The sequence below is a fragment of the Salmo salar genome, unplaced genomic scaffold, assembly GCF_905237065.1.
Source record: "Salmo salar unplaced genomic scaffold, Ssal_v3.1, whole genome shotgun sequence".
NCBI classification, from domain to species: Eukaryota; Metazoa; Chordata; class Actinopteri; order Salmoniformes; family Salmonidae; genus Salmo; species Salmo salar.
This window is the reverse complement of record NW_025549026.1, coordinates 1-62,916: the sequence shown is the minus strand read 5'-3', so window position 1 is coordinate 62,916 and position 62,916 is coordinate 1. Positions and strand designations below refer to the sequence as shown.

At 43.1% G+C, this 62,916-nt stretch overlaps 1 long non-coding RNA gene and 1 other non-coding gene across 2 annotated transcripts; one reads left to right on the top strand and one right to left on the bottom strand.

Moving 5' to 3' along the window:
- Positions 1–19,109: 19,109 nt before the first annotated feature.
- Positions 19,110–46,589, top strand: LOC106577187 (uncharacterized; the record flags this gene model as incomplete). Its single annotated transcript, XR_006765239.1, has 6 exons — positions 19,110–19,187; positions 19,828–20,817; positions 32,225–32,405; positions 35,641–35,776; positions 36,831–36,845; positions 45,620–46,589. It is a non-coding gene; the product is annotated as an uncharacterized protein (transcript).
- Positions 46,590–56,188: 9,599 nt separating this feature from the next.
- Positions 56,189–62,466, bottom strand: LOC123735062 (uncharacterized). Its single transcript, XR_006765238.1, has 4 exons — positions 62,211–62,466; positions 61,361–61,461; positions 56,851–57,020; positions 56,189–56,605 (listed from the first exon to the last, which is right to left on the bottom strand). It is a non-coding gene; the product is annotated as an uncharacterized lncRNA (long non-coding RNA).
- Positions 62,467–62,916: the final 450 nt, after the last annotated feature.

Sequence of the window (62,916 nt, the reverse complement as noted above, 5' to 3'; positions counted from 1 at the left end):
GAGACATTTTATCATGTAAATCACTGTCAAATTGACAACAGATAGAAATTCTCCTTGGTATCTCTTATGCCTCTAACACAGCTCGGCAGAAGGTATTTTGTCATTTGTATGTCATTTGTTTACCAAGTCTTTCTGGTCCTCTCTTTCAGAATGAGAAGCCCCTCGGTCATTCTGCCAGCAGGTCAAGCAATATCACAGTAAGGACAGAGATGCAACATACAGTATGAGAGAGCTTAGGATTGATGATTGTGAATAGACATCCTGTAGAGAAAGAGAGTCAGGCCTGGCCTCAGGGGGTCCTAACCTGCCAGTCACTCCCATAGTCAGAGTGTGCTATGCCTTCGGATCAGTTCTTATTGAGAGAGACTGTCTCACCTCCCTCCTTCCCAACTGACAATTGTAGGGGTGAAACTCAGTAGTCTACTTTGACTTTCTCTGTCTCTTCTTTGTTCCATGTAATATACTATATAAAAAAACAGTTTCATCTCATATGGCAGTGCTGCAGCACCGCGCTGTTCCCTCAATCCTCATATTGGAACAGTACTAGTCTCTCTATCTCCTCTCTCTGTCTCTCTCCACCATCCTTCTCTCCCTCCCTCTCCTTCCCGGGCCAGATTGGTTGTGTTCTCCTATGAGCCTCTTAGAGGGATAAAGCTTTACATGTGCTAATGGGTCACTATCGCCATACAGCAGCCCAGCATGCCATGTTTGAGCCGGCAAGCCCGGTAGGATGTACCTTCACCCCGCTAACAAAGAAAGCAGAAGGCAGCTTTTTTTTGTCATGAGTTTTTCTAAGGGTTAAAGCACTCACCACCACCATGTTTCAATGCTCAGCATGAGTCCGCAGGATTTAGCATTTCATTCTGGTAATAATCCTTTTTGTTATTAGGATTCATGGCCTATACATCAATATTAAAGGGAAAACTTTGTATTTGAAAAAGTTATATATCTTCAAAACATGACTGCTGATAATATGCAAAACATGTTGGGACTATATCAACTAATGGATTAAATGGAACAAACACAAAAATATATATCTAAGTATATACAAAAGTATGTGGACATCCCTTCAAATTAGTGGGTGTAATAAAATTGAGCACACAGCCACGCGCATCTCCATAACAAACATTGGCAGTATAATGGCCTTAATGAAGAGCCAGTGACATTAAACATGTTTACACCGCTCATAAGGACGAAGCACATTTCCAAGTTCAGTTCGTCAAACCTTTGCCCTGCTAGAGCTGCTAGAGCGGTCAACTGCTAAGTGGCGGAAACGTCTAGGAGCAACAACGGCTCAGCCCAAGTGGTAGGCCACACAAGCTCACAGAATGGGACGCCGAGTGCTGAAGCTAACATAGAGCGTAAAAATTGTCCTCGTTGTAAAACTCACTCGTTCCAAACTGCCTCTGGAAGCAACATCAGCACAATAACTGTTCGTCGGGAGCTTCATGAAATGGGTTTCCATGGCCGAGCAGCCGCACGCCTAAGATCACAGTGCCAAGCGTCGACTGGAGTGGTGTAAAGCTCGCGCCATTGGACTCTGGAGCAGTGGAAATGCGTTCTCTGGAGTGATGAATCACGCTTCACCATCTGGCAGTTCGACGGACAAATCTGAGTTTGGCAGATGCCAGGACAACGCTACCTGCCCGAATGCATAGTGCCCTGTGTAAAGTTTGGTGGAGAAGGAATAATGGTCTTGGCTGTTTTTTATTGTTTGGGCTAGGCCCTTAGTTTCAGTGAAGGGAAATCTTAACGCTACAGCATAAAGGACATTCTAGATGATTCTGTAGCTTCCAACTTCGTGGCAACAGTTTGAGGAAGGCCCTTCCCTGTTTCAGCGTGACAATGCCCACGTGCACAAAGCGAGGTTAATACAGAAATAGTTTGTCGATATCGGTGTGAAATAACTTGACTGGCCTGCTCGAGAGCCCTGACCTCAACCCCATCAAACACCTTTGGGATGAATTGGAACACCCGACTGCGAGCCAGGCCTAATCACCTAACATCACTGCCCGACCTCACTAATGCTCTTGTGGCTGAATGGAAGCAAGTCCCGACAGCAATGTTCCAACATCTAGTGGAAAGCCTTTCCAGAAGAGTGGAGGCTGTTATAGCAGCAAAGGGGGGAGCAACTCCATATTAATGCCCGTGATTTTGGAAAGAAATGTTTGACAAGCAGGTGTCCACATACTTTTGGTCATGTATTGTAGGTTTTGGGTGGAATTTTCCTTTAATAATATCTTTATAAAGTGAGACCTCCATACAAGTCACTTTGAGACCCAGTGAAAATTAGTAATGATAAAAGATCCAATCCACAATTAATCTACATGAATAGAGAGAAGAAACTGTTGGATAATATCTTCCCTTTTGTTGTTGCTTAAAGTAATATCCAGACAGACAAGTTTAGTCACACAATGACTTGCCTCACAGAGCACTCAGGTGTGTATGAGCAGGCAGCTCTTAGTATTCACTGTCTCTGCATCTGTGTGCCAGTGTGCCAGTGTGTGTTAGGGTTGAATGGCGGGAACTCAGTTACTGAGATTTACTGGCCAAAACCACTCCCTTTTCCCTGGATAAATAACTGCCAGAAACCGGTAAATTATTATAAATTATTTACATGAACAGCATGGCGTGAAATGGAACTGTTAAATTATATGCCATGTCTATATCTGGCTTCTCTACGGCCTCTGCATGATGAATCAACGCTCAGGGTGGGGACAGATAGCCCATCTCAGTATGGAGTTCCCAGTGCATGTAGACCTATCATCTCATCATGGTAACTTTTTTTCTTGTGACAGGTTTGCTGCAGCATAGCCTATACTATGGTAATATAAAGACTGAATGCACGTCTAATTTACCCATATCCATCTAGCTTTCGTGGGTCACCTTGTTTTTTTAATTGTAAAGATGATTATTTTTCAACAACAGTAGAGAAAGAGGAGGTAGGCTAAGCTTTTTTGGCATTGGGCTCATTAAATGTCATTAATGTATTTAATATATGGCTCATCAGGCTCAGATTGCATCAGGTTAGAATTTTCATTCTGATCAAAGCTGTAATCAAATCCAGACGTATTTATATGCTTTATAATGCTTTTGGATGACACTTCTGGTTTTGGTGAGAAATACCGGTTACTCGGGAGAAAAGTGATTTGTTTTCTTGGGATGAACCATTTTTTTAAATACTGGGAAAATATTCAACCTTTGTGTGGCTGTGTGCGTGTTTTTGTGTATGCAGTAGTGATGTGACAATTTTTTAAAAATAATGTTTAAACTGCCATTTAAAAAAAAGTGATTTTCCATTAAAACAATAAGAAAAATTCACTAAATTCCACATGAATTCACAATGTATTCTATTTCACCACATTCTCATTTAACATCTCAAAGTATTGCTATACAGGACTTCTCTGCTGTCACTTGCCTTTCTCTGCCATTTTCCCAACTGATAACGACGAAGACGTAATAGTGGAGAGTTGACTCCTTGCACGTCGGCTCCCGATGTCCAATTTGTAGTGTCAAGATTCGATTCCACAAGGAATCGACTCCTAAGATTCAGTATTTTTGGAACGGAGGAGACTAATTAGTTGCTGTACTTACGAGAACACAAACACTTGTATCCTTCATAACGAGCTAGCAAGGGACGGAGAGAGAGGGGATGTGCACAGTATAGGCTGGTCGGACACCAGGGACAATCAGAACCATGTACTAGGCCTATCTATCAGTATAGGCAGTTCGACCACCAGACAGACAGAACCGTGTACTAGGCCTATCAAACGGCAATCAAAAGCTGTTTCTCGCGATGCTGTATCATGCAATTTTTGGCTTACAATGTCTCGCAACTTCAGTAAAGTAGGGCCTATCATCAATGATGAGGCCAGGATATTCTACACGACACACACTCGCATCATTACGGAGAGAAAGAGAAGGCGAGCCAGCGTGAGGGAGGGAGAGAGAGAGAGGGGCAGGCAGAAAAAAAACGTCTGTGCGCATATGTCTTGGTAATCTGTAACGTTATCTTGCAATGTCTTGTCTTGTATTCCTCGCAAATTCACCAAGGTAGCCTCTCTGGTATTTATTTAAATTACACAACTTTCTCCAGGCCTTTATGGCGTGTCGTCTAGTGAGGCTATACACAGAAAATACTATGTTTGTGATAACTGTGATTTTAATCTTGTAAAAAAAAATCTTTTTTTTTGGTAAGGAATTTTTCTTAAGAGAACTGCACTTCCCGATTTGGCCTCGTTTTTCATCAATGCTCGTTAAGAAATGCTACTGGCCATGACTGAAGGCAAACGAGTTGTCTTCGGGTGTGGTTTCATTTGGGTGTTTTTTGGGGGCTGTCTGCCATTTTTAATCACAACAAACAAGGGCTAATTCAGTTTTATGTGGGAGCTAAAGTAGAGAAGAAGAAGCAAATAGAACGTAAAACCGGCGCTGACCTTGTGTTAAGCCAAGCTGACAGAAGCTAGTTAGCATAGCTTGGGGGATAGCTATCTGCAGTTGGCTAGCCTGTCTAATGTTAGCTAGCTGATATTTATCTGTCAAATTATAGTTTTGCCAAGATAGCAAGAAACAGTGTCTGGAATCAAATAATATAGATGACTTGGTTAGAGAAGAGTTCCTAGTACACGTTATTCATTTAGTTCCAACATCACTAGAGCGGCTACTATATTGCTACTGAAATAAACCTATTACTGTGGTGAGAGCTGAGAGGATGTGCTGCACCAACTCAATGCCATACAAATTCCTGAATCAAATTAAATGTATTTCATGAAGCCCTTTTTACATTAGAAGTTGTCACAAAGTGCTTTACCCAGCCTAAAACCCCAAAGAGCAAGCAATGCACAGCCAGAAGCACATAAGATCAGTCTACATATTAATTCATTTGCACCTCTTTCATCCTACAAACTAGCTATGAGCTTCTATTTAGAGAACCTAGATGTATCAAGCATGGTACTAGTTGAGCTGCTCCAGTTGTGTATTATCGCGCCCCTGGGAGGCCTCCCATACTGATTTGGGAGCACAGTATTAAAGTATTACATCCCTGACAAAAACACACACAGCTCTGACCTGCAGCTCTCTGAGCTACCCTTCATCAGTCACGCTAACTAACATCTGCTGTGTTACATGGGGCTCTGTTTAGGACACACTCATGCAGTTTAGGAGATACACCTGTAGTTTGGGAGACACTGCTGTAGTTTGGGAGACACTGCTGTAGTTTGGGAGACACTGCTGTAGTTTGGGAGACACTGCTGTAGTTTGGGAGACACGGCTGTAGTTTGGGAGACACGGCTGTAGTTTGGGGGAGACACTGCTGTAGTTTGGGAGACACGGCTGTAGTTTGGGAGACACGGCTGTAGTTTGGGAGACACGGCTGCAGTTTGGGAGACACGGCTGCAGTTTGGGAGACACGGCTGCAGTTTGGGAGACACGGCTGCAGTTTGGGGAGACACGGCTGCAGTTTGGGAGACACGGCTGCAGTTTGGGAAACACGGCTGCAGTTTGGGAAACACTGCTGTAATTTGAGAGACACTGCTGTAGTTTTGGGTCATTTCTTATGGTTTGTTACAGTTTGCCCAAGTTGCTGTAGTTTGCGGGAGTTTGATACTGTTTAGGCCTACATCACTGTCTCTCGTTCTCTCTCCAATGCTGACAGCTCGTTCGCACTCTCACTATTTGGTTTGGAGCGCACTGCACTTTGTAAAAACAAGTGATTTTAATTTTGGAAATCTGTTCCAAAGTATTCCCACTCATAATAGATATATGTGATCGTATACAAATGTAAGCAAGGTTTGAAATCGTTTAGGTCAAAAATTATATCTGTTTGGGCTTATGCGGTCAATTTGCAGTATACAAATGATTTGTAGTTATGTTCCGCCCCCTGACCAGTCAAGAAAAAAATCGTCCTGCGGTTGAATCTAGTTGATGCTCCCTGATATAAGGTGTCCACCCACTCTGCCTAGAGTGGGTGAAAACATGCGTTGGTGATGGAATTTCACTTCCTTATGTTATAAAATACATTTTACCAAGACAAGTAATATTCATGTTCTGAATCATTCAGTGGGGTCTTTCTCTAACATATCATAAAAGTTATATTCAAAAAGTGGGATTTCACAACCTAATGCATCCGATAATAAGCACCGAGCTCTGTTAGTATCAAGGTGCATATTCCTCGTGAACGACCTTTGAGAGTTTAGCATTTTGTGGTGGTCGTCGTCATAGTTGTTTCTGGGGGTCACAGCTGAATGAAATGTAAAAGGCTTTGAAAGTAAAAACCTTGGTATATGCTCAGTGCTCCGTTGACATTTCATAGAGATACGCTTGTTTTTGTGAGAAATCTACTAAAATATGAAAATACTACATGTCATGTCTCAAAATCTATTTACTGTATATACCTCTGTTATTGTTTTATGTCCTGCGGATTCAAGAAGAAAGATGAGTTCAATGGGAGAGTGAGCCTGTCAAGTAGCCAGTGGCCTCAGTTCTTGCACAGCATCCAGACTAGCTGACGAGATGGAATTTTCAAGATTTATGATAACTTTTTTCCTCTGGCCATCATTGATTTAGTCACCCTAATTCTGGCCACCCTACAAGGGTAAAAACTCCAATAACTTTTGAACGGATTATGATAGAGACATGAGGTTTTCTTTATTATTTTACCCATTGGTCAAAAGATACATCTTTGATTGGACACCCTACAGTATACTATTTATTTTGTGCTGCCATACAACTGCATACACCAATTGTTTTAATTATAATTAATTATTTTCTATTGACCTTTCATGTTCCTATGTGGCTGAATAGGCCTCCTGTCTTGTACATTTTTTTTTCTCCAACTCCTTCACCTTGCTTAGACCGTTAGGAAGTGACCGTAGACTATTTGCTTTGTACTTCTATACAATTGCCACAGTCCTACCAATATAACTCACATGTAGGCCATCTGCGTCTTGGCTAGTAGATTTTCCTCGCTCTTATTGGCAGTAGGATTAATTATTTTGATTGAAATCTGCTCTCGGTAGCAATCGCTGCCATCTTCAAGTTGTTATTGTGGTAAGTGTCATGGTAACTAGTTTGGATTGAGTCTGCCCCTTCTTGGTCTGAGCCTGAGTTATTTGCTTTGGTCTTAGGCCTCAGTAAGACTCATACCATTGAGATTACTTTAGCTCATTGAGGAGAAATAACTGAAATTTAAAAAACAAGGATATGTTCGCTGTGCAAACAGAGAGCAGAAAGTTGGATAGAGATGTGTTTGAGGTATTACCAGGAATGGTAAATGGTGTGTTTGTTCTGACACACATTAACAGACTGTTAGAACTTGCTACGACTGTGGGCTCGTTTCCTGCAGTGATCACATACACATTCTGAAAAATGTATTCATTCATTGTATACTGCTCAAAAAAATAAAGGGAACACTTAAACAACACATCCTAGATCTGAATGAAAGAAATAATCTTATTAAATACTTTTTTCTTTACATTGAATGTGCTGACAACAAAATCACACAAAAATAATCAATGGAAATCCAATTTATCAACCCATGGAGGTCTGGATTTGGAGTCACACTCAAAATTAAAGTGGAAAACCACACTACAGGCTGATCCAACTTTGATGTAATGTCCTTAAAACAAGTCAAAATGAGGCTCAGTAGTGTGTGTGGCCTCCACGTGCCTGTATGACCTCCCTACAACGCCTGGGCATGCTCCTGATGAGGTGGCGGATGGTCTCCTGAGGGATCTCCTCCCAGACCTGGACTAAAGCATCCGCCAACTCCTGGACAGTCTGTGGTGCAACGTGGCGTTGGTGGATGGAGCGAGACATGATGTCCCAGATGTGCTCAATTGGATTCAGGTCTGGGGAACGGGCGGGCCAGTCCATAGCATCAGTGCCTTCCTCTTGCAGGAACTGCTGACACACTCCAGCCACATGAGGTCTAGCATTGTCTTGCATTAGGAGGAACCCAGGGCCAAATGCACCAGCATATGGTCTCACAAGGGGTCTGAGGATCTCATCTCGGTACCTAATGGCAGTCAGGCTACCTCTGGCGAGCACATGGAGGGTTGTGCGGCCCCCAAAGAAATGCCACCCCACACCATGACTGACCCACCGCCAAACCGGTCATGCTGGAGGATGTTGCAGGCAGCAGAACGTTCTCCACGGCGTCTCCAGACTCTGTCACATCTGTCACGTGCTCAGTGTGAACCTGCTTTCATCTGTGAAGAGCACAGGGTGCCAGTGGCGAATTTGCCAATCTTGGTGTTCTCTGGCAAATGCCAAACGTCCTGCACGGTGTTGGGCTGTAAGCACAACCCCCCACCTGTGGACGTCGGGCCCTCATACCACCCTCATGGAGTCTGTTTCTGACCGTTTGAGCAGACACATGCACATTTGTGGCCTGCTGGAGGTCATTTTGCAGGGCTCTGGCAGTGCTCCTCCTGCTCCTCCTTACACAAAGGCGGAGGTAGCGGTCCTGCTGCTGGATTGTTGCCCTCCCTACGTCCTCCTCCACGTCTCCTGATCTACTGGCCTGTCTCCTGGTAGCGCCTCCATGCTCTGGACACTACGCTGACAGACACAGCAAACCTTGCCACAGCTCGTATTGATGTGCCATCCTGGATGAGCTGCACTACCTGAGCCACTTGTGTGGGTTGTAGACTCTGTCTCATGCTATCGCTAGAGTGAAAGCACCAACAGCATTCAAAAGTGACCAAAACATCAGCCAGGAAGCATAGGAACTGAGAAGTGGTCTGTGGTCCCCACCTGCAGAACCACTCCTTTATTGGGGTCTTGCTAATTGCCTATAATTTCCACCTGTTGTCTATTCCATTTCCACAACAGCATGTGAAATGTATTGTCAATCAGTGTTGCTTCCTAAGTGGACAGTTTGATTTCACAGAAGTGTGATTGACTTGGAGTTACATTGTGTTGTTTAAGTGTTCCCTTTATTTTTTGAGCAGTGTACTTTAAGTCACTTTGGATAGAAGATTCTAACTTTGTCTATGTGGCAAAGATATAGTTTTTACTGTTTATTTCATCATCCGCTTCATACAGAAGGTCTAATAATACTGGATAGAAACAATAAAAAGTACATTGTATAATGTTAGTACAGTTTATTGCCCCTGACCATCAATGCGTGTTCCATTCTGATCTGAGCTCGTAGTCATACAGATTGGCAGACAATGATTGGATTTACCTTAATAGAAACAAATCTTCTTGTCTCTGGATTGTCGTTCTATTTCTGTCTGTGGACATCATGTTCATTCACATTAAATACTTCTGTCTTTTTTCTTCTTAGTCTCTACTATTCTCCATCCAGACAGAGAGAGGGGTATAGAGAAGCGATGGAAAGAAGGGTGAGATGATGGGAAAGGGGAATCAATGAGAGAGAGAGGAGAGGAGCGATATATACATACGTTTAGTACTGTAAATCATTCAGGGATTGTCAAGCATTTATAGAAGACCCATTTTTACTGTATATCTGATAGTTTTACAGCTAACAAATGAACGTCCTCATTATTCCCGTCTATCTCTTGCTGGTGTTTAATAAAAGACTATGGAAATGTTCTCCTTCCACGGTTAAATATAGTCTTGTCTGTTTGATCGTAAAGACAGCTCAGCTCCTCTGTTTCGATCCTCTCACACTCCTATGTGCTTCTCTTTTCCTTCCTGTATGTGTTTACATAGTGTGTGAAAAAAACGAGAGATAGAAAGAAAATCAGACGACAGAGAGAGATACGGAGAGCGAGGCAGACAGACACAGAAGGAGAGACAGCTACAGCGAGAGCGAGGTATACAGATACGGAGAGGGAGGCAGACAGACAGACACAGAAGGAGAGACAGCTACAGCGAGAGCGAGGTATACAGATATGGAGAGGGAGAGGGAGGCAGACAGACACAGAAGGAGAGACAGCTACAGCGAGAGAGAGGGATACAGATACGGAGAGGGAGAGCGAGGCAGACAGGGAGGCAGACAGACACAGAAGGAGAGACAGCAACAGCGAGAGAGAGGGATACAGATACGGAGAGGGAGAGCGAGGCAGACAGGGAGGCAGACAGACAGAAGGAGAGACAGCTACAGCGAGAAAAAGGGATACGGAGAGGGAGAGGGAGGCAGACAGGGAGGCAGACAGACAGAAGGAGAGACAGCTACAGCGAGAGAGAGGGATACGGAGAGGGAGAGCGAGGCAGACAGACAGAAGGAGAGACAGCTACAGCGAGAGAGAGGGTGAAAGGCAGGGATGGACATTGAATTCTTTATTGATCTCGTCAGCCCCTGAGCTATGAATTGCCCCTTAGTTCCAGATTGAATCAATAGGTAATTAGTGGGTGGTACATAGTAGAGACTAAAACACAGTGCCTGTGGCTCGGTAGGCTTCTGATAACAGAGCTTCTGTTCTCTACAGCAGATGTACTGGGACACTGGATATTACCTCACTCCTCTACTACCACTGAGTATGAGAAAGGAGTTCTGATCCCGTTTGTTACTACCACACCAGTGCTGCTAATGTGTGTCTTAATGAGGTATAGAGCGCTTATTCACGACATGAACATGATCTTTAAAATCCAGGCTAGCGGGCAGGGTTGAAGTACTCTACTAGTCTATGGAAAAAGTTAACACTTGGCTCATGTTCGACCTTTAAATTAACAGCCAATTAATAAACCGAACCAACTGAAAATATATCTGTAGAAGTAGTTTAGTATTCAAATTGGTTCTCCGAGTGTTTTTTACAAATGTTTTGCCTTTTCAAATCAGATGCCAGCTAGTCCCAATGTAACGTGAGCTAGCAGCCAGCTGTACTGTGTATGTTTGATTGGCATTCTGACAGCTTTCCTCTGAATTCAGGGGTGTCAAACTCAATCAGCACATGGGCCATATTGGAAAAAAACACAACGAATTCGTGGGCCAGACATAGCCTATTATGTTTTTTTACGCACAAACAATTGGCCCAAACTGGCCATTTGTTTTATTTGAAAAAATATGGCCCTTTTGTAGTATCCACTGATGTACATAGCGTTTTAAAATATTAAAACAAAATCAAATCAAATTTCATTAGTCACATCCGCTGAATACAACAGGTGTAGTAGACCTTAGAGAGAAATGCTTACTTACGAGCCCCTAACCAACAATGCAGTTAAAAAAAATATGGATAAGAAGAAGAAATAAAAGTAACTAGTAATTAAAGAGCAGCAGTAAAATAACAATAGCTAGACTATATACAAGGGAGTACCGGTACAGAGTCAATGTGTGGGGGCACCGATTAGTTGAGGAAATATTGTATCTACATGTTGGTAGAGTTATTAAAGTGACTATGCATAGATGATAACAACAGAGAGTAGCAGCGGTGTAACGGGGGGGCAGCAATGCAAATAGTCTGGGTGGCCATTTGATTAGATGTTCAGGAGTCTTATGGCTTGGTGGCAGAAGCTGTTTAGAAGCCTCTTGGACCTAGACTTGGTGCTCCGGTACCGCTTGCCGTGCGGTAGCGGAGAGAACAGTCTATAACTAGGGTGGCTGGAGTCTTTGACAATTTTTAGGGCCTTCCTCTGACACCGTCTGGTATAGAGGTCCTGGATGGCAGGAAGCTTGGCCCCGGTGATGCACTGGGCCGTTCGCACTACCCTCTGTAGTGCCTTGCCAGGCAGTGATGCAACCAGTCAGGATGCTCTCGACGGTGCAGCTGTAGAACCTTTTAAGGATCAGAGGACCCATGCCAAATCTTTTCAGTCTCCTGAGGGGAAATACATTTTGTCATGCCCTCTTCACAACTGTCTTGGTGTGCTTGGACCATGTTAGTTTGTTGGTGATGTGGATACCAAGGAACTTGTAGCTCTCAACCTGCTCCACTACAGCCCCATCGATGAGAATAGGGGTGTGCTCGGTCCTCTTTTTCCTGTAGTCCACAATCATCTCCTTTGTCTTGATCACGTTGAGGGAGAGGTTGTCCTGGCACCACACGGCCAGGTCTCTGTCCTCCTCCCTATAGGCTTTCTCATCGTTGTCGGTGATCAGGCCTACCACTGTTGTGTCATCGGCAAACTTAATGATGGTGTTGGGGTCATGCCTGGCTGAGAGGGAGGTGTTTAGTCCCAGCTTATTGATGAGCTTTGAGGGCACTATGGTGTTGAACGCTGAGCTGTAGTCAATGAATTGAAATCTCACACAGGTGTTCCTTTTGTCCAGTTGAGAAAGGGCAGTGTGGAGTGCAATAAAGATTGCATCATCTGTGGATCTGTTGGGGCGATATGCAAATTCGGGTGGGTCTAGGGTTCTGGGAAAATGGTGTTGATGTGAGCCATGACCAGCCTTTCAAAGCACTTCATGGCTACAGACGTGAGTGCTACGGGTCGGTAGTCATTTAGGCAGGTTACCTTAGTGTTCTTGGGCACAGGCACTATGGTGGTCTGCTTAAAACATGTTGGTATTACAGACTCGGACAAATCAAATCAAATTGTATTTGTCACATACACATGGTTAGCAGATGTTAGTGCGAGTGTAGTGAAATGCTTGTGCTTCTAGTTCCGACCATGCAGTAATGTCTAACAAGTAATCTAACAATTTCACAACAACTACCTTATACACACAAGTGTAAAGGAATGAATAAGAATATGTACATAACAATATGTGGATGAGCGATGGCCGAATGGCATAGGCAAGATGCAGTAGATGGCATAGAGTACAGTATATACATATGAGATGAGTAATGTAGGGTATGTAAACATTATATAAAGTGGCATTGTTTAAAGTGGCTAGTGATACATTTATTACATCCAATTTTTAATTATTAAAATGGAGTCAGTACGTTGGCAGCAGCCACTCAATGTTAGTGATGGCTGTTTAACATTCTGATGGCCTTGAGATAGAAGCTGTTTTTCAGTCTCTCGGTCCCAGCTTTGATGCACCTGTACTGACCTCGCCTTCTGGATGATAGCGGGGTGAACAGGCAGTGGCTCGGGTGGTTGTTGTCCTTGATGATCTTTTTGGCCTTCCTGTGACATCGGGTGGTGTAGGTGTCCTGGAGGGCAGGTAGTTTGCCCCCGGTGATGCGTTGTGCAGACCTCACTACCCTCTGGAGAGCCTTACAGTTGTGGGCGGAGCAGTTGCCGTACCAGGCGGTGATACAGCCCGAACAGGATGCTCTCGATTGTGCATCTGTAAAAATTTGTGAGTGTTTTTGGTGACAAGCCGAATTTCTTCAGCCTCCTGAGGTTGAAGAGGCGCTGCTGCGCCTTCTTCACTACGCTGTCTGTGTGGGTGGACCATTTCAGTTTGTCCTTGATGTGTACGCCGAGGAACTTAAAACTTTCCACCTTCTCCACTACTGTCCCGTCGATGTGGATAGGGGGCTGCTCCCTCTGCTCTTTCCTGAAGTCCACAATCATCTCCTTTGTTTTGTTGACATTGAGTGTGAGGTTATTTTCCTCACACCACTCCGAGGGCCCTCACCTCCTCCCTGTAGGCTGTCTCGTTGTTGTTGGTAATCAAGCCTACCACTGTAGTGTCGTCTGCAAACTTCATGACTGAGTTGGAGGCGTGCATGGCCACGCAGTCATGGGTGAACAGGGAGTACAGGAGAGGGCTGAGAACGCACCCTTGTGGGGCACCAGTGTTGAGGATCAGTGGGGTGGAGATGTTGTTTCCTACCCTCACCACCTGGGGGCGGCCCATTAGGAAGTCCAGGACCCAGTTGCACAGGGCGGGGTCGAGACCCAGGGTCTCGAGCTTAATGACGAGTTTGGAGGGTACTATGGCGTTAAATGCTGAGCTGTAGTCGATGAACAGCATTCTTACATAGGTATTCCTCTTGTCTAGATGGGTTAGGGCAGTGTGATTGCAATTGTGTCGTCTTTGGACCTATTGGGGCGGTATGTAAATTGGAGTGGGTCTAGTGTGTCAGGAAGGGTGGAGGTGATATGATCCTTGACTAGTCTCTCAAAGCACTTCATGATGACGGAAGTGAGTGCTACGGGGGAGATAGTAATTTAGCTCAGTTACCTTAGCTTTCTTGGGAACAGGAACAATGGTGGCCCTCTTGAAGCATGTGGGAACAGCAGACTGGGATAAGGATTGATTGAATATGTCCATAAACACACCAGCCAGCTGGTCTGCGCATGCTCTGAGGACGCGGCTAGGGATGCCATCTAGGCCGGCAGCCTTGCGAGGGTTAACACATTTAAATGTTTTACTCACGTTGGCTGCAGTGAAGGAGAGCCTGCAGGTTTTGGTTGCGGGCCGTGTCGGTGGCACTGTATTGTCCTCAAAGCGAGCCCAAGAAGTTGTTTGCCTCGAAGCGAGCATAGAAGTAGTTTAGCTCGTCTGGTAGGCTCGTGTCACTGGGCAGGTCTCGGCTATGCTTCTTTGTTGTCTGTAATTGTTTGCAAGCCCTGCCACACCCGATGAGCGTCAGAGCCGGTGTAGTACGATTCAATCCTAGTCCTTTATTGACGCTTTGCCTGTTTGATTGTTTGTCGGAGGGAATATCGGGATTTCTTATAAGCTTCCAGGTTAGAGGGCTCCCAAGTGGCGCAGTGGTCTAAGACACCGCATCCCAGTGCAAGAGGCTTCACAATGCTTTTAGTTTTAGAAGTATTTAGGGATAACTTATTCCTTGCCACCCACTCGGAAACTAACTGCAGCTCTTTGTTGAGTGTTGCAGTAATTTCAGTCGCTGTAGTAGCTGACATGTATAGCGTTGAGTCATCCGCATGCATAGAAACTCTGGCTTTACTCAAAGTCAGTGGCATGTCGTTAGTAAAAATTGGAAAAAGCAAGAGGCCTAAACAGCTACCCTGGGGATTTCCTGATTCTAACTGGATTATATTTGATAGGCTTCCATTAAAGAACACCCTCTAAGTTTTGTTAGACAAGTAACTCTTTTTCCACATTATAGTAGGGGGTGTAAAGCCATAACACAAGTTTTTCCAGCAGCAGACTATGATCAATAATGTCAAAAGCTGCATTGAAGTCAAACAAGACAGCCCCCACAATTATTTTATCATCAATTTCTCTCAGCCAATCATCAGTCATTTGTGTAAGTGCTCTGCTTGTTGAGTATCCTTCCCTATAGGCATGCTGAAATTCTGTTGTCGATTTGTTTACTGTAAAATAGCATTGTATCTGGTCAAACAATTTTTTCCAGAAGTTTACTAAGGGTTGGTAACAGGCTGATTGGTCGGCTATTTGAGCCAATGAAGGGGGCTTTACTATTCTTGGGTAGTGGAATGACTTTAGCTTCCCCTCCAGGCCTGAGGGCACACGGTCTCCAGTAGACTTAAATTGAAGATGTGGCAAATAGGAGTGGCAATATCGCCTGCTATTATCCTCCCTCAGTAATTTTCCATCTAGATTGTCAGACCCTGGTGGCTTGTCATTGTTGATAGACAACAATATTTTTTTCACCTCTTCCACACTGACTTTACAGAATTCAAAAAAACAATTCTTGTCTTTCATAATCTGGTCTGATATACTTGGATGTGTAGTGTCTGCGTTTGTTGCTGTCATGTCATCACTAAGTTTGCTTATCTTGCCAATGAAAAAGTCATTAAAGTAGTTTGCATTATCAATGGGCTTTGTGATGAATGATCCATCTGATTCAATGAATGTAGGAGCCGAGTTGGCTTTTTTCCCAAAATGTAATTTAAGGTGCCCCAAAGCTTTGTACTATCATTCTTTATATAATTTATCTTTGTTTCATAGTGTAGTTTCTTTTAATTTAGTTTAGTCACATGATTTCTTAATTTGCAGTACGTTTGCCAATCAGTTGGGCTGCCAGACTTAATTGCCATACCTTTTGCCTCATCCCTCTCAACCATACAATTTTTCAATCCCTCATCAATCCAAGGGGATTTAACCGTTTTTACATTCATTTTATTAATGGGTGCGTGCTTATTAGTAACTGGAATAAGTCGTTTCATAAATGTGTCAAGTGCAGCGTCTGGTTGCTCCTCATTACACACCACAGACCAGCAAATATTCTTTACATCATCAACATATGAATCACTACAAAGCTTATTGTATGACCTCTTACACACTATTAGGCCCAGCCTTTGGAACTTTGGTATTCCTAAATATGGCTATTATATTGTGATCACTACATCCTTTGGATTTGGATACTGTTTTAAAGCAAATATCTGCAGCCTTAGTAAAGATGTGATCAATACATGTTGATGATTAATTCCTGTGCTGTTTGTAACTACCCTGGTAGGTTGACTGACAACCTGATCCAGGTTGCAGACACTGGTTACAGTTAGAATTTTTTCCTGAGTGGGCAGCTTGATGAAAACCAGTCAATATTTAAATCACCCAGAAAATATACTTCTCTGTTGATATCACATACATTATCAAGTATTTCACACATATTATCCAGATACTGACTGTTAGCACTTGGTGGTCTATAGCAGCTTCCCACCAGAATGGGCTTTAGGGGAGGCAGATGAACCTGTAGCCATATTACTTCAACAGTATTTAACATTAGATCTTCTCTAAGCTTTACAGGAATGTGGTTCTGAGAATAGTGTGGTCTACAGCTTATCATGGGATACTCTACCTCAGGCGAGCAATAGCTTGAGACTTCCTTAGATATCGTGCACCAGCTGTTATTTACAAAAATACATAGTCCGCCGCCCCTTGTCTTACCAGACACCGCTGTTCTATCCTACCGGTACATCGTATAACCAGCCAGCTGTATGTTGATAGTGTCGTCGTTCAGCCACGACTCCGTGAAGCATAAAATATTACAGTATTGAATGTCCAGTTGGTAGTTTAATCTTCCGCGTAGGTCATCGATTTTATTCTCCAAAGATTGCACGTTTGCTAGCAGAATGGAAGGAAGTGGGGGTTTATTCGATCGCCTACGAATTCTCAGAAGGCAGCCTGCCCTCTGGCTCCTTTTTCTCTGCCTCCTCTTCACGCAAATCGCGGGGATCTGGGCCTGTTCCTGAGAAAGCAGTATATTATTTGCGTTGGGCTGTCAGAATCGTTAAAGGAAAAAAAGGATTCTGCCAGTCCGTGGTGAATAATCACAGTCCTGATGTCCAGAAGTTATTTTCGGTCATAAGAAACGGTAGCGGTAACATTATGTACAAAATAAGTTTAAAAAAAAGATGCAAATAAACGAACAAAAAAACACAATCATTTGGGGACACGTAGAACGTCAGCCGGTGCCATTTTACTGAAGAGATAAATAATATTGCTTGCAGATGTGCATAATATTCTGAGGCCCTAATCAAAAAGTATTTAATAACTCCAAATAACAAAAACGTAGTTATATGTTGTTGTAACATTTAAACTTTTTTCACTGCATGGAACACTAGTGCAGTTGAATGCAGCATTGTTGTATGGTGCGCTCAACATGTATTGTAGTTGAGTAGCCAGCCTAGACTACTGCTCAAATGTTGCTGTTATAGGCCTACATGTTTCTCCTTTTTATGGTGTTTTATTGCAAGGTTTTGTTTTTAGGTTATTCATTGGCGAGCTTTAAAAACCGAAGCTAGACTGCAACATTTTAGTAGCCTAGCTAGGACTGTACTGTGTCTGTACACTTTCCCTCCGCTGCGCGCTTTAAAGCGGACACACGAAAGAAAAGAAAAAAACGGGATACGAAAGCGAAGCAATTGACATTGCATTCACAGATGCGAGCGCATCAGGCTGTAATTTCATAAACTAGTTGTAATTTCATAAAGTAGCTGACTCAAGTGTTGACTCATTAATACTCGCTTGTGTATCCTATTATCCTTTAGTAGTCATTTATAACCGCGTGTGAATATTTTATCTTTAACTTGTTGACAACCAAGATTACATTTTCTGTAGGCTACAGCAATGACCTGTTGGAACGGAAACGTGGCATGGACATTTAGCCTACACCACGTTTAAACTTTCGGTATGTGCCATTAGTGATGACATGATACAGCGCGCTGGCTGGCTGGCTCGTGTGTGTGTGTGTGTGTGTGTGTGTGTGTGTGGGAGGGGTGTGTGTGGTAATGCACTGCCGTTTAGCGTGTATCACGTTGGCGGTGGTTGCTGTGATTTGTAGTGCAGTGCATCACGGGCGGTATGGAAGCTGGCCAAAATGAATTGACAACCCAAATCATTGCGCGGGCTTGATAGAAATGTGCATTCTGTGGAACTGAACGCTTAAAACGCGTCTGCTAAATGGGATATATTACACTGAACAAAAATATAAACGCCACATGCAACAATTTCAAAGATTTTACTGAGTTACAGTTCATAAGGAAGAGTCTATTGAAATAAATTAATTAGGCCCTAATCCATGGATTTCACATGACTGGGCAGGGGTGCAGGCATGGGTGGGTCTGGGAGGGCATAGGCCCACCCACTGGGGAGCCAGGTCCAGCCAATCAGAATGAGTTTTTCCCCACAAAATGGCTTTATTACAGACATGGATGTAAACAAATTGTGCACAAAATTTGAGAGAAATAAGGTTCTTGTGTTTCGGGGATATTTTATTTTCAGCTCATGTGTTTATATTTTTGTTCAATGTATATCTGAGGAAGTATACAGCTAATCAGAGGCCAGCTCTCTCTCTCTACTAGTGCTTTTCTGGTTTGTTTCGTTTTGATTATTAAAAAATAATAACGGTTTTCGATTTCGGTTCCAATAAAACATTTTTAACAAGAAATGCGTTATGAAATATTATGAGCTTTCCAAGCCAAAAATAGTGAACATTCAATTGCCAAAATATTGTCTCTGTCAGGTCCACATCAATAGAACATTTTAAATTACTATGAAATAATAAAAAAATGTGTTGTGTATATTACTTAGTTTTTATTTGATGACTTTATTATTTTGAATTCCTTAAAGCTATCATCTCGTGCTTGCTCAGGCAGTAGCAGCCTACCAGCCAGACAAAGTTATCTCTGTACTCCCCATACTATACTGTCTTTAGTCATCCTATTTAGTGAGGCATACTTTCACAAACTCTCTTATCCTTTCTCTCATCGTTGTGTTGTGTACATTCCTCTCTCGTGTGGTCTGTGTGTATCTAACCTAACGTAGTCGGTTAATCACTCAGCCCTACTCTTTACTGTATATGCAGGCATCTGGTGATGCCAATGAGACTAATCAGAGTTATTTTTGTATTTCTCGTTCTCTCCCTCAGGCGGGAGCCCCACCTCCGTCAACGCCCCCTGCAACTTCTCACGAACGTCGGTCACCCCTCCAACCAGGACATCTGCAGGTACTGTACACACACCTTTAAATAATAACCTTTCAACTCTAACCCTGACCTTTAACCCTCCAACCATGACATCTGCTGGTTTACATCCTTCAATTGCATTGGGCTGCTGAGGGCAAGGCAGACCCATGGATAGTTGATATTATGAAAGACGGGTCACAGATGGTGTTGCCTGATGCCAAACAGAATAGATTGGAGCTAGAGTTGGAAGTGAGGAGTACTACACAGTACTGACGAAGAACACTTTATTGTCCATTGTCACATTGTCTGCTTTACACCAACCACCCTGTGAAAGGTCAGGGAGTTTCCCTGTTTTAATTCTCCATCCTGTTTTCTTTCTTTGAATGCACGCTGGCCTTTTGTTTCATTTCTCTTTTTTCTACCCCTCTCTCCTCCCTCCTGCTTGTCTCTCTTCTCCTCTTTCCTGTACCGGTTTTCCGCTATCATCCGCCTGTCCATGCCTTCATCCCTCCACTCCTCCAACCTCCATCCCTCCACTCCTCCAACCTCCATCCCTTCATCCCTCCACTCCTCCAAATTCCATCCCTTCATCCCTCCACTCCTCCAAATTCCATCCCTTCATCCCTCCACTCCTCCAACTTCCATCCCTCACCCCTCTATCCCTCCACTCCCTCACACACAGCCTTACCGCCACATCTCCAGATCAGTGCTCCCAGAAGCCTTTGCAGACCGCCGTGGTTCTATTGAACTCAAACGGCAAAACATCTCAGGGGTCAGGAGGAGACATCTCCATGACAACCCTCTGCCTGGACGCACCCCCAGCCTTCAAGCCCCCCAAAGCCCGAGGTGGGGTCTCATTCGGAACGGAATGGTTTTCACTGCTCCGCCCCTCCACCGTCAATGGGACATTGAAGTTTTCTCGCTCTCTGAACGATGTTGGTCAGCGCATGGATAGTCTCTGTAGTGGACTGCACTTCATAGACCGGACCTGTTCTGAAGGAGAGCTGGAGGTTAAACCCGAACCACCCAACACGGACCGGAAGTCCAAGGCACTCAACGGCAAAGCGGCCACACTCCCACACCAGGCCTCAAACCTACCTTCATTCCCCACGCACACCCACACACACCCTCACCTCGTCCCCTCGTTCACCAACAACTACAAATACCTCAACCCCCAACACTGCCTCCAACCTCCCTCTACCGGCGTCCCCCCTCCTCCTCCTCCTCCTAACTCCCACCTCCACCCTCCCAGCTCCAACCTCCTCCGCCTCTTCCTCCCTTTTTCTCGCTCCTCTACTTCGGCCAGTCTCCAGTGTTCTGAGCTGGGGAGCTACGATTCCCGCCTCCACATCGCCAAATCCTCCAGCGCCCTGATGGGGGGCAGCGAGCCTCCCCTGGGGGGAGCAGAGGACCTCTTGGGGGATGACGAAGTGTTCGAGGTCCCCAAGGGAAGGACCAGGGCTTGGACAGGGGCTGGAATCCCAGGAAGAGATGCTGGCAGCGGGGTAGCGGCTCTCCTCGGGGAAGCCCCCCTCTGCTACATGGATGAAGACAGCGATCTGGACCGGTTTTCATTTCTGGACCAGTGTTCGTCACCCACCCATTCAGAGAAAACAGGGCCGCTCACGCCAGGCCCGCTCTCTCCCTATTCGCTGTCCGGAGACTGCTGCAGGTGGGTGATTCCTGGATTGTCACCCTGTGCTGTTTTGTGGTAGAATTCCATAGAATACCATTGCTGGATCCTGCTCACCCCTCCTGGGACGTGACGTAGTAGAGTCCTGCCCAGCCCATCCTGTGAAGTGGTAGAGCCTGAACACCCCTGTGAGGTGACGTGGAAGTAGAGTTCTTTGGTCCACCCCCTTTCAACCTTGTGGTGGTAGAGTCCTGTGGTCCACCCTCTTTCAACCTTGTGGTGGTAGATTCCTGCACGCCACACACTCCCTGCCCCAGCTCAAATTAGGTAGTTGTCCTGGGAGAGCCTGAACATCCCTGTGACGTGACATGGAAGTAGAGTCCTTTGGTCCACCCCCTTTCAACCCTGCGGTGGTAGAGTCCTGTGGTCCACCCCCTTTCAACCTTGTGGTGGTAGAGTCCTGTGGTCCACCCCCTTTCAACCCTGCGGTGGTAGAGTCCTGTGGTCCACCCCCTTTCAACCTTGTGGTGGTAGAGTCCTGTGGTCCACCCCCTTTCAACCCTGCGGTGGTAGAGTCCTGTGGTCCACCCCCTTTCAACCCTGCGGTGGTAGAGTCCTGTGGTCCACCCCCTTTTAACCTTGTGGTGGTAGAGTCCTGTGGTCCACCCCCTTTCAACCCTGTGGTGGTAGAGTCCTGTGGTCCACCCCCTTTCAACCTTGTGGTGGTAGAGTCCTGTGGTCCACCCCCTTTCAACCCTGTGGTGGTGGAGTCCTGTGGTCCACCCCCTTTCAACCTTGTGTTGGTAGATTCCTGCACGCCACACACTCCATGACCCAGCTCAAATGAGGTAGTTGTCCTGGGAGAGAGGAACATGAGCTCTCTGGGAGTGGGTTCAGGCTAGGGATCAACAGGCAGATTATTGGCTTCAAATAGCCTTATAAGGTCTGACACACAGATGTATACACGCACACATGTATACACACACACACTTTGTGTCAGACCAAGGTCGGGTGGCTCATGACCTGACTCGTGTCAGGAGTATGTACTGTGTAGGCGAGTGTAGGTGTGTGAGTGCGAGGCTTGCGTGGGTGTGTTTTATTTTTCTACTTGCTAAGTAGGATTTAAATGATTAACTCTGGCAATCCACAGGGACAGCCAGAGAGACAGACAGACAGACAGAGAGAGGGGCGCTGACAGTGTTCTGTCTTGACAGACAGGCAGAGAGAGAGAGAGGGAAATAGAGAGAGACAGAGACAGACACAGGCGGATGGTGTTCTGACTTGTTACTCCCTGTAGAGACCAAGACAAGTATAGAACCTTATGGAGCTTTGATTGCACTCAATTCCTAAAGTAGTGCACTATAAAGAGTAGTAGGGTACCATTTGGGATGCACACATGGATTGAGATCACTACTGATCCTTCCTGTTTATATTTGTATTTATTATAGATTCCCATAGCAGCTACTCTTCCTGGGGTCCAGCAACATTAAGGCAGTTTATACCATTTTAAAACAGTACAAAACATTCACAGATTTCACAACACACTGTGTGCCCTCAGGCTTCTACTCCACCACTACCACATATCTACAGTACTAAATCCGTGTGTGTGTATAGTGTGTGTGTATAGTGTGTGTGTATAGTGTGTGTGCGTGTGTGCGTGTGTGCGTGTGTGTGTGTGTGCGTGTGTGTGTGTGTGCCAATGTTTGTGTTGCTTCACAGTCCCCATAAGGTGTTTTTTAATCTGTTTTTTTTATATCTAATTTTACTGCTTGCGTCAGTTACTTGATGTGGAATAGAGTTCCATGTAGTCATGGCTCTATGTAGTACTGTGTGCCTCCCATAGTCTGTTCTGGACTTGGGGACTGTGAAGAGACCTCTTGTGCCATGTCTTGTGGAGTATGCATGGGTGTCCGAGCTGTGTGCCAGTAGTTTAGACAGACAGCTCAGTGCATTCAACATGTTAATACCTCTTATAAATACAAGTAGTGATGAAGTCAATCTCTCCTCCACTTTCAGCCAGGAGAGATTGACATGCATATTATTAATATTAGCTCTCTGTGTACATCCAAGGGCCAGCTGTGCTGCCCGGTTCTGAGCCAATTGCAATTTTCCTAAGTCCTTTTTGTGGCACCTGACCACATGACTGAACAGTAGTCAAGGTGCGACAAAACTAGGGCCTGTAGGACCTGCCTTGTTGATAGTGTTGTTAAGAAGGCAGAACATTGCTTTATTATAGACAGACTTCTCCCCATCTTAGCTACTACTGCATCAATATGTTTTGACCATGACAGTTTACAATCTAGTGTTACTCCAACCAGTTTAGTCATCTCAACTTGCTCAATTTCCACATTATTTATTACAAGATTTAGTTGAGGTTTATGGTTTAGTGAGTGTTTCGTTCCAAATACAATGCTTTTAGTTGTATAATTTTTTAGGGATAACTTGTTCCTTGCCACCCACTCGGACATTAACTGCAGCTCTTTGTTGAGTGTTGCAGTCATTTCAGTCGCTGTAGTAGCTGACGTGTATAACGTTGAGTCATTCACATACATAGAAACTCTTGCTTTACCTAAAGTCAGTGGCATGTTGTTAGTAAAAATTGGAAAAAGCAAGGGGCCTAAACAGCTACCCTGGGGATTTCCATGTTCTAACTGGATTATATTTGATAGGCTTCCATTAAAGAACACCTTCTGTGTTTTGTTAGACAAATAACTCTTTATCCACATTATAGCAGGGGGTGTAAAGCCATAACTCAAGTTTTTCCAGCAGCAGACTATGATCAATAATGTCAAAAGCTGCACTGAAGTCTAACAAGACAGCCCCCACAATCATGTTATCATCAATTTCTCTCAGCCAATCATCAGTCATTTGTGTAAGTGCTCTGCTTGTTGAGTTTCCTTCCCTACAAGCATGCTGAAATTCTGTTGTCGATTTGTTTACTGTAAAATAGCATTGTATCTGGTCAAACACCATTTTTTCTAGAAGTTTACTAAGAATTGGTGACATGCATATTATTAATATTAGCTCTCTGTGTACATCCACAGAGAGCTAATATGGTCAGCTATTTGAGCCAATAAAGGGGGCTTTACTATTCTTGGGTAGCGGAATGACTTTAGCTTCCCTCCAGGCCTGAGGGCACACACTTTCTAGTAGGCTTAAATTGAAGATGTGGCAATATCGTCAGCTATTATCCTCAGCAATTTTCCATATAGATTGTCAGACCCTGGACCCCGGAATTCAAAAGTACAATTCTTGTCTTTCATAATTTGGTCCAATATACTTGGATGTGTAGTGTCAGCGTTTGTTGCTGGCATGTCATCCCTAAGTTTGCTTGTCTTGCCAATGAAAAAGTCATTAAAGTGGTTTGCAATATCAGCGGGCTTTGATGAATGAGCCATCTGATTTAATGAATGAATGAGCTTTTTTCCCCAAAATTTCATTTAAGGTGCCCCAAAGCTTTTTACTATCATTCTTTATATAATTTATCTTTGTTTCATAGTGTAGTTTCTTTTAATTTAGTTTAGTCACATGATTTCTTAATTTGCAGTACGTTTGCCAATCAGTTGGGCTGCCAGACTTAATTGCCATACCTTTTGCCTCATCCCTCTCAACCATACAATTTTTCAATCCCTCATCAATCCAAGGGGATTAAACCGTTTTTACAGTCATTTTCTTAATGGGTGCACGCTTATTAGTAACTGGAATAAGTAGTTTCATAAATGCGTCAAGTGCAGCGTCTGGTTGCTCCTCATTACACACCACAGACCAGCAAATATTCTTTACATTATCAACATATGAATCACTACAAAGCTTATTGTATGACCTCTTACACACTATTAGGCCCAGCCTTTGGAACTTTGGTTTTCCTAGATATGGCTATTATATTATTCCTTGCCACCCACTCTGTTCATTCTGCTCTACTCTGTCCTGGCTGCTAGCCTAATGCAACAGTCTTTCTGACACATTATTGGAGTGGCTCTCCCTGGTTCGGCTTGAATCTGAACAAGAGGCAATGATTAGAAATCAAGCCAGCGCAAATGTGTTGCCAATGGAAACGAGATATTATAGATCAATGCTGACTGACTTTTACGGACGTACCACTCAGAGCAGAGAGAACTGGGAAGGTTTGTCCATTGAAACAATGGTATTATATTATTAAACACAGTGGAGAGGAGAAAGTTATTTAACTGCTTATTGGATGTTGACTGTGTGATCAGGGTGTACGAGGGAGGAACAGAGGAGAGCTTTAGGTGTGACTGACATCAGGGGCCTCATTTATGAACGTTGTCTTCTAAAACATGCATATGCTACATTTTTCACGCAAAAGTTGGCATTTATAAAAACTGAAATTGACGTGAGAATGTGCTTACCCTCCCGTAAACTTTAGATCATGCGTACAAACAGTTTCTAGTGGTTGAAGAAGGCAATAGTAGAGTAGTAATAGACTTGTGCAAATGGGAAATATATACAGAGTGTAAAAAACATTAGGAACACCTTCCTAATATTAAATTGAACAACCTCTATTCATCAGGGCATGGACTCTGCAAGGTGTTGAAAGGGTTCCACAGGGATGCTGGCCCATGTTGACTCCAATGCTTTCCACTGTTGTGTCAAGTTGGCTGGCCATTCTTGATACACACTGGAAACTGTTGAGTGAAAAACCCGGCGGCGTTTCAGTTCTTGACACAAACCATTGTGCCTGGCACCTATTACCATACCCTGTTCAAAGACGCATATTTTGTCTTGCCCATTCACCCTCTGAACGGCACTCATACACAATCCATGTCTCAATTGTCTCAAGGCTTAAAATTCTTTCTTTAACCTGTCTCCTCCCCTTCATCTACACTGATTGAAGTGGATTTAACAAGTGACATCAATAAGGGATCATAGTTTTCACCTGGATTCACCTGGTCAGTCTGTCATGGAAAGAGCAGCTGTTCTTAATAACCATTGCAGAATAAATTCCTCACCTTTTCTGGCCATGATTAGTTAATATTCCCAAAGTAGCCATACAACAAATGACCATCCACATCGGACTGGTCCACAACAATTTGCAACAAAAAAAATCGCCCGCTGGGCACAGACATCAATTTAACATCTATTCCACGTTGGTTCAATATAATTTCATTGAAATGATGTGAAAACATAGTTGATTCAACCAGTGTGTGCCCTGAGGGCAGATACAAGAAATGTCACTGCAAAATAAAACAATTCTGCCAACACCTCCAAATACATTTCATCAAGTTCACTATTGCTACTGTATTTCCTTTACATACTGTTTTGGCCTAATTCCAATACTTCCAAATTATACAGAAATGATAATGCTCATTCACGCGCGCTCGTTCATGACAGGTCAGAATTAAAACAGGAAACGTATGTATGGCGGCGCCAAGTTTAAAGACAGATAGATGATGAAATATACATACAGAGAGCGAGAGATGGATTAGGAATAATCATACTGTTTACATCATGTTTCCCGCTGGCGTTTGAATGCGTTTCATGTTGAGATGCTCTGCTAGCATCCATGGCACTTACCATCTCACTATCTCTGCTCAACAAGGTGTGTTCTGGCTGACGAAGCAAGGCAAATTGAATCCCTGTTTCTATCATATTCCCAGCCAGCAGTGCATCACATGCTAGTCTATTTACACCAATTTTGTCCCCACTCAACAGTCTGGTAAAACATCATCTCACACACTATCTGAATACTATTATAAATGTCTCATGCTTTATGACTACCGTTATGGAGTCAGTCTGGTATGGTACATGTTTCTCAGTGATTTGCAGAACGGCAAACAAACACCACACACACTCTCCCTCCATCCCACTCTCTCCTCTTCTCCTCCCCAGCCATAATCACTAAGAACTACCTCCTCTCTCTCCCTCCATCCCACTCTCTCCTCTTCTCCTCCCCAGCCATAATCACTAAGAACTACCTCCTCTCTCTCCTTCCATCCCACTCTCTCCTCTTCTCCTCCCCAGCCATAATCACTAAGAACTACCTCCTCTCTCTCCTTCCATCCCACTCTCTCCTCTTCTCCTCCCCAGCCATAACCACTAAGAACTACCTCCTCTCTCTCCTTCCATCCCACTCTCTCCTCTTCTCCTCCCCAGCCATAATCACTAAGAACTACCTCCTCTCTCTCCCTCCATCCCACTCTCTCCTCTTCTCCTCCCCAGCCATAACCACTAAGAACTACCTCCTCTCTCTCCCTCCTCCATCCCTCCACACCTCTCTCCTCCTTAGTCTGTTTTTGAGGAAGTCATAATGCTGTTCTGTTTTCCCTCCTCCTTTCTTTATGTTGTCATTTAATCACACCTACCTCCCCGACTCATCCTTGATGTGTGTGTGTGTGTGTGTGTGTGTGTGTGTGTGTGTGTGTGTGTGTGTGTGTGTGTGTATAGGGAGAGGGTGTGTGTGTATAGGGAGAGGGTGTGTGTGTATAGGGAGAGGGTGTGTGTGTATAGGGAGAGGGTGTGTGTATATAGGGAGAGGGTGTGTGTGTGTGTGTATAGGGAGAGGGTGTGTGTGTGTGTGTATAGGGAGAGGGGTGTGTGTGTGTATAGGGAGAGTGTGTGTGTATAGGGAGAGGGTGTGTGTACGGAGAGGGTGTGTGTGTGTGTGTGTGTATACGGAGAGGGTGTGTGTGTGTGTGTGTAGGAAGAGGGTGTGTGTGTGTGTATACGGAGAGGGTGTGTGTGTGTGTGTGTGTGTACGGAGAGGGTGTGTGTGTACGGAGAGGGTGTGTGTGTGTACGGAGAGGGTGTGTGTGTGTATACGGAGAGGGTGTGTGTGTGTATACGGAGAGGGTGTGTGTGTGTGTGTGTGTGTGTGTGTGTGTGTGTGTGTGTGTGTGTGTGTGTCGTGTGTGTGTGTGTATAGGGAGAGGGTGTGTGTGTGTGTGTGTGTGTGTGTGTGTGTTATATATAGGGAGAGGGTGTGTGTGTGTGTGTGTGTGTGTGTGTGTGTGTGTGTGTGTGTGTATATATAGGGAGAGGGTGTGTGTGTGTGTGTGTGTGTATATATATATAGGGAGAGGGTGTGTGTGTGTGTATATATAGGGAGAGGGTGTGTGTGGGTGTGTGTGTGTGTGTGTGTGATATATAGGGAGAGGGTGTGTGTGTGTGTGTGTGTGTGTGTGTGTGTGTGTGTGTGTGTGTGTGTGTGTATATAGGGAGAGGGTGTGTGTGTGTGTGTGTGTGTGTGTGTGTATATATAGGGAGAGGGTGTGTGTGTGTATATATAGGGAGAGGGTGTGTGTGTATATATAGAGAGAGGGTGTGTGTGTGTGTGTATATATAGGGAGAGGGTGTGTGTGTGTGTGTGTGTGTGTGTATATATAGGGAGAGGGTGTGTGTGTGTATATATAGGGAGAGGGTGTGTGTGTGTGTATATATAGGGAGAGGGTGTGTGTGTGTGTATATATAGGGAGAGGGTGTGTGTGTGTGTATATATAAGGAGAGGGTGTGTGTGTATAGGGAGAGGGTGTGTGTGTATAGGGAGAGGGTGTGTGTGTGTAGGGAGAGGGTGAGTGTGTGTGTAGGGAGAGGGTAGGTGTGTGTGTAGGGAGAGGGTGAGTGTGTGTGTAGGGAGAGGGTGTGTGTGTATAGGGATAGGGTATGTGTGTGTATAGGGAGAGGGTGTGTGTGTGTATAGGGAGAGGGTGTGTGTGTATATAGGGAGAGGGTGTGTGTGTGTATAGGGAGAGGGTGTGTGTGTGTGTGTGTGTGTATAGGGAGAGGGTGTGTGTGTGTGTGTGTGTATAGGGAGAGGGTGTGTGTGTGTATAGGGAGAGGGTGCGTGTGTGTATAGGGAGAGGATGTATGTGTATAGGGAGAGTATTGACTTCAGCGCTGCCTTTACAGGTTTACTCTGCATTTTCAACAGCAACTCTGATCCCACCATCCTCTCTCACGCTCTCCCTCTTTCTCCCCTCTATTTCTCTCTTTCTTCTTCTCTCTCTTTCTCATCCTCTCCCTCACACTCTCTCTCTCTCCACTCTACTTCTCTCTCTCCCTCTTTCCCTATCTCTCTTTCTCTCTCACACTATCCCTCTCTCTCTCTATTTCTCTATTTCTCTCTTTCTCTCTCTCCATCGATGTTCTCCTTCCAACTTCCTGCTTGAGAATAAGAGCGATGTTACAGATCTGATTGATTGCCTGAAATATACCTTTCATTTATGGTGTGTGTATGCTCAGAATACTGTGTGTGTGTGTGTGTGTGTGTGTGTGTGTGTGTGTGTGTGTGTGTGTGTGTGTGTGTGTGTGTGTGTGTGTGTGTGTGTGTGTGTGTGTGTGTGTGTGTGTGTGTGTGTGTGTGTGTGTGTGTGTGTGTGTGTGTGTGTGTGTGTGTGTGTGTATATAGAGTCACTGTAGTGATCTCATGTCCTCCAACAGTCAATGCTGCTGTGGTAAAATCCTTGTTCTGTTTATAAGCCGTACTGTAACAAACTATCTGTGTCATTCTATGTCTACTCTAATGGATGCGTCCCAAATATCACCTTATTCCCTATATAGTGCACTACTTCTGACCAGGGCCCATTGGGTGCCATATGGGACGAAACCCATGCCCCTCAGAAAACAGAAAATGATTCATGACTGTGAAGTTGATTCAGCAATAAAATAGCATAAATGACATTAGTTTGTCATTATTCAGTTTCCTCTTGGGGACATAGACAGCACAGGTGGCTTGTGGTACCTTAATTGAGGAGGACGGGCTCATAGTAATGGCTGGAATGGAGTGTACTTAACATGATAAAAAACACATCAAACACATATTTTGATTCCAATTAATTCCAGACATTATTAATTGCCATCCTCCCCTCACCAGCCTCCTGTGATAGACCGTTTCTGTGTTGTGTTATTAGTTCTGATGTGATCAGTATTTCTGTCTGATATAAACTTTGATCTCCTCTATGAGAATTTGTTGATACTGTAACTCTGCATCGTTAACTGTCTGGAAGTAATAACTCTTTCAGTAACTGTCTGGAGGTAATAACTCTGTATCAGTAACTGTCTGGGAGTAATAACTGTCTGGAGGTAATAACTCTGTATCAGTAACTGTCTGGAGGTAATAACTCTTTCAGTAACTGTCTGGAGGTAATAACTCTGTATCAGTAACTGTCTGGGGGTAATAACTCTGTATCATTAACTGCCTGGAGGTAATAACTCTTTCAGTAACTGCCTGGGGGTAATAACTCTGTATCATTAACTGTCTGGAGGTAATAACTCTGTATCATTAACTGCCTGGGGGTAATAACTCTGTATCATTAACTGCCTGGAGGTAATAACTCTTTCAGTAACTGCCTGGGGGTAATAACTCTGTAGCATTAACTGTCTGGAGGTAATAACTCTGTATCATTAACTGCCTGGGGGTAATAACTCTGTATCATTAACTGCCTGGAGGTTATAACTCTTTCAGTAACTGCCTGGGGGTAATAACTCTGTATCATTAACTGTCTGGAGGTAATAACTCTGTATCAGTAACTGTCTGGAGGTAATAACTATGTATCAGTAACTGTCTGGAGGTAATAACTCTGTATCAGTAACTGTCTGGAGGTAATAACTCTGTATCAATAACTGTCTGGAGGTAATAACTCTATCAGTAACTGTCTGGGAGTAATAACTGTCTGGAGGTAATAACTCTGTATCAGTAACTGTCTGGAGGTAATAACTCTGTATTATTAACTGTCGGAGGTAATAACGTTCAGTAACTGTCTGGAAGTAATAACTGTCTGGAGGTAATAACTCTTTCAGTAACTGTCTGGAGGTAATAACTCTGTGTCAGTAACTGTCGGAGGTAATAACGTTCAGTAACTGTCTGGAAGTAATAACTGTCTGGAGGTAAACTCTGATCTCTATGGTCACTGTGGCGGAGATGATGAGAATTTGTTGATACTGTAACTATCATTAACTGTCTGGAGGTAATAACTCTGTAACATCCAATTCCTCATTTGGACGCCTTTCCTTCCAGTTCTCTGCTGCCAATGACTGGAACGAACTGCAAAAATCACTGAAGCTGGAGACTCATATCTCCCTCTCTAGCTTTAAGCACCAGCTGTCAGAGCTGCTCACAGATCACTGCACCTGTACATAGCCCATCTGTAAATAGCCCATCCAACTACCTCATCCCCATACTGTTATTTATTTTGCTCCTTTGCACCCCAGTATATCTACTTGCACATTCATCTTCTGCACATCTATCACTCCAGTGTTTAATTGCTATATTGTAATTATTTTGCCACTATGGCCTATTTATTGCCTTACCTCCCTTATCCTACCTCAGTTGCACACACTGTATATAGACTTTTTCTATTGTATTATTGTCTGGAAGTAATAACTTGCATTAACTGTCTGGAAGTAATAACTGTCTGGGGGTAATAACTCTGTATCAGTAACTGTCTGGAGGCAATAACTATATATCAGTAACTGTCTGGAAGTAATAACTCTATCATTAACTGTCTGGAAGTAATAACTGTATGGAGATAATAACTCTGTATCATTAACTGTCTGGGGGTAATAACTCTATCATTAACTGTCTGGGGGATATAACTCTGTATTAGTTACTGTCTGGAGGCAATAACTATATATCAGTAACTGTCTGGAAGTAATAACTCTATCATTAACTGTCTGGAAGTAATAACTCTGTATTATTAACAGTCTGAAGGTAATAACTATGTATCAGTAACTGTCTGGAAGTAATAACTCTGTATCATTAACTGTCTGGAAGTAATACCTGTCGGGAGGTAATAACTCTATTATTAACAGTCTGGAGGTAATAACTATGTATCAGTAACTGTCTGGAAGTAATAACTCTGTATCATTAACTGTCTGGAAGTAATACCTGTCGGGAGGTAATAACTCTATTATTAACAGTCTGGAGGTAATAACTATGTATCAGTAACTGTCGGGAGGTAATAACTATGTATCAGTAACTGTCTGGAGGTAATAACTATGTATCATTAACTGTCTGGAAGTAATAACTCTATCATTAACTGTCTGGAGGTAATACCTGTCTGGATATAATAACTCTGTATTATTAACAGTCTGGAAGTAATAACTCTGTATCATTAACTGTCTGGGGGTAATAACTCTATCATGAATTTTCTATAGGCAGTAACAACAAACTGTGGAGTAAGTCAAGGGGTGTGTATGAATACTTTCTGAAGGCACTGTATATATATTTTTTATTGAACCTTTATTTAAGTCAGTTATGAACAAGTTCTTATTTATAATTATGGCCTACCAGGGAACAGTGGGTTAACTGCCTTGTTCAGGGGCAGAATGACAGATTTTTACTTTGTCAGCTCGGGGATTCGATCCAGCAACCTTTCGGTTACTGGCCCAGTGTTCTAACCTCTAGGCTAGCTGCCGTCCCAATAGCTGTGTATCTGCTATGGTCTACTTATCTGTGTCTGTAACTGACCCTGTGTGTCTGTCTCTGTAGGATCTGTCACTGTGAAGGAGATGATGAGAGCCCGTTGATAACACCGTGCCACTGTACGGGCAGCCTGCGCTTCGTCCACCAGGCGTGCCTGCAGCAATGGATCAAGTCCTCAGATACACGTTGCTGTGAACTCTGCAAGTACCAGTTCATCATGCAGACCAAGCTGAAACCCCTGCGCAAGGTGAGACAGAAGGATTGTGTGTGTGTGTGTGTGTGTGTGTGTGTGTGTGTGTGTGTGTGTGTGTGTGTGTGTGTGTGTGTGTGTGTGTGTGTGTGTGTGTGTGTAGTGTTTTCGACTAGCATCGGCTGTTGGCTACAGTATATAGCCGGTTGTACGCTGTGGTCAAATGTCTTTACACGGGAGAGAAAGCATGCTGCTCCTTCATCGTCTATGTGAGTCAATTTGCACGTCCCATACAATGTGGTAATGATGAGTCGAAATCCACTCAGCCTATTGTTTTCTGGAACACTGATTTATTTTCTTTTGCGTGTTTGATATGCAGCCACTAAGTGCTGGCATGTTGGCTTACTGTGATTTCATTGACGAACAGCAAGCTTGACTAGTTTATACATGGTGTCAAACTGACAGAATGAGGTCAATCTCATGTATCCTTGCCATTCATAAATCATATATCGTAGTTATACTGTATGTCCATGGTATTGCATCAGGACTTGCCAGTCCATCAGGACTTGCCAGACAGTGATGTTAAAGTTATCAACTGGTCAGTAGCCTACCCAATCGCATCGGTAAGAGAGACATACATTTGCATACCGGTAGGCTTTTTGGCGATTATCTTCAGATAAATAATGAAAACATTCGATGAAGATGGTGAATCCTCCTCACCGCAGAAACAATAGGTAGGCTAGTGGAGATAGAGCCTCACTCTGGTCCAAAATATGATCAAAGAATACGGATTGAATTGTTTTAAATGCTAATGATACTTATATGGTATTTTCAAAGATATTGATCTATGTCTACTGATTTAGTCAAAGTGTTGACAATGGACTAGTTGATTGTTCTGTGTAGAAAAGCCCATGTTTAACACCTGCTTCATTCTTCAGTCATACCTGTATTGCAGATAGCTGAGAAAATGCCTCTTAAAAGGAAGCTTGAAGCCTGTGCAAATCAGCAGACTCTTACAAGATTCCTTAAGAAGAAATATGTGGGTCAGTTGTCAAACAAGTGTTTTTTTTTAATAAATAACATACTGCAATTCACAAACAGAGTTGCAAACACTTATTAAAGTTCTTTCACTAGTTGACCTGTTCTATCTCGCCTCTTAACACGTAAAGACCCAGAACTTCATTCAGCATCTGTTCTGTTTATTTTAGAGACCCATTTTTTTCATTTGAAAAAGTGCCCATCACACAATTTGTTTGATTTTAAAATGTAACCTTACATTTTTAAGGGGGTGGAAATTTGGGCAATTTACTTATTTTTTCTGTTTTAATAAAATACATTATTTGAAGAGCAAACATAATTGTGGCAATTCATATCTTGCAGTAAAATAGTTGAATCTCAAGAGAAGACAGGTTAAATGTCCTGATCATATAGGCCTAGGACTAGACGGTACTGGATCTAAAAAACAAACAATACACTGAATTCATACATTTTCAGTCATTTAAATTGTAAACACAATACCACAACAAATTGTTCCAATCTGGGTGGTAAACTCAAAGTATTGAATAATGTTGTGTGTGTGTGTGTGTGTGTGTGTGTGTGTGTGTGTGTGTGTGTGCACTCACAATACACTCATTCTATTCTAGTTCTGCACTCCTAGAGATGACTGTGACCTGAAAATTCAGATGTGACCCCCACTTGAAGACACTGACATGACAGAAAGCTGTTTTAATTCTCTAATACTGATAAGAGTAGCATGACATGGGGTTTAAGGCTTTGAAGAAGATTTCAGTGGAGAATTTGGAGGGTTGGTTTCGAGTGGTTTTGACATGATACACTCTTGTTTCAGGCATGGAACAGTCTTCATTGCTTCCAGATTCAACATTTTAATACAAATGATTCCACTGTCGATTAATTGAACAAAAGCACTTAAATAAAGGCCATTCTGTTAATAGTCCCAAGTCCCTGTTGAGGGACACACACACACACACACACACACACACACACACACACACACACACACACACACACACACACACACACACACACACACACACACACAGTCTTGTACAGCTGACCTTGTGGGGACACACCAATTCAGTCCCATTCAAAATCTTATTTTCCCTAACCTGTACTCTTACCCTAACCTTAATGCCTTTCACGTTCTCCCACCCTCTCCAGACCGGTTTGATGTACAATATAGAAACCGGGCAGAAAGTTGCAAAAGGCCTGTGCAACCCAAAGTTTAATACCAGCATAAAGAGAAACCCTCTTAAATCTAACCTTAACCCTAAACTTAACCCTAAACCTAACCCTAAAAATAACCCTAGCTCCTAACCCTAAAACTAACCTTAGCTCCTAAACCTAACCCTAAAACTAACGTTAGCTCCTAAACCTAACCCTAACCCTAAAACTAACCCTAACCCTAAAACTAACCCTAGCTCTTAATGTAATTACTGTAATTCTAACCCTAACACTACTTCTAACCTTAACCCTAAACCCCCTAGAGATCATGGGGACCAACAACATGTCCCCAGTTGGTCAAATGACTTCGACCCCACAAGAATAGTTAAACACACACATCTTATACCCCCTCTCTGCCAAAGAAGAGTGGATGGGCAGAGCTCTCCCTTTCCTTCTTTTTCATCAAATCAATACCAGAAAGCTCAAAAATACATTGTGGCCATTTGCCTTTCATTTCATGCTTGTTCTAAAGGATTTCAAAACATGTCGACATCTATGAAGGTTATCGAGAGATTGCATCAGATATGTATTTGAATTTGACCATTTATTTCAATGGGTTTCATGGATCAATAAAGAAACCCTCCTGGGTGTTGGATCTATGAGAGGTCTAACGATGTGGTTGAGTGGTACTGGACAGCTGATAAATTGTTAACCAGAATCAGTGTGTAACTGAATGATCCACATTACACTTACTGAATGATGGCCATCAAATATTTAGCACTCAGTTTAAGCAGCTTCTGAAGAGGGAATTTTTTGCCAGACTGCAAAAGTCCATTGATAGTCAATCGCCCAAACCCTGTCCAAAAGAACACAATGGAGTCTTTGAGTGTGTGTGTGTGTGCATGTGTGTGTTTATGTGTGGGTCTGACTTGACCTCTTTTGTTTCTCTCTCTCTCTCTCTCTCTCTCTCTCTCTCTCTCTCTCTCTCTCTCTCTCTCTCTCTCTCTCCTCTCTTCCTCTCTCTCTCTCTCTCTCTCTCTCTCTCTCCCTCCTCTTCCTCTCTCTCTCTCTCCCTCCTCTTCCTCTCTCTCTCTCTCTCTCTCTCTCTCAGTGGGAGAAGCTCCAGATGACGTCTAGTGAGAGGAGGAAGATAATTTGTTCTGTGACGTTCCATGTCATCGCCATCACCTGCGTGGTGTGGTCCCTCTACGTGCTCATCGACCGCACTGCAGACGAGATCAAAGCAGGTTAGCACAGTTACCAAAACCACCACAACACCCTTCAGCATGGACACTGCACACCACATACTCTTCAATTCTTTCACTGCAGGCTAAAAACACCACTACACACCTTAGAACAGCCACACACCCTTCAGCATGGACACTGCACACCACATACTCTTCAATTCTTTCACTGCATGCTAAAAACACCACTACACACCTTAGAACAGCCACACACCCTTCAGCATGGACACTGCACACCACATACTCTTCAGTTCTTTCACTGCATGCTAAAAACACCACTACACACCTTAGAACAGCCACACACCCTTCAGCATGGACAGTGCACGCCGAAAGCACCACAACAACCTTCACTCAATACAGTAACGGCATTCCAAAAACACCACAACACCCCTCACTTAATACAGTGACGGCAAAAACACAATACACAATTCTAATACAGTACAACATGACACATACACACACATACACACACTCTCTCTCGGGTCATGCCCGTTCACACAGATTGACATGTTGTGTTTCTGCTCTGAATGTTATAATAGTTAGTACCCATCTGTAATAACAGGCCAGTGTATCTCTTTCACTGTCTTCTTACATCAAGTCATTTGGCAGCTAGTACTCAGCATGGTGCAAGACAATTAGGACGTTTTTTCTGGGTCTGTTAAGATGTTATTGTACTACTAAGGAGCGGCAGGTAGCCTAGTGGTTAGAGTGTTGGGCCAGTAACCGAAAGGTTGCTAGATCGAATCCCCAAGCTGACAAGGTAAAAATCTGTCGTTCTGTCCCTGAACAAGGCAGTTAACCCACTGTTCCTAGGCTGTCATTGTAAATAGGAATTTGTTCTTAACTGACTTGCCTAGTTAAATAAAGGTTAAATAGAAAAAAGGAGAAAGGAGGAGAGAGAACCACCATCTGGTTTTACTAGGGAGTATACGGGCATGTTAAACTGAGTTATACTGTATAGTGTACATTCAATCATCTGTTCTCTCTCTCTCTTTCTCTCTCTCTGTCTCTCTGTCACTGGTAATACATTGTAATGACAATCTCTTCACCCATGCAGCCGGAAGAATCCCAGGTAAATTTTTCACCTTTGACCTTTAACCCTGTTATGTCATTTCCTGTGAGACTGGGCTCTGGTGTGTAGGTCTTTCTCTCATTTCAAATCACATTTTATTTGTCACATGCTTCGTAAACAACATGTGTAGACTAACAGTGAAATGCTTACTCACGAGCCTTTCCCAACAATACAGAGAAAGAGAAAATAGAGAAATAATAGAAAAGTAAATCAAGTATTAATAGATACACAATGAGTACCGATAACATGGCTATATGCCAGGGGTACCAGTACTGAGTTGATGTGAAGGGGTACGAGGTAATTAAGGTAGATATGTACATATAACTAGGAATAAAGTGACAGATGGTCAACAGTAGCAGCAGCATGTGCGATGAGTCAACAAAAGCTAGTGCAAAACGGGTCAATGCCGATAGTCCGGGTAGCTACAGTATCTGGTTAACTATTTAACAAACTATTTAGCAGTCTTATGGCTTGGGGGTAGAAGCTGTTCAGGGTCCTGTTGGTTAGACTTGGTGCAGTCTATGGTGGCTGGAGTCTATTACTATTTTTAGGGCCTTCTTCTGACACTGCCTGGTATAGAGGTACTGGGTGGCAGTCCACACTACCCTCTGTAGCACCTTGCGTCAGATGCCAAATAGTTGCCATACCAAATGGTGATCTAGCCAGTCAAGACGCTCTCAATGGTGCAGCTGTAGAACTTTTTGAGGATCTGAAGACCCATGCCAAATCTTTTCAGCCTCTTGAGGGGGAAGAGGCATTGTCGTGCCCTCTTAATTACTGTGTTAGTGTGTTTGGACCATGATGGATCCTTAGTGATGTGGACACCGAGGGACTTGATGCTCTCGACCTGCTCCACTATATCCCTGTCAATGTGAATGGGGGTGTGCTCGGCCTTCATTTCCTGTAGTCCATGATCAGCTCCTTTGTCTTGCTGACGTTGAGGGAGAGGTTGTTGTCCTGGCACAACACTGCCAGTTCTCTGACCTCCTCCCTATTGGCTGTCTCATCGTTGTCGGTGATCAGGCTTACCACCGTCATGCCATCGGCAAACATCATGATGGCATTGGAGTTGTGTGCGGCCACGCAGTCGTGGGTGAACAGGGAGTACAGGAGGGGACTAAGCACGTACCCCTGAGAGGCCCCTGTATTGAGGGTCAGCGTGGCAGATGTGTTGTTGCATATCCTCACCATCTGGGGGTGGCCCGTCAGGAAGTCCTGGATCCAATTAGAGAGGGAGGTGTTCAGTCCCAGTGTCCTTGGCTTAGTGATGAGCTTGGAGGCCACTATGGTGTCGATCGCTGAGCTGTAGTCAATGAACAGCATTCTCACGTCGGTAAAAGTGTAGTGTTTAGTGCAATAGAGATTGCCTCATCTGTGAATCTGTTGGGGCGGTAGGCAAATTGGAGTGGGTCCAGGATGTCTGGCATGATAGTGTTAATGTGAGCCATGACCAGCCTTTCAAGCACTTCATGGCTACAGATGTGGGTGCAACAAGGCGGTAGTCATTCAGACAGGTTACCTTGGTGTTCTTGGGCAGAGGGACTATGGTGGTCTGCTAAAAACATACTGGGTCAGGGGAGAGGTTGAAAATGTCAGTGAAGACACTTGCCAGCTGGTCAACGCATGCTCTGAGTATGCGTCCTGGTAATCCGTCTAGCCCTGCGGCCTTGTGAATGTTAACCTGTTTAAAGGTCTTACTCACATCAGCCACGGAGGGCGTGATCACACAGTAATCCGGAACAGCTGGTGCTCTCACGCATGGTTCAGTGTTGCTTGCCTTGAAACGAAGATAGATAGGCATTTAGCTCATCTGGTAGGCTTGTATCACTGGGCAGCTCGCGGCTGGGTTGCCATTTGTAACGGACTATATTCAATGCTAGCGAAACTGACCTGTAGCTTAGCATCTGCTTCATCGGACCCCTCCCGCATTGAGTGCGTCACTGGTACTTCCTGTTTAAGTTTTTGCTTGTAAACAGGATAGAGCTATGTCAGATTTGCCAAATGGAGGGCAAGGGAGAGCTTTGTATGCGTCTCTGTGTGTGGAGTAAAGATGATCTAGAGTTTTTTCGCCTCTAGTTGCACAGTTGAGTGCGGTCTTAGTGTCAGCATCGGTTTGTGGTGGTAAATAGACAGCTACGAAAAATATTGATAAAACTCTCTTGGTAAGTATACTGAACAAAAATATAAACGTAACATGCAAAAATGTCAACAATTTTACCGAGTTACAGTTCATATAAGGAAATCAGTCAATTTAAATCAATTAATTAGGCCCTAATCTATGCATTTCACATGACTGGGAATACAGATGTTGGTCACAAATACCTTATTTTTTTAAAGGTAGGGGCATGGATCAGAAATCCAGTCAGTGTCTGTTGTGACCACCATTTGCCTCATGCAGCGTGACACCTCCTTCGCATAGAGTGGCTGTTGATTGTGGCCTGTGGAAGGATGTCCCACTCCTTTTTAAGGGCTCTGCGAAGTTGCTGGATATTGGCGGGAACTGGAACACGCTGTCGTACACGTCGATCCAGAGCATCCCAAACAGGCTCAATGGGTGACATCGGGCCATGCATTATCATACTGAAACATGAGGTGATGGTGGCAAATGAATGGCATGAAAATGGGCCTCAGGATCTCGTCACGGTATCTCTGTGCATTCAAATTGCCATCAATAAAATGCAATTGTGTTCGTTGTCCGTAGCTTATGCCTGCCCATACCATAACCCCACCGCCAACATGGGGCACTCTGTTCACAACGTTGACACAGCAAACCGCTCACCCACACAACGCCATACACGTGGTCTGCGGTTGTGAGGTCAGTTGGACGAACTGACACATTCTCTAAAACAACATTATGGTAGAGAAATTAATATTTAATGATCTTGCAACAGCTCTGGTGGACATTACTGCAGTCAGCATGCCAATTGCACGTTCCCTCAAAACTTGCGACATCTGTTGCATTGTGTTGTGTGACAAAACTGCACATTTTAGAGTGGACTTTTATTGTCCCCAGCACAAGGTGCACCTGTGTAATGATCATGCTGTTTAATCAGCTTCTTGATATGCCACACCAGCCAGATAAATGGATTATCTTGGCAAAGGAGAAATCCTCATTAACAGAGATGTAAACAAATGAATGCACAACATTTTTGAGAAATACGCTTTTTGTGTATGTAGAACATTTCTGGGATGTTTTATTTCAGCTCATGAAACATGGGACCAACACCTTACATGTTGCATTTATATTTTTGTTCAGTGTAGTTTCTCATCAACGATTTTCATGAGGTTTTCTAACTCAGGCAAGCAGAACCTTGAGACTTCCTTAATAGAGATCACGCCCCAGCGGTTGTTAACAAAGAGACACACATCACCCCCCTTGAGCTTACCTGATGCTGCCGTTCTGTCCGATGCATAGAAAAGCCAGCTAGTGTATTATACGTCCTTGTTCTGCCAAGTTTCCGAAAAACATAGGATATTACAGTTCTTCGGGTCCTGTTGATAGGATAGTCTCGAACGGAGCTCGTCCAGTTTGTTCTCCAGTGATTATACATTTGCCAATAGAACAGAGGGTAGAGGCGGATCATTTTTTTTATTTTTTTTTGCCATGGTTTCATCAGGGTACCCGCACGTTGGCCTCTATATGTGAACGACCCGCAGAAAATGGCCCTTCAATGTTTTGGTGCCTACTGGAGAGCTCTTCTTTGTCTACACCCATTAAGCACTGTTCACATCCTCTTAAGCTTTATCCCACCCACCTTTTTAAGGATTCACATGTGAGGTTATGTATTTAACAACCAAAGATTTCAAGACCAAAGACTGGTTTATACAATGGGTGTTTTCGTAAAATTTAGACTGGAGTGCCAGAGTGTGCTCTGTGCATTTGGAAACTCAGAGCGTTGTCAGATTGTCCGTTCATAAATTCAGAGTGTTTTGCTATCAGAGCATTCAGAGTGCACACTGGACGCTCTGGCCGAGGAGTAGGGTTGATCCGAGCGTTCTGACTTAACAACAGCAGTCAACACCCAAACTAACTGGCTAATGTTGGCAAGCTTGCTAGCTACTTCCACACACAAATGAGAGAACAGCTCACTGACCATTTTACTCACCCTAAAAGAGCTGGTTAGGCTGTTTTTATGTTATCCAGAGTGTTGGTGACTGCAACTGTGCGGCTGGCAACAATTTAATTACGCTTTTTTGCCAACGTTTACTGACACCGGCCACATTCAACGGGTGTTGAGTGTTCGTAAATTTGGTGACACAGTTTTTTGTTGCACTGAAACATGCAAAAATTCCCTGCTAGGGGGAAATGCAGGTTTTAACTAATTAAACAACAAAGAATATGATCTACATGATCAGTCTCTGTGTGTCAAATAAAAAGTGGTTAATGTGAACCTAACTCACAGCTAAACAATGTAAAGAAAGCAATCCAATGTTATTTGTTGCCTAGACTTTACTGCAAATGACACTCAAGTATTGAGAAAAAAACAATACACTAATATTGCAGTTAGCCATGACAGCCTTTATAATAGAACGCTTGTGACCACACACATAAATATTGCACTTGGGAAAAAACATCATAAAGTAGAAATAGAACGAAACAAACAGTCATTCTATTTTTGCTCTATTATAGTGGCCACTATAGACATCGATAGTGCACACATGGTGGCCACTATAGACACTATAGACATTGCCTGTGGACAAATGTTCTACAATGTGCCAGCAAAAGTGAGAAAGGGAAAGTGTGTGGTGTTCCTTTCACCTCTATAGGGAAAGGGAAAGTGTGTGGTGTTCCTTTCAGGCCCAGCTCCAGCTACACTTGATCCCTGAATCCACTTGTTTAACAAGCAATGCCTCATTTTCAGCTAATTCTCTCATTCTAAAAAATTAACCATATAATGTAGAGGGAAAACATTAGTTAACAGCTAGTGGTTAGTTCGTTAACATTTCACACAGATTGCCAGGGTCCATAAGCAACTAACGCGTTATAACTTGAGTCGTAAAGCAGTTAATACTATGGCGAATTGGATAGGTTACTAATGTTAGCTCATCTGATGTTGTAACGTTAGCTAGCTAAGTTATCTATCTGACTTTATTAGCAAGCTAATTTTCACATCATAAACTAAATTATTTGATCAGATAAGTTGGCTAATGTTGCTCAACATTTCTCTGGCTATCTAACAGAGAATTCGATCCAGCTAGCAAGATACTTAAAAATGCAATACTTGTTCCACCATACTTTCTCCCTCACCTCAAACTTTCCAAATGCTAGTAGTTTTTCGGCTACAGCTCATGAAGTACACTTCATCACCTTTTCATCCCTGTCTCCGTGGTCAGCCAGTATTGCTCCAAATGCGCATCACTCATTCGCATACAGCCAGTAGTGATCCAACCCCCCCCCCAACTTTTCTAATCGGATCTACACGAATCACGTGGATCACCTATTTTGGATTCTAAATGGCGAATTTCGCGAAAGGTGACTAGTTTGCATCCCTGACTCAGACGAGAGTGCTCTGAAATCGGTAGATTTCCAGAGTGAATTTACCAGCTAGCCAGAGCAAATTTACAAGCTACATTGTCGCAGTGACATCATAAACATTCTATTGAAATAGTTACTTGCATAGTGGAGTATGACAAAATTAGAAACGTGTAATATCTGAAAATGTAGCTAGCTAGACTATCTTACCCTTATACATGGATGGACGCTTCTCACTCTCTGTCATGGATGTCATAGTTGCCCTTAGTTTGAAGATGTAATCCGGAGACAGGTGTTTTATACAACAGTCATCTGTGTTTTCTCTCTTCGACTCCGTCTGCATATTTGCAATCAAACGCCAGAATTTTCTCCATCTCCTTAGCTATTATACTCTAATTCCACTGATTTTAAAACTCAGTCCTCCAGAAAGTGGAGAGCAACACTCATGCAGTTCCACTACGTGATATCTTTCAAAAAGGTTGTGTTAAAAAGGATTACCTACACATACTGACCAGCTCATGTTATAGACAGACAGAAGCGTGCTACATGGCCGACCAATCGAAACTCGTCTCTCGGCATGTCCAGCCCACTCATTATCTCAGCCAATCATGGCTCGTCGGAAGGTTGCTGGCTTTTTCTGTAGTTAAACCAACTAGGCTCGTAATTTAACAATTGTATTCATATTTACAGATGGCATACACGTTTGTTATTAAGGCACATGGAAGTTCACATGTTCCGGAAGGCTTTTCTGCCAAAAAATATATTTTGATAAAAATGTAAAAAAGTTTACGTTCAAATGGCTCTCCTGTGAAGTAGTGATGCGCGATATATGCCTACTTTCCTGAAACGAGTCACATATAGCCGTCTCTTTCTCTAGCGAGTGTCTGGGATTAGGGCCTGGTCCGAAATGAGCAGTATGTCCTGTGCCGCAGACTCATTGAAGTAGAAATCTTCATCCAAATCGAGGTTAGTGATCGCTGTTCTGATGTCCAGAAGCCCTTTAAACTCATAGGAAACGACAGTGGAAACATTATGTACAAAGCATAATTGGTTACGAGGCCGTAAAAAAGTCAAGCGCCATTCTCATTTCATCTTTCCTTGATTCCTCTTCTCCTTTCTCCTCGCCTCCATCTCAAATAATCCCCCTCCCCCCACAAGGACAAAAAAAGAAATTGCCTTTCTTGCACTTTTCTTACTAGCACTGACTTTGCTGATAGCGAGGAAAGTTTGACTTACTATGACTGTGATATGTGGTTGTCTATACCTTGAGATGAATGCACTAACTGTAAGTCGCTGTCTATAAGAGTGTCAGCTAAATTACTAAAATGTCAAATTTTTTAAAACGCATTGGAGAAGGCCAGAGTGGAGGGACTTTGGACCTTCTTCTCCAATCTGTTTGGGAAGGAGGTAAGGAGATAGGACGCAAGGAATTGCGGAAAGACTAATTGAGATAGTTCTTACTTCCTACATGACCCTATCTACTCCCATTTCTTTCATCTTTCACCATTCACCATCTCTTAACTTGAAAGAATGATTATTATAGCATCGTCATCCTAGAAAAGCACATACAGTTGAAGTCGGAAGTTTACATACACTTTAGCCAAATACATTTAAACTCAGTTTTTCACAATTCCTGACATTTAATCCTAGTAAACATTCCCTGTCTTAGGTCAGTTAGGATCACCACTTTATTGTAAGAATGTGAAATGTCAGAATAATAGTAGAGAGAATTATTTATTTCAGCTTTTCTTTCTTTCATCACATTCCCAGCGGGTCAGAAGTTTACATACACTCAATTAGTATTTGGTAGCATTGCCTTTAAATTGTTTAACTTGGGTCAAACGTTTCAGGTAGCCTTCCACAAGCTTCCCACAATAAGTTGGGTGAATTTTGTCCCATTCCTTCTGACAGAGCTGGTGTAACTGAGTCAGGTTTGTAGGCCTCCTTGCTCGCACACACTTTTTCAGTTCTGCCCAAAATTGTTCTATAGGATTGAGGTCAGGGCTTTGTGATGCCACTCCAATATCTTGACTTTGTTGTCCTAAGCCATTTTGCCACAACTTTGTAAGTATGCTTGGGGTTATTGTCCATTTAGAAGACCCATTTACAACCAAGCTTTAACTTCTTGACTGATGTCTTGAGATGTTGCTTCAATATATACACATAATTTTCCTCCCTCATGATGCTATCTATTTTGTGAAGTGCACCAGTCCCTCCTGCAGCAAAGCACCCCCACAGCATGATGCTGCCACCCCCGTGCTTCACGGTTGGGATGGTGTTCTTCGGCTTGCAGCCTCCCCCCTTTTCCTCCAAACATAACGATGGTCATTATGGCCAAACAGTTCTATTTTTGTTTCATCAGACCAGAGGACATTTCTCCAAAAAGTACGATCTTTGTCCCCATGTTCAGTTGCAAACCGTAGTCTGTCTTTTTTATGGCGGTTTTGGAGCAGTGGCTTCTTCCTTGCTGAGTGGCCTTTCAGGTCATGTTGATATAGGACTCGTTTTACTGTGGATATAGATACTTTTGTACCTGTTTTCTCCAGCATCTTCACAAGGTCCTTTGCTGTTGTTCTGGGATTGATTTGCACTTTTCGCACCAAAGTACAGTAATATCTTGGAGACAGAACGCGTCTCCTTCTTGAGCGGTATGACTGCTGCGTGGTCCCATGGTGTTTATACTTGCGTACTATTGTTTGTACAGATGAACGTGGTACCTTCAGGCATTTGGTAATTGCTCCCAAGGATGAACCAGACTTGTGGAGGTCTACAATTTATTTTCTGAGGTCTTTGCTGATTTATTTGGATGTTCCCATGATGTCAAGCAAAGAGGCACTGAGTTTGAAGGTAGGCCTTGAAATACATCCACAGGTACACCTCCAATTGACTCAAATGATGTCAATTGTCAGAAGCTTCTAAAGCCATGACATCATTTTCTGGAATTTTCCAAGCTGTTTAAAGGCACAGTCAATTTGGTGTATGTAAACTTCTGACACACTGGAATTGTGGTACAGTCAATTATAATCTGTCTGTAAACAATTGTTGGAAAATTTACTTGTGTCATGCACAAAGTAGATGTCCTAACCAACTTGCCAAAACTATGGTTTGTTAAGAAGAAATTTGTGGAGTGGTTGAAAAACAAGTTTTAATGACTTCAACCTAAGTGTATGTAAACTTCCGACTTCAACTGTATCTATGGTTGTGACTGTTTGCAATGTATTTTACATGTCTCTCTTCTCTCTCTCTCTCTCTCTTTCTTTCTTTCTTTCTTTCTTTCTTTCTTTTCTAACCCTAACACCAGGTATCCTGGAGTGGCCATTCTGGACCAAACTGGTGGTGGTGGCCATTGGCTTCACTGGCGGCCTGGTCTTCATGTACATCCAGTGTAAAGTCTACATCCAGCTGTGGCGGAGACTCAAGGCCTACAACCGGGTGATCTATGTCCAGAATCGCCCGGAGACGTGTAAAAAGCAGATGTTGGAGAAGCCTCCCCTCATGGAGCCCAATGTGGAGCACAAGGAGGCTCTGGCCCCCACCCAGTCAGACACAAACTCCTCCCAGTACACAGAGACAGAAGACTACAGTATGGAAGTGCTCCATGTCTGACCCACATATACACACATACAGGGACACACCATGTCTGACCCACATATACACACATACAGGGACACACCATGTCTGACCCACATATACACACATACAGGGACACACCATGTCTGACCCACATATACACACATACAGGGACACATCATGTCTGACCAACATACAAGGCATTCAGAAAGTTTTCAGATCCCTTGACTTTTTCCACATTTTGTTACATTACAGCCTTGTTCTAAAATTGATTAAATTGATTTCCCCCTCATCAATCTACACACAATACCAGATAATGACAAAGCAAAATCAGGTTTTTAGAAATGTTTGCAAATGTATATAAAAAAAACGGAAATATCACATTTACATAAGTATTCAGACCCTTTACTCAGTACTCTGTTGATGTACCCTTTGCAGCGATTATAGCCCTTGAGTCTTGTTGGGTATGATGCTACAAGCTTGACACACCTGTATTTAGGGAGTTTCTCCCATTCTTCTCTGTAGACCCTCTCAAGCTCTATCTGGTTGGATGGGGAGCGTCGCTGCACAGCTATTTTCAGGTCTCTCCAGAGATGTTTGATCGGGTTCAAGTCCGGGCTCTGGCTGGGCCACTCAATGATATTCAGAGACTTGTCCCGAAGCCACTCCTGCATTGTCTTGGCTGTGTGCTTAGGGTCGTTGTCCTGTTGGAAGGTGAACCTTCACCCCAGTCTGAGGTCCTGAGCGCTCTGGAGCAGGTTTTCATGAAGGATATCTCTGTACTTTGCTCCGTTCATCTTTCCCTCTATCCTGACTGGTCTCCCTGTCCCTGCCGCTGAAAAACATCCCCACAGCATGATGCTGCCATCACCATGCTCCACCATAGGGATGGTGCCAGGTTTCCTCGAGTTCAATCTTGGTTTCATCAGACCAGAGAATCTTGTTTCTTTTGGTCTGAGAGTCCACTCCAAGTGGGCTGTCATGTGCCTTTTACTGAGGAGTGGCTTCCGTCTGGCCACTCTACAATAAAGTCCTGATTGGTAGAGTGCTGCAAAGATGGTTCGTCCTTCTGGAAGGTTCTCCCATCTCCACAGAGGAACTCTGGAGCTCTTTCAGAGTGACCATCGGGTTCTTGTTCACCTCACTGACCAAGGCCCTTCTCCCCGATTGCTCAGTTTGGCTGGGCGGCCAGCTCTAGGAAGAGTCTTGGTGGATCCAAACTTCTTCCATTTAAGAATGATGGAGACCACTGTGTTCTTGGGGACCTTTAATGCTGCAGAATTTATTTTGGTACCCTTCCCCAGATCTGTTCCTCATCACAATCCTGTCTCGGAACTCTACAGACAATTCCTTCGAACTCATGCCTTGGTTTTTGCTATGACATGCACTGTCAACTGTGTGTCCTTTTATAAACCGGGTATTTGAGTTTCCAAATCATGTCCAATCAATTGAATATACCACAAGTGGACTCCATTCAAGTTGTATAGACAGCTCAAGGATGATCAATGGAAACAGGATGCACCTGAGCTCAATTTCGAGTCTCATAGCAAAGGGTCTGAATACTTATGTAAATATGATTATTATTTTTTTTTTTATACATTTGCTAACATTTCTAAAAACCTATTTTCACTTTGCCATTATGGGGTATTGTGTGTAGATTGATGAGGATAAAAATTCCTTTAATTTATTTACTATCTCATCTCTGTACCCAACACATACAATTATCTGTAAGGTCTCTGTCTAGCAGTGCATTTCAAACACAGATTCAACCACAAAGACCAGGGAGGTTTTCTAATGCCTTGCAAAGAAGGGCACCAATTGGTAATTGTTTTTAAATAAAAGCAGACATTGAATATCCCTTTGAGCATGGTGAAGTTATGAATTACACTTTTTATGGTGTATCAATACACCCAGTCACTACAAAGTTAAAGGCGTCCTTTCTAACTCAGTTGCCTGAGAGGAAGGAAACCGCTCAGGGATTTCACCATGAGGCCAATGGTGACTTTAAAAGAGTTAACAGAGTTTAATGGCTGTGATAGGAGAAAACTGAGGATGGATCAACAACATTGTAGTTACTCCACAATACTTACCTGATTGACAGAGCAAAAAGAAAGAAGCCTGTACAGTATAAAAAATATTCCATAACATGCATCCTGTTTGCAACAAGGCACTAACTAAAGTAATATTGCAGAAAATGTGGCAGAGCAATTAACTTTTTGTCCTGAATACAAAATGTTATGTTTGGGGCAAATCCAATACAACACATTACTGAGTACCACTCTTCATATTTTCAAGCATAGTGGTGGCTGCATCCTGTTATGGGTATTCTTGTTACCATTAAGGATGGGGAGTTTTACAGGATAAAAAAGCAATGGAATGGAGATAAGCACAGGCAAAATCCTAGAGAAAAATCTGGGATAGTCTGCTTTCCACCAGACAATGGGAGATGATTTCACCTTTCAGCAGGACAATAACCTAAAACACAAGGCCAAACCTACACTGGAGTTGCTTACCAAGAAGACAGTGAATGTTCCTGAGTGGCTGAGTTACAGTTCTGACTTAAATCCACTTTAAAATCTATGGCATGACCTGAAAATGGTTGTCTAGCAATTCTCAACAACCAATTTGACAGAGCTTGATAAATTTTTTAAATAGAAATGGGCAAATGTTGCACAGTCCAGGTGTGGAAAGCTCTTAGAGATTTACATAGAAAGACTCATAGCTGTAATCACTGCCAAAGGTGCTTCTACAAAGTATTGACTCAGGGGTGTGAATACTTATGTAAATGAGAGATTTCTGTATTTCATGTTTTTGCTTTGTCATTATGGGGTATTGTGTGTAGGTGGGCGAGAAAAAACATTTAATGCATTATGAATTCAGGCTGTAACAAAATGTGTAATAAGTCAAGAGGTATGAATACTGACACACAGGGACACACCATGTCTGACCTACGTATATAAACACACACATGAACCCCACAGGAGGTTGGTGGCACCTTCATTGGGGAGGACAGGCTCGTGGTAATGGCTTGAGTGGAATCCGTGGAATGGTATCAAATACATCAAACATATGGTTTAATGCCATTCCATTCGCTCCGTTCCAGCCATTATTATGAGCCGTCCTCCCCTCAGCAGCCTCCAATGATCAGCGCACAGAGTGAAACACATACACGCAGATATACAAAAGACTATAGTATGGATGTTCTCCTGAGGTGTGACCGTCCCACCCCAACCCCCTGACCCCACCGTCTCCACACTGTCTGAGACAGGACTACGGACCAACAACCCTCCTTCTTTCTCCACTGGGGCCCAATGAGCCCATAGACAGCTCTACACACACACTCACACACACTCACTCACACTCACTCACACACACACATATCTCTGGGGAACAGGACTGAGTCGGATGAACTCACTCTGCTTCAGAGGTTTCAGTGTTTCTGTTTCGTTGTTTGTTTGTTAGCTTGTATGTTTGGTTTATTGGTTGTACTTCCTGTGAGTCGTGGGCTAAAGCGCCGCCGGATCTCTGGAACATTCTAGAACACTTTGGAACATTCTGGAACATTCAACATTCCAACTACTGCCACCATACCGCTGACAGCTGAGAGCCCGCTAAGGCCTACATGCCCGCCCCTCTGGGTTTGGGTCTGTACTGGTCTGGACCAGATCAGACCGGATTGTATCGGATCTGACCATGCATTGAAGCACTTTTTAGTTCCCACCAACATCACACTCAACCCTTTTCTCTTTTAATATGAGTCAAGTTCTTTATAGTATATCCCAGCAAACAGAGGACATCTCTAGGACATTAAGCGATGTTCCCATTAGGTTTTTTTTAGGGTTTCAGCAAGACGTTATCCATAAGGGGACATCAGTGCAGGTCCCGGTTTGGTCGCAGTGTAATGTTATAATATGTTTTTTTTATGTCCACAAGGGAACTTTATGAACAGGTTCCTGTTTGGTTCTGGCAACCGGGAACTAAACAAAACCTCCACAGGACCATGACACAATGTCTTGACGACCATTTCGTGATGTTCCCAGGAAGTCCTAAGGACACATTTTTGTTTCCAGTATAAGTGTGGGAAATTATACAGAAACAAACAGGAAGATTTGTGGGAAAATCTTTTGTTTTACATTTCTGTCCCACACACAGACACATACACACCTGCCCTCCCTTGGATGACAAAAAAAGGAATCGAGAAAAGCAATGAATGATGGGGGGGGAATGGAATTTTGCCAAAATGATCGTTTCCCTTTTCATCTAGAAAAACAAACACTGAAAGTCATTGCTATATATGGCCTACTGGTAATTCAAGCTCTGGGGTTTTTACATCTTGTTTGGGTTGGGTTGGTACAATATTGATACAACGTTGATACAACCAAAACACAACATTGGGATAACATCAGATCCAGCCATCCACCTGACATTACCTCCTTCTACCATTGGAACTCTTTAAAGGCTCTGAGAAGAATGTAACGTTTTTAAAACCATTTTCTACCAACCATTCAGTCACAGGAAATTGCTAGATAATCTCCCATGTCAGTCATCATCTTAACATGACCTTTGGAAAACCAACCAATCGGTCATGTTTTTTCTATTGTGTGAATTATACTGTACTTCTGGTATTCCATGTGCAGTTTTTAATAATAATCTGTTGTTAATTATGTTGGTGTAATCATGGGTTTTATGATGCCTTGAGGAAGCTTCAGCTTGCTATATTTAGACTGTTATCTCATCCTGTCATCCTCCTCTCCTCTCTTCCCAAGGCAGTTTATAGTGGGCCAATTGGCTTCTCTGATCACACTGATAATGATAATGTAGATGGATAATGCAGATGGGATTATTAAAATCCTCATTTACATAAGATTATATTAATTTGATCACTGGCTGTTTATTTTCCTCCACTGAGAGGTCCAGAGGCAGAAGGCATGGAGTACAGGGCCTATTATTATGAGACAACCAATCACCATCTACCATCCCCTGACCAGCTCCCTCGCCTCAAGCCATGAACTGACCCTCTCTATCTTCAGAGGATACAGCTTTCAAAAACATGGCCTCTATTGGTTGACCTGGACTCTACTGGTTGACCCGGCCTCTACTGGTTGACCCGGCCTCTACTGGTTGACCCGGCCTCTACTGGTTGACCCGGCCTCTACTGGTTGACCTGGCCTCTACTGGTTTACCTGGCGTCTACTGGTTTACCTGGCGTCTACTGGTTTACCTGGCCTCTACTGGTTGACCCGGCCTCTACTGGTTGACCCGGCCTCTACTGGTTGACCTGGCCTCTACTGGTTGACCCGGGCCTCTACTGGTTGACCTGGCCTCTACTGGTTTACCTGGCGTCTACTGGTTTACCTGCCATGATATATTGCTTGTTTGTTTTTCGCTCTATGATTCTATGAAAAGAGCTATAGAAATGTAATAAATGATTATTAATGCTGATCCTATTTTTACTATGGTGATGAGTGTGGGTGGGTTATACTGTAGCCTAGTTGTACACCTACAGTCAGTTATTGAGACTCCGGTGTGAGAGAGAGACAAACACCTGATACAGAGACCTACAACACAACATAACGTTTTTCAGTCGAGCTAAAGTCTCTATTGCACAGTTAGACAACCTTCCCTTTCTACGTTACAGTGATCAGTCCCTAACCCACCAGTTGTTTCACTAATCATTATTTGATTTAACTTGATGTGTCGTTCTTTCTCATATCTGGCATAATGAGGCTTTGATTAGACACATTTGTACATTTTTCGATTTCATTTTTCCTAAAGTAACATCTGATGCTTCTCTCCAGTAAAGTTGCCATATGTTGACAATAGAGAAAGTTGTTTCACAGAGCCAAAACCTTATGTTGTCATCAATGATATCAGTCAAATGTAACTTGGTAAGAGTCTAATATAGTGTCAAATTCAATCTGCGCAGAAATGCAAGAACATGATTTCTTGACTTAATTACAATACTAAAATCTAAATGCTGAGCAGTGACAGATGTCCCTTGTGTCTGTGGTCTTGTAGAATACTGGTTGAGGGGTGGAGATGATGTAGTTAATTATTCCTTGCCCACGAACATTCGACCACCCATCAGAGATAATTGCAATACAGTCTGCTTTCTCTATGATATGCTTGACCTTCACTTGAACTCTGTTGAACTCTGCATCCAGCAAATGAGTAGATAAAGCATGTCTGGTTGTAGGGGTGTATGCTGGGCGAAGAACATTCAGAAATCTCTTCCAGTACACATTGCCTGTGAGCACCAGAGGTGAACCAGTTGCATGAACAGCTCAAGCAAGACATTCATCAGCATTTCTCTGACTACATTTCTCCATTGAGTCAAAACAAACTTCTGATTCCGGAAGGACCGTGGGCTGTTGCTATCGATAAGGTGTCTGATTCATCTGCGCAGAAATGCCAGAACATGATTTCTTGACTTAATTACAATACTAAAATCTAAATGCTGAGCAGTGACAGAACATGAACGTGTATTGGAACTGTCAGCAGAGCGGTTTGGCGGTGAGGAGCTGGCTGGGTCACCATCTAGTGTTGGGAGTAGGGAAGTGCAGTCTGAACACGGGTGTTGTGGTTTCCTCAAGGCAACACTGTATTTTGGGCTTACAGTCTGTTGTACGTGCTTTTGTATCTGTGGGAGAACAGCAATGCCAAGGTCCTCTCTGGCCTTTTACAACCATTCCAGCAAACACACATTTTTATCAACAATGTATTTGATACTAGTGTAAACATACACACGACAACAACAGAGGTCCAACCATGACACTTGTACAATGACGACAAACAAAACCAAAATCAGCATTGTTCTTTCAACATCTGATTTACTGTAATGTAAAGCTCCACTGTATTCTGGGATTTGGTGTCTTAATTTGTATCAAAGTTGGGATTAGAGTTGCGGGTGGCAGGTGCCAGGTAGCATAAGCGGCTAGAGCGTTGGGCCGGTTGCTGGTTCGAATACCTGAGCCAACAAGGTGAAAAATCTGTCTGTGTCCTTGAGCAAGGCACTTAACCCTAATTAGCTCCAGGGGCGCTGTACTACTATGGCTGACCCTGTAAAACAACACATTTCATTTCACCTATCTGGTGTATGACAATAAAACATGTTTTTGTTGAATTTGAGAATCATGTTTGGTTATAAGGGCCTCATGCTTTCTCAGAACAACACACATATGTATTAATACATATTATTATTGTATTATACAGCTGTGAACTCACACAGTCCCCTGTACGGTGTACATTTTAGGACACACAGTCCCCAAGATGCTCTTTACGATAAGACAGAAAAAGTGCAATTACCTTAGCTGACCTGGTCAATTCTCTAGTACTGTCGCTCTCATCCAGAGGCTGACTCTCTGGAGACATGATGATTATTTCTACATTTTCTGTGTTGTATTTATTTATTTTGAAGAAAAATATTTGTTTGCATCAAAAGAGACCCTTTCAAATTGTGATTTTATTCAAGTAATACTAGCAGTACCCAACTCCAGTTGAGCTTCCTCCTGGAAAGCAATTCCACCTCTGTGTGTTCTCCTGTACTGACTTTTTCACACTGTCTTAGTTATTGTCGGATTCAAGACTCTTTGAAAGGGAGTGGTAATACACTGAGGCCAGGCTTAAAGTAAACCACACTGCGCTTGGCTTTTAAAGGTCATTTACTCTTAAATCGACGTCTATAGTTCTACCCTCTATAAGTTATTCAACCTGTGTTTATAACCACTGCTTTTACCTGATCAATACAATGGATCCAAATGATACATCTGTTTATTTTAGTCAGAGAATTATTGAGATTTTAAAAAATGAACATTTACATGATTGATAAATGAATTGAAATTATGTTTGATGATGTATAGCTGGCTCCTATAATTCTCTCTTTGAGAGAACATACTTGTTGATGTTGACCTTTCATGTTTGACCTCAGACTTTTATGTACAGGGCTTTGCTTAGCTATTTGATGAGAACAGTTTTTACTGCCAAGCTCTATAATAACTTTGTAACGGCGGCCCTGCATTTTCCTCAGCATTTGCACAATTCTGGCAACTTTCCCCAAATTCCAAAGTTTTCCAGATGTCCTGGTTGGAATATTCACAGATTTCTGGAAAACCTGACCATTTTGGGAAAGTTCCTGGAATATTGAAACCCCTAAACCATACTGTGTAACATTACTCTGGCAGAGGTCTGTCTGTTGGTTCAAAGTCATTTAACATGTAAGAGAACACACAGCTCTCCTGCAGAACATATGTAACTTAAACAGCCATTCCATAAGGAAAGCCGTTCCGTCCCCCATCATCAAAGTAATAACCCTTGTGCTGAGAAAGTGTTACTTGCATAAAACTACAGTGCTTTACTACTGACTCGACTTGAACATACGACTGTTTCCCTCCTTCATATATCATTCCACATGTTTGTCTGTGAGTTTACCTTTGAATAGTAACTGTATAAAATTTTGGTAAGAAAATAAGTACTTATGTTTTAAAAAATAAATATTGATGTGTTTTGATTTGTTTCATTTCCCATGTTTGAATAAAGTATGTAGATTGAAAAACCAACCAAATAAAAATGAAAACCTTTAAACGGTTTGTTATTATGAATACCAGAATGTCTTCTTTCATTTTAGCTAGTGAATATGTGTCTCATATACAGTGGGGCAAAAAAGTATTTAGTCAGCCACCAATTGTGCAAGTTCTCCCACTTAAAAAGATGAGAGAGGCCTGTAATTTTCATCATAGGTACACGTCAACTATGACAGACAAAATGAGAAAAAAAATCCTGAAAATCACATTGTAGGATTTTTTATGAATTTATTTGCAAATTATGGTGGAAAATAAGTATTTGGTCACCTACAAACAAGCAAGATTTCTGGCTCTCACAGACCTGTAACTTCTTCTTTAAGAGGCTCCTCTGTCCTCCACTCGTTAACTGTATTAATGGCACCTGTTTGAAGTTGTTATCAGTATAAAAGACACCTGTCCACAACCTCAAACAGTCACACTCCAAACTCCACTATGGCCAAGACAGAAGAGCTGTCAAAGGACACCAGAAACAAAATTGTAGACCTGCACCAGGCTGGGAAGACTGAATCTGCAATAGGTAAGCAGCTTGGTTTGAAGAAATCAACTGTGGGAGCAATTATTAGGAAATGGAAGACATACAAGACCACTGATAATCTCCCTCGATCTGGGGCTCCACGCAAGATCTCACCCTGTGGGGTCAAAATGATCACAAGAACGGTGAGCAAAAATCCCAGAACCACACGGGGGACCTAGTGAATGACCTGCAGAGAGCTGGGACCAAAGTAACAAAGCCTACCATCAGTAACACACTACGCCGCCAGGGACTCAAATCCTGCAGTGCCAGACTTGTCCCACTGCTTAAGCCAGTACATGTCCAGGCCCGTCTGAAGTTTGCTAGAGAGCATTTGGATGATCCAGAAGAGGATTGGGAGAATGTCATATGGTCAGATGAAACCAAAATATAACTTTTTGGTAAAAACTCAACTTGTCGTGTTTGGAGGACAAAGAATGCTGAGTTGCATCCAAAGAACACCATACCTACTGTGAAGCATGGGGGTGGAAACATCATGCTTTGGGGCTGTTTTTCTGCAAAGGGACCAGGACGACTGATCCGTGTAAAGGAATGAATGAATGGGGCCATGTATCGTGAGATTTTGAGTGAAAACCTCCTTCCATCAGCAAGGGCATTGAAGATGAAACGTGGCTGGGTCTTTCAGCATGACAATGATCCCAAACACACCGCCCGGGCAATGAAGGAGTGGCTTCGTAAGAAGCATTTCAAGGTTCTGGAGTGGCCTAGCCAGTCTCCAGATCTCAACCCCATAGAACATCTTTGGAGGGAGTTGAAAGTCCATGTTGCCCAGCGACAGCCCCAAAACATCACTGCTCTAGAGGAGATCTGCATGGAGGAATGGGCCAAAATACCAGCAACAGTGTATGAAAACCTTGTGAAGACTTACAGAAAACGTTTGACCTGTGTCATTGCCAACAAAGGGTATATAGCAAAGTATTGAGATAAACTTTTGTTATTGACGAAATACTTATTTTCCACCATATTTTGCAAATAAATATATTAAAAATCCTACAATGTGATTTTCTGGGAAAAAAAATCTCATTTTGTCTGTCATAGTTGAAGTGTACCTATGATGAAACTTACAGTCCTCTCTCATCTTTTTAAGTGGGAGAACTTGCACAATTGGTGGCTGACTAAATACTTTTTGCCCCACTGTACTTTCATTGTCACCAACAGTTTTACAGTACTATAAGGAGAAATAGAAAAGCACATTTTGAGAATTTTTATTTGACATTTGAATTGTACAACAATGATGATTCACTTTCTGTTTGTAAAAATCGCTGGCAAAAAAGTTGAATTGCATCAGTGGGTATGTGCTTATCATAGTACAATATACATACAGCACAGTATGTAAGAAACAACACCATAAATCACTGTTCACAATATCTCCCTCTCCCTCAGTCCCTCGCTCCCATCCTTCCTCTCACCCTCCTCCATCCCTCTCTCAGACAGCCACACTGTTAGGGATGCGGTCAGGAGAGAAGTAGTAGTAGGGTAGTTTCTTGCCTTCGTTGCGGATCTTGATGGCACTGCTGACCTCTGCCAGTCTCTTCCTGAATGATTCCATGGCCTCCTTCACAGGCTTCTCTATGAAGTGCTCATCTGGGTACATCCCCAGGAACAGCTGGGGAGAGGGAGAGGAGGGAGGAGGGAGGAGGGAGGGAGGGAGGGAGGAGGGAGGGGAGAGAGAGAGAGAGAGAGAGAGAGAGAGAGAGAGAGAGAGGTTGGAGTGCTTTCTTTAACATTCAGAATAAAAGCAGACAACCGTGTGTGTGTGCATGTGTTATGTGCATGTGTGTTGTGTGCGTGTGTTGTGTACGTGTGTTGTGTACGTGTGTTGTGTACGTGTGTTGTGTGTGGTGTGTTTACTTCATTCTCCTGGAACTGACTAAGGGCCCAGACAGCCCCTAGGTGCCAGCAGGACCGGCCGCGGTCAGGGAGACTCTCGATGATGAACTTCACATCTACCACCCCTTTTGTGTGGGAGGAGGCTTCCGCATGGTGGGGGGCGCATTGGGGATCCACGAGCACCAGTCATACTGAAATACACAGAGTAGGCAGACATTAACATCTAAGGGAAGCTAGGTGGTACTCTCGTATGATGACACAGTGGATTGTGCAGTCAGATGGAACAGAGTAAATCATCATTTTAACGTCATAGATGTAGCCAGTGGTAACTTGTGGAATAGATACCGTCTGGAATGCGGTTTTAACCAATCAGCATTCAGGATTAGACCCACCCGTTGTATAATGTGGACCAATTGTCCAAAGCCTACCTGACTAAATAGCCTACCTGAGCAAATCTTACCTGTCTAAAGTCTACCGTACAAAATCTAACCAAGGCTTGGATTCAATCAGATCGAGCATTGACCAGCCTTAACCAGCGTTGGCCGACATCTGCATAGCAGATGTTTTGTCGGTGTTGGAGGTAACAGCGGTATGAGCTGACATATCGGTGAGCGGCTGCTCTTGTGTGTCACAAACCACTCCCTTATTAGCCCTACTGCTTTAGAAGTTACAAACCACTTCCTTATTATCCCTACTGCATTAGAAGTTACAAACCACTCCCTTATTAGCCCTACTTCGTTAGTAGTTACAAACCACTCCCTTATTAACCTAACTGCTTTAGAAGTTACAAACCACTTCCTTATTAGCCCTACTGCGTTAGTAGTTACAAACCACTCCCTTATGACTCCTACTGCGTTAGAAGTTACAAACCACTTCCTTATTAACCCTACTGCGTTAGAAGTTACAAACCACTTCCTTATTAACCCTACTGCGTTAGGAAGTTACAAACCACTCCCTTATTAACCCTACTGCGTTAGAAGTTACAAACCACTCCCTTATGATTCCTACTGCGTTAGAAGTTACAAACCACTTCCTTATGACCCCTACTGCATTAGAAGTTACAAACCACTCCCCTTATGATTCCTACTGTGTTAGAAGTTACAAACCACTTCCTTATGACCCCTACTGCATTAAAAGTTACAAACCACTCCCCGTATGATTCCTACTGCGTTAGAAGTTACAAACCACTTCTGTAATGAGTATCTTTAGGAGAAGTAGAGGAGTCAGGCGCAGGACACAGGGATCACAAAGTGCTATACAGAAACCCAGCCTAAAACCCCAAACAGCAAGCAATGCAGGTAAGGAAGCACGGTGGCTAGGAAAAACTCCCTAGGAAGGCCAGAACCTAGGAAGAAACCTAGAGAGGAACCAGGCTATGAGGGGTGGCCAGTCCTACTGCGTTAGAAGTTACAAACCACACCCTTATTAGCCCTACTTCGTTAGTAGTTACAAACCACTCCCTTATTAACCCAACTGCTTTAGAAGTTACAAACCACTTCCTTATTAGCCCTACTGCGTTAGTAGTTACAAACCACTCCCTTATGACTCCTACTGCGTTAGAAGTTACAAACCACTTCCTTATTAACCCTACTGCGTTAGTAGTTACAAACCACTCCCTTATGACTCCTACTGCGTTAGAAGTTACAAACCACTTCCTTATTAACCCTACTGCATTAGAAGTTACAAACCACTCCCTTATTAGCCCTACTGCGTTAGTAGTTACAAACCACTCCCTTATTAACCCAACTGCTTTAGAAGTTACAAACCACTTCCTTATTAGCCTACTGCGTTAGTAGTTACAAACCACTCCCTTATTAGCCCTACTGCGTTAGGAAGTTACAAACCACTTCCTTATTAGCCCTACGCGTTAGTAGTTACAAACCACTTCCTTATTAGCCCTACTTCGTTAGTAGTTACAAACCACTTCCTTATTAGCCCAACTGCTTTAGAAGTCACAAACCACTTCCTTATTAGCCCTACTGCTTTAGTAGTTACAAACGACTTCCTTATTAACCCTACTGCGTTAGAAGTTACAAACCACTTCCTTATTAACCCTACTGCGTTAGAAGTTACAAACCACTTCCTTATTAACCCTACTGCATTAGAAATTACAAACCACTCCCTTGTTAACCCTACTGCGTTAGAAGTTACAAACCACTTCCTTATTAACCCTACTGCATTAGAAGTTACAAACCACTCCCCTTATGATTCCTACTGCGTTAGAAGTTACTAACCACTTCCTTATGACCCCTACTGCATTAGAAGTTACAAACCACTCCCCTTATGATTCCTACTGCGTTAGAAGTTACAAACCACTTCCTTATGATCCCTACTGCATTAGAAGTTACAAACCACTCCCGTATGATTCCTACTGCGTTAGAAGTTACAAACCACTTCTGTAATGAGTATCTTTAGGAGAAGTAGAGGAGTCAGGCGCAGGACACAGGGATCAATGTAAACAAGCGTGTTTACTTGAAAAATCAATAAATCTTCTCCTAGGAAAATACATATTGCGGAGAAACACCTCCGACCACACAAAACAGGAAACAATCACTGACAAACAAACAAGAAATGCAGAGGTTTAAATAATGAACATAATTAGGGAAAATCAAAAACAGGTGTACACAATAAAGACAAAACCAAACGAACAGTGAAACATCGATCGGTGGCAACTAGTAAGCCGGTGAGTCGACCGCCGAACGCCGCCCGAACAAGGAGAGGGGCCGACTTCGGCGGGAGTCGTGACAACTTCCTTATTAACCCTACGCGTTAGAAGTTACAAACCACTCCCTTATTATCCCTTCTGCATTAGAAGTTACAAACCACTTCCTTATTAACCCTACTGCATTAGAAGTTACAAACCACTCCCTTATTAACCCTACTGCATTAGAAGTTCAAACCACTTCCTTATTAACCCTACTGCATTAGAAGTTACAAACCACTCCCTTATTAACCCTACTGCATTAGAAGTTACAAACCACTTCCTTATTAACCCTACTGCATTAGAAGTTACAAACCACTTCCTTATGATCCCTATCAATCAAATTTCAATCAAATGTATTTATAAAGCCCTTCTTACATCAGCTGATGTCACAAAGTGCTATACAGAAACCCAGCGTAAAACCCCAAACAGCAAGCAATGCAGGTAAGGAAGCACGGTGGCTAGGAAAAACTCCCTAGGAAGGCCAGAACCTAGGAAGAAACCTAGAGAGGAACCAGGCTATGAGGGGTGGCCAGTCCTACTGCGTTAGTAGTTACAAACCACCTCCTCATTGACCCTACTGCGTTAGAAGTTACAAACCACCTCCTTATTAACCCTACTGCGTTAGAAGTTACAAACCACCTCCTTATTAACCCTACTGCATTAGAAGTTACAAACCACTCCCCTTATTAACCCTACTGCATTAGTAGTTACAAACCACTCCCTTATTAGCCCTACTGTGTTAGTAGTTACAAACCACTTTCTTATTAACCCTACGCGTAAGTAGTTACAAACCACTCCCTTATTAGCCCTACTGCGTTAGTAGTTACAAACCACTTCCTTATTAACCCTACTGCGTTAGAAGTTACAAACCACTCCCTTATGAGTCCTACTGCGTTAGAAGTTACAAACCACTTCCTTATTAACCCTACTGCGTTAGAAGTTACAAACCACTCCCTTATGATTCCTACTGCGTTAGAAGTTACAAACCACTTCCTTATGACCCCTACTGCATTAGAAGTTACAAACCACTCCCTTATGATTCCTACTGCGTTAGAAGTTACAAACCACTTCTTATGACCCCTACTGCATTAGAAGTTACAAACCACTCCCGTATGATTCCTACTGGGTTTGAAGTTACAAACCACTTCCTTATGAGTCCTACTGCATTAGAAGTTACAAACCACTTCCTTATTAACCCTACTGCATTAGAAGTTTCAAACCACTTCCTTATTAACTCTACTGCATTAGAAGTTACAACCCACTTCATTATGATCCCTACTGCATTAGAAGTTACAAACCACTTCATTATGAACCCTACTGCATTAGAAGTTACAAACCACTTCATTATGAACCCTACTGCATTAGAAGTTACAAACCACTTCATTATGATCCCTACTGCATTAGAACTTACAAACCACTTCCTTATGACCCCTACTGCGTTAGAAGTTCAAAAACCGTCACTAGAAAGTGTAACCTCTATCAATGTTAGACATCATTATTAAGGTAATGCATGTTTTCATGTTCATTTGGATGGGGGGGTTTATGCCTATCAATCTAATTTGAGTGTTTGAATTTGTAATGTGGTTGCATACACTTTTAACGCAGCTGCATGGGATTATAGTCGAGTGTGGTTTCATTGCATCCAATGGCACTGTCCTTGATAAGGTAACGCAGTGAGCCGCTTGTAGATTTCACAGCTCTAATGCTGTTCCACCTCCAACACCATTTTTTACATGAACATTGTAGTCATTTAGCAGACCTACAGTTAGACTGCCAAATCAACGCTATGCAGATGTCAATCTGATTGAATCTAGCCCTAAATGTTACCTGTCCGAAGTTGACAGCAGCATGGTGAGCAGAGGCAGTGAAGATGATGACAGTCAGGTACTCTGTGAGATCCTCACGTGTCTTCAGGGATTTGGGAAACTCTGCAGAAAAGTTTCCATATAATCCAGTCTAATGTTATTTGTCACATGCTTCATAAACAACAGGTGAATACCAACAGTGAAATGTTTACTTACGGGTCCATTTCCAACAATGCAGAGTTAAATTAAAAATAAATAGTGACATTAAATGACTCCTTGTCATTTTATTTATTTATTTTTAATTTAAACTTTATTTAACTAGGCAAGTCAGTTAAGAACAAATTCTTATTTACAATGACAGCCTACAACGGACAAACCCAGACGACGCTAGGCCAATTGTGCGCCGCCCTATGGGACTCCCAATCACGGCCGGTTGTGATACAGCCTGGATTCGAACCAGGGTCTGTAGTGATGCCTCAAGCACTGAGATGCGCCACTCGGGAGCCATAGAGTGCAGTGGTCAGCCCTTGCTTAACGCCAAGTTAAGTAAAACAAGTCGTTGGGCGCAACACAGGATGTTTAACAAGTCTTGTGGCGCAACACAGGATGTTTATTTTGACACTTGTTCCATCAGTGAGCCACTAACCAGTCCCTGACAGAGAGGCTATTGGCCAACTAAAAAGTTAAGTACATGTCTGTATACAACGGTGTCTGCATAGCTAAATATCGATAATGTTACTGCGTGGTCAGCTACGTCTTTCAACACAATCCAGAGAAATAAGAAGTGTGTATTTGTATTGCAGATAACTCAAATATTTTAAAGTAGGCTATGCCATTGTCGTGTTTGTTGGTTATTGTGTGTTTGTACCCACCACAGCAATCAAGGTCCTGCATCCCAAAGCTGCAGACATCTTTAACGAATGCCTGGATCTCCTCATCCTTCTGTACTGTGTCGTCACTGTCGTAGTAGATACACACCACGTCCCACACAAAACTAGGGTCAAAATAAAATGTAGGCTTAGTTAGAATAATAGCTAGGGTTAGGGCTGATCAATGATGTGGACATGAAGCTAGGTTTAGGGTGAGGGCTGATCAATGATGTGGACATGAAGCTAGGTTTAGGGTGAGGGCTGATCAATGATGTGGACATGAAGCTAGGTTTAGGGTTAGGGCTGATCAATGATGTGGACATGAAGCTAGGTTTAGGGTTAGGGCTGATCAATGATGTGGACATGAAGCTAGGTTTAGGGTTAGGGCTGATCAATGATGTGGACATGAAGCTAGGTTTAGGGTTAGGGCTGATCAATGATGTGGACATGAAGCTAGGTTTAGGGTTAGGGCTGATCAATGATGTGGACATGAAGCTAGGTTTAGGGTGAGGGCTGATCAATGATGTGGACATGAAGCTAGGTTTAGGGTGAGGGCTGATCAATGATGTGGACATGAAGCTAGGTTTAGGGTGAGGGCTGATCAATGATGTGGACATGAAGCTAGGTTTAGGGTGAGGGCTGATCAATGATGTGGACATGAAGCTAGGTTTAGGGTGAGGGCTGATCAATGATGTGGACATGGAGCTAG